The sequence below is a fragment of the Pagrus major genome, chromosome 5 (assembly GCF_040436345.1).
Source record: "Pagrus major chromosome 5, Pma_NU_1.0".
NCBI classification, from domain to species: Eukaryota; Metazoa; Chordata; class Actinopteri; order Spariformes; family Sparidae; genus Pagrus; species Pagrus major.
In genome coordinates, this window is record NC_133219.1 from 365070 (window position 1) to 437158 (window position 72089).

General features: G+C 40.3%; 3 protein-coding genes across 3 annotated transcripts in view; 1 reads left to right on the forward strand and 2 right to left on the reverse strand.

Moving 5' to 3' along the window:
- Positions 1–12228, reverse strand: part of LOC140995925 (ubiquitin-conjugating enzyme E2 L3) — a 52144-nt gene extending 39916 nt beyond the window's left edge. Inside the window, exon 1 of the mRNA XM_073466090.1 lies at positions 12140–12228. Coding sequence (XP_073322191.1) covers positions 12140–12166 — 27 coding nt within the window. The 5' untranslated portion in view covers positions 12167–12228. The remainder of the gene's footprint in view (positions 1–12139) is intronic.
- A 2130-nt stretch (positions 12229–14358) lies between these two features.
- Positions 14359–56223, reverse strand: zfr (zinc finger RNA binding protein). Its single transcript, XM_073465676.1, has 20 exons — positions 56153–56223; positions 55905–55986; positions 46301–46580; positions 44284–44422; positions 37352–37564; positions 32865–33109; positions 32428–32631; positions 31532–31853; positions 31046–31239; positions 30826–30945; positions 30011–30156; positions 29279–29435; positions 27136–27338; positions 25671–25821; positions 25020–25161; positions 22803–22900; positions 21863–21958; positions 17582–17693; positions 16035–16132; positions 14359–15643 (listed from the first exon to the last, which is right to left on the reverse strand). Exons 1-20 carry the CDS (start codon positions 56187–56189, stop codon positions 15461–15463), a joined length of 3222 nt encoding a protein of 1073 aa, XP_073321777.1. The 5' UTR covers positions 56190–56223; the 3' UTR covers positions 14359–15460.
- A 15754-nt stretch (positions 56224–71977) lies between these two features.
- The window catches only part of uqcc3 (ubiquinol-cytochrome c reductase complex assembly factor 3), a 3519-nt gene continuing 3407 nt past the window's right edge, over positions 71978–72089 (forward strand). The window contains exon 1 of the mRNA XM_073465650.1: positions 71978–72089. This exon is cut by the window's right edge and continues 101 nt beyond it. Within this exon, the coding sequence (XP_073321751.1) occupies positions 72077–72089 (13 nt within the window). The 5' untranslated portion in view covers positions 71978–72076.

Below are 72089 nucleotides of genomic sequence, written 5' to 3' on the forward strand. Positions count from 1 at the left end.
CTTGATCTCGTGAGGTTATCGTTGCCGGCGCGTGCATGACGTCAGAGCAAGTCGGGGTCAAGTTGGACACAAATCTAACCGGCATGCATTGTGCGGTGGTCGCCGGTGATCGATTCTGCGCAGGCCTGGTTCATCTTGAACGAGCCTACTGTCCATTGTTTACAGGAGACACCGCTTTGTGAAATCTGTGGATTCGCGCGATAACCCCCAAGACCCACCTCTTTTCACACATTAGCCTATCACAGTGGTCATTCCCCCCCACCCCCGCCGCCGCCGCCGCTCTCACACACATTGGCCAGCCTTCTTCTTCTTCTGTTTTCGTCTCCTTTCTTCTTCTGGAGTTAATGTCGGTTGGCAAACCACTCATTCAGGCATTACCGCTAACTATAGTGGGCTGAAGCGTAGAACAAGTTTGTCAGCAACAAAAATATTTAATAACCAAAAAAAAAAACCCAGCAAATTTACTAGTCGCGCATGCGCGAGTAGATGAAAAATTTAATCGCACTGTGTCTAATTTTAGGCACAAAATGCGACCATTTGGTCGCAGTCTGGAGCCCTGCTATGCAGTAATACTACGATAAGTGAAAAGATGGCTCCATAGCGCCCCCTGGAATATTTCAAACTTGAAGCCTACATGCACATACATTAACGAAATTTGGTATGCATAGGTATCATGACCAGACGCACAAAAAACCCTCTTGGACACATACCCTTAGTCCAACAGGAATTCGGCGATTTTGGTTCCAAGTAGACATTTCGCTAAAATTTTCTCCCATTTTTATGCCTCGTACATTATTTAACTTGGCCTACAGATTTCACGCCACAGACGTCACAGTCACTAAGCCTCATCCTCATGCCTTGATGATGATGTGTTGTCAAAAACTTTCGCCTACATTATTCCTGGTGGGCGTAGCAGTGCGGTCAATTTCGATGCTTGCCCATTGTAAGAGATTTGTGTTGGAAACAAACTGTCCCCTAGGTGGCACTGTTGCGTGTCATGTTTTGCAATTCGTTACACATATATATCATGACCAGACGCACAAAATACCTAGGCACAGAAACCCTCAGTCCAACAGGAAGTTGGCCATTCTCATTCAAACTCGATCCTTCACCATCACGCAGGAAGTCCTTATAACTTCAACATACAATTTCCCATGTACACCAAATTGATCACACATGTAGAGGAGGTCGCCCTGAATAACTCTATCCATTAATACTGCAATAAGTGAAAAGATGGCTCCATAGCCTCCCCTGGAATATTTCAATCTTGAAGTCCCGCCTCCTACATGCACATACATGAACGAAATTCAGTATGCATATGTATCAAGACAAGACACACAAAAAACCCTCTTGGACCCATACCCTCAGTCCAACGGGAAGTCTGCCATTTCGGTTCAAAGTTGAGATTTCGTTGCCATTTTCACTTATTTAAAACCCATTTCTATGCCTCGTACATTAACTGCTCCTAAAGATTTAACACCACAGACTTCACATTCAGTCAGTATCATCCTCAGACCTTGAAGATGATGTGTTGTCAAAAGCTTTTGCCTCCGTTACACCTGATGGTCGTGGCGGGGGGTGGTCAATTTCGATCCCTCGCCATAAGCAGGAAGTCCTCACAACTTCAACATACAAGTTCCCATCTACACCAAATTGCTCACACATGTAGATGTAGAATCCTTCTATGCATCAATACTGCGTCATATCCATAGTGCCACCCACTGGACACAGGAAGTCACTGAAACGAAATTTGGTATGCATATGTATCATGACCAGATGCACAAAAAAACCCCTCAGTCCAACGGGAAGTCTGCCATTTTGGTTCAAAGTTCAGAACGTCGCCATTTTCTCCCATTTAAAATCCATTTTTATGCCTCATAGCTTAACTAGCTTGTCCTGCAGATTTAACACCACAGACTTCCCAGTCACTAAGTCTCATCCTCATACATTCACGATGAAATGTTGTCAAAAGCTTTTGCCTACGTTATTCCTGGTGGGCGTGACGGTCCGACCTTTCAATGCTTGGCCATCATAAGAGCCATGTCAATGTGTGGTGTGTGTTGGACACAAACTGTCCACTAGGTGGCTATGTTGTGTTGTGGGTCACATGCACCTATTTAGGTAAGAACCTTTCCATGGCAGCACACACTGGACACAGGTAGTCAGCCTCATATCAATCAATCAGACATCATTTATGTAGCACATTTCATACAAATATAGTGTAGCACAAAGAGCTTCACACCATAAAAGCAAGCACAAACACACAAACTTTCTCTCACACATAGCACATACATTTCTGACAGAAGCTTACCGAGGCGCTACCTTTTGCTCAGCTATGTGCTGTGACGACAAACATCATCCAATTTAAATGACATTCACAGGTTGTTTTCTCCAAATCATGCACTACAACATGACATATAATTGATGGGTTAGCTCTAGGGCTACATAGTGGACACAGGCAAACTTGCCCTCTGCGTCTGTCCTCCGACAGCGCCACAGCCCAACGTACGTGGGGGGCGAGGACCTGTTCATCACTGCTTGCAGCTATAATTAGGGCCCGAGCAGGAAACCTGTGAGGTCCCTCTTGTTTTTCGAATGATTATTAGGGCCCGAGCACGAATCTCATGCGAGGACCTATTGTATCTGTAAGGATTATTTATTAGGGCCCGAGCAGTGAAACTGCGAGGACCCTATTGTTTTTCGAATGATTATTATTATTTTTCTTTTTCCCAAATGATTGCATTTTTCACTGCCTGAACATGAAAGAAAACGACACATTAGGCCTGGCGAAAAATTTTATAATCTATGGTCTTCGTGAAGGTCCACCACTAGGTGGCGCTATCATCAAGGAAAGTGCGTTTTGCCTAATAACTCCCACATACTTTGTCACACATTCAAAAACCTTATATCCACATGTTCAGTGAATTGTGCTGAATCTCCTGATATAGGCCACGCCCATTTTCGCCTACCGTTTTTTCTTGCAAAATCGCAAACGTCGCAAACCTACTTTTTCGAACTCCTCCCAGGAAATTTCAACGATTTGCGTGAAACTTTGCACACAGTATCTGTGGACCCTTCTGACAAAAAGTTATTAAAAGAATTTTGATATTCCAAAGAATACTCAAGTTATTAAATAACAACTTCCTGCACATTTCCTTCCAAACAGGAAGTGTTGCATATCTCCACAATGGTTTGTCCGAATGACATGAAACTCAGGATAGTACTTCCACAAGAGCCCCTTAGGCTCTGTGTGAAATTTTGGCCGATTAACACTTTAAACTGAAGTATTTTATATCTCCACATCGGTTGGTCGGATTAACACAAAACTTGGTAGACTCATTGCCAATGCCCTCCTGAGGACAGCTGACAAAGGTGTTACCGATCTGACATTAGGTGGCGCTCTGGTGGCAGTTTCATTTCATATTTGGCACTGTGCCCACACCATAACACTTATGGATATGAAATTCATAGGGGTGGTATAGACTGGCCCCTGTAACTCACACACCAAAAATGACCAGCAGGTGGCGCTATTATCAACACAAAACCATTTTTGGCTAATAACGCCCACATAATATGGTGCACATTGTTAAACCTTATATCTATGTGTTCCCTGCATTCAGCTGAATTAGGTGATGTAGGCCACGCCCACGTTTGCATTAAATTTCCATTCGCAAATTTGCAAAGTGTCGCAAACCTACTTTTTCCAACTCCTCCCAGGCAATTTCTCCGATTTGCACCAAACTTTGCACACAGCATCTGTGGACCCTCCTGACAAAAAGTTATTAAAAGAATTGTGATAGTCCAAAGAACACCCAAAATATGAAACAACAATTTCCTGCACATTGTGGTCAAACAGACAGTCTTGCATATCGTGATGAAATACAGTCCGATTAACACAAAACTTTTCCCAGTTGTGTTCCATGGCCACATGACGATTTCTGACAAATTTGGTGCAAATCGGCCAATAGGGGGCACTTTCATTGCTAAATGACTAAATAACAGCTTGACTGCCTTCACTTTTGATTCCTCAACGGAAGTTGTTGCATGAACAAGCCCCGACAGCAGCACGTAACGACGGCAGCATGCCGCGACAGCAGCACGCCCCGACGCGCGTGGACTGCGAGGGCCTGTTCATCGCTGCTTGCAGCTTTAATTATTTTATTCCTTCTGACGAAATGATCGCATTTTTCACTGCCTGAACATGGATGAAAATGCGATTTTATTTGGCAAACATATTAGGCCTGGCGAAAAATTTTATAATCTGTTGTCGTTGTGAATTTTCACCACTAGGTGGCGCTATAATCAAGGAACATGCGTTTTGGCTAATAACTCCCACATACTTTGTCGCACATTCAAAAACCTTATATCCACGCGTTCAGTGAATTGTGCTGAATCTCCTGATATAGGCCACGCCCATTTCCGCCTACCGTTTTTTTTCGCTAGCTCGCGAAATGTCGCAAACCTACTTTTTCGAACTCCTCCCAGGCAATTTCACCAATTTGCACCAAACTTTGCACACAGCATCTGTGGACCCTCCTGACAAAAAGTTATTAAAAGAATTTTGATATTCCAAAAAATACTCAAGTTATTAAATAACAACTTCCTGCAGATTTCGTTCCAAACAGGAAGTGTTGCATATCTCCACATTGGTGTGTCCAAATGACGTCAAACTCAGGATCCTACTTCCTCATGAGGCCCTAAGGCTCTGTGCTAAATTTTGGCCGATGACCACTAGGTGGCGCTCTTTAAATTGAAGTATTTTATATCTCAACATCGGTTGGTTGGATTAACACAAAACTTGGTACACTCATTGCCAATTGCCTCCTGAGGATAACTGACAAAGGTCTTACCAATCTGACACTAGGTGGCGCTCTGGCGGCAGTTTCATTTTATATTTGGCACTGTGCCCACACCATAACACTTATGGATATGAAACTGATAGGGGTCGTATAGACTGGCCCCTGTAACTCACACACCAAAAATGACCAGCAGGTAGCGCTATTATCAACACAAACCCGTTTTGGGCTAATAACTCCCACATAATATAGCGCACATTAATATACCTTATATCTACGTGTTCCCTGAATTCAGCTGAATTGTGTGATATAGGCCACGGCCACTTTCACGCTAAAGTTCCATTTGCAAATTCACCAAATGCCAGAAACCTACTTTTTCAAACTCCTCCCAGCCAATTTCTTCGATTTGCACCAAACTTTGTACACAGCATCTGTGGACCCTCCTGACAAAAAGTTATTAAAAGAATTGTGATAGTCCAAAGAGCGACCAAAATATAGAACTACAACTTCCTGCACATTGTGGTCAAACAGACACTCTTCCATATCTTGATGAAATACAGTCCCATTAACACAAAACTTTAGCTAATTGTGTTCCATGGCCCGCTTACCGTTTGTGCAAAATTCGGTGGAAATCGGCCAGTAGGTGGCGCTTTTATTGCTAAATGATGAAAGAAGAGCTTGACTGCCTTCATTTTTGATTGTAAATTCAGGCTTTCTCCAACAGACGGCAGTGCTGCCTTGCTAATGGATACAAACCTCTCTTTAAGAGTCTGCAGGGTCACACAGTGTAGTTGTCTCATTATTTGTTCTTCATGTACATTGCAGAGAGTTCTTTCAACTTCAGCGTACATTATATACTACGGGCAGGAGCAGCCCACCCAAACATGGTCAGTTAAGACATGCAAGCACAATAACGGGGCAATGGGGCCGGGTAAGCAGCACGCCCCGACGCGCGTGGACTGCGAGGGCCCGTTCATCGCTGCTTGCAGCTTTAATTTTATATTTGGCACTGTGCCCACACCATAACACTTATGGACATGAAATTCATAGGGGTGGTATAGACTGGCCCCTGTAACTCACACACCAAAAATGACCAGCAGGTGGCACTATTATCAACACAAAAGCGTTTTTGGCTAATAACTCCCACATAATATGGCGCACATTGTTAAACCTTATAGCTACGTGTTCCCTGAATTTCAGCTGAATTGTATGATATAGGTGACGCCCACTTTCGTGCTAAATTCCCATTCGCAAATTCGCCAAATGTCACAAACCTTCTTTTTCTAACTCCTCCCAGGCTATTTCTCTGATTTGCACCAAACTTTGCACACAGCATCTGTGGACCCTCCTGACAAAAAGTTGTTAAAAGATTTGTGATAGTCCAAAGAATGCCCAAAATATAAAACAACAATTTACTGCACATTGTGGTCAATCAGGCAGTCTTGCGTATCTTGACCAAATACAGTCCGATTAACACAAAACTTTGCCCAGTTGTGTTCCATGGCCAGATGAGCGTTTTTACAAAATTTAGTGCAAATTGGCCAATAGGTGGTGCTTTTATTGTTAAATAACGAAAGAACAGCTTCACTGCCTTCACTTTTGATTCCTCAATGGAAGTTGTTGCATGAACAAGCGCCGACAGCAGCATGCCCTGACAGCAGCATGTAGCAACAGCACCATGCCGCAACAGCACCATGCCCCGACGCGCGTGGACTGCGAGGGCCCATTCATCGCTGCTTGCAGCTTTAATTAGGGCCCGAGCAGGGAACCTGCGAGGTCCCTATTGTAATTGTAGTGATTATTATTTTTTTTTTTTTTTTTCTTTGTCCCAAATGATCGCATTTTTCACTGCCTGAACATACCCCAAAACTCACCAAACTTGGAATATATGTCACACCTGGCGAAAAATTTTATAATCTGTTGTCGTTGTGAATTTTCACCACTAGGTGGCGCTACAGTCAAGGAAAGTGCTTTTTGGCTAATAACTCCCACATACTTTGTCGCACATTCAAAAACCTTATATCCACGCGTTCAGTGAATTGTGCTGAATCTCCTGATATAGGCCACGCCCATTTCCGCCTACCATTTTTTTTCGCTAGCTCGCGAAATGTCAAAAACCTACTTTTTCGAACTCCTCCCAGGCAATTTCACCGATTTGCACCAAACTTTGCACACAGCATCTGTGGACGCTTCTGACAAAAAGTTATTAAAAGAATTTTGATACGCCAAGGAGTACTCAAGTTATGAAATAACAACTTCCTGTGGAATCGGGTAACAACAGGAAGTGTTGCATATCTCCACATTGGTGCGTCCAAATGACGTGAAACTCAGGATACTACTTCCCCATGAGCCCCTAAGGCTCTGTGCAAAATCTTGGCCCATGACCACTAGGTGGCGCTATTTAAATTGAAGTATTTTATATCTCGACATTGGTTGGTCGGATTAACACAAAACTTGGTACACTGATTGCCAATGCCCTCCTGAGGATAGCTGACAAAGGGGTTACCGATCTGACACTAGGTGGCGCTCTGGTGGCAGTTTCTTTTTAGATTTGGCACTGTGCCCACACCATAACACTTATGGATATGAAATTCATAGGGGTGGTATAGACCGGCCCCTGTAACTCACACACCAAAAATGACCAGCAGGTGGCGCTATTATCAAGAAAAAATGTTTTTTGCTAATTACTCCCACATAATATGGTGCACATTGTTAAACATTATATCTATATGTTCCCTGAACACAGCCGAACCGTGTGATGTAGGCCACGCCCACTTTTGCGCTAAATTTCCATTCGCAAATGCGCAAAATGTCGCAAACCTACATTTTCGAACTCCTCCCAGGTAATTTCTCCGATTTGCACCAAACTTTGCACGCAGCATCTCTGGACCCTCCTGACAAAAAGTTATTAAAAGAAATGTGCTAGTCCACAGGACGCCCAAAATATAAAACAACAATTTCCTGCACATTGTGGTCAAACAGACATTCTTGTGTATCTTGATGAAATACAATCCGATTAACAGAAAACTTTTGCCAATTGTGTTCCATGGCACAATGAGCATTTCGACAAAATTTCGTTTAAATCGACCAATAGGTGGCGCTATTATCAAGAAAAAACGTTTTTTGCTAATTACTCCCACATAATATGGTGCACATTGTTAAACATTATATCTATATGTTCCCTGAATACAGCTGAACCGTGTGATGTAGGCCACGCCCACGTTCGCACTGAATTTCCATTCGCAAATTCGCCAAATGTTGCAAACCTACTTTTTCGAACTCCTCCCAGGCAATTTCTCCGATTTGCACCAAACTTTGCACGCAGCATCTGTGGACCCTCCTGACAAAAAGTTATTAAAAGAAATGTGATAGTCCACAGAACACCCAAAATATAAAACAACAATTTCCTGCACATTGTGGTCAAACAGACATTCTTGTGTATCTTGATGAAATACAGTCCGATTAACACAAAACTTTTGGCAATTGTGTTCCATGGCACGATGAGCATTTCTACAAAATTTCGTGCAAATCGACCAATAGGTGGCGCTTTTATTGCTAAATGACGAAATGACAGCTTCACTGCCTTCAGTTTTGATTCCTCAACAGAAGTTGTTGCATGAACAAAGCCCGATAGCAGGATGCCTCGACAGCAGCACGTAATGACAGCAGCATGTCCCGACAGCAGCACGTAACGACGGCAGCATGCCGCGACAGCAGCACGCCCCGACCCGCGTGGACTGCGAGGGCCCGTTCATCGCTGCTTGCAGCTTTAATTTTTTTTTTTTCTTTGTCCCAAATGATCGCATTTTTCACTGCCTGAACATACCCCAAAACTCACCAAACTTGGAATCTATATCACACCTGCTGAAAAATTTTATAATCTGTTGTTGTTGTGAATTTCAACCACTAGGTGGCGCTATAATCAAGGAAAGTGCGTTTTGGCTTATAACTCCCACATACTTTGTCGCACATTCAAATACCTTCTATCCACGTGTTCAGTGAATTCTGCTGAATGTTGTGATATAGGCCACGCCCATTTCCGCCTACCGTTTTTTTCTCGCAAATTCACAAAATGTCGCAAACCTACTTTTTCTAACTCCTCCCAGGCAATTTCACCAATTTGCACCAAACTTTGCACACAGCATCTGTGGACCCTCCTGACAAAAAGTTATTAAAACAATTGTGATAGTCCAAAGAACGCCCAAAATATAAAACAACAATTCCCTGCACACTGTGGTCAAACAGACAGTCTTGCGTATCTTGACCAAATACAGTCCCATTACCACAAAACATTTGCTCATTGTGTTTCATGGCCCCATGACGGTTTGTGCAAAATTCGGTGCAAATCGGCCAATAGGTGGCGCTTTTATTGCTAAATGACGAAAGAACACCTTGACTGCCTTCACTTTTGATTCCTCAATGGAAGTTGTTGCATGAACAAGCCGCGACAGCAGCATGCCCCGACAGCAGCATGCCCCGACGCACGTGGGTCTGTGAGGGCCCGTTCATCACTGCTTGCAGTTTAAATTTCTTATAATTGGTATCGGCCCTGACAAAGCTATGTCGTTTGACCACTGGTGGGAGATCTGAGGTTTTCACATCACAGACTGGGTTCTCTATAACAAACAGAGGCTGGCTGAATGCACATCGGTAAATCCACACCATCCCACGTATGAAATAGCTGTTTCCTCACAATGCTGTTTTCATCAACTATAGCCCTTTTCACACAGAGACTTCGCATTATTGCCGCAGCGAAGGCTCACCATTTCTCCGCCTTGGTTTGTTCACACTGAACCCAGCAGCGCCGGCTTAAAGCCGCACCAGTGTGTCCCATTCATACAGCACGCCAGCACTACGGAACCAAAAGAGGTGTGATGGTCGACATCATGAAGTTGAGATCTGTGTGGTTTTTTCAACGCGTTTCCTCTGGTTTCCACCTGTTAATCTAAACAAGTATCCGCCCACTGTTTATCATGTGGATGCAGTTATAATGTGTTGTAATTGAGATCCTGACCCACCATGCATCGTGGAAAGTGACAAAGTTATGTTTTTTTCATCAGTAAACAGCAGACCCTGTCTGAGGGATGCTGTTTTCTGGGGGAAAGTACACTGAATTTTCGGTCGGGAAGGGTGACAGTCACTTTGATTTTTTTTTTCAATACAAGTTTCCAGAGACAGTAACTACAACAACACAATAGTGGAAGGTGACAAAGACATGTTGAGTTATAGTTTTTTTGCTCTGAATCACGTCACATAACCACCGCCATTCAACTGCAGGAGCTGCCTGGCTCTGCTTCCGGGGACAGACGCTGTTTTTTGGGCAGAAATGTGATGAAGAGTCGGTAGGACAGACAGGATGACAGAGGCTTTTCCAGGTATTACTGCGGTATTTTTTTCCCTCATGTTGCCAAAGACACTACCAGTTACCACATTTCTCTTTTATTTGATGAGTGAAGGATCTGTTTAGCTGTCAGACTGGGCTGTGCAGGTAAGTAACAAAAGGTGTGTAATAATAACCATTTATTGAGGAAGTGGAGCAGCTGATTGATAGAACATTTTATTTGTTTCTTTAATTAGTTTTTTTCTTTTGTATTGATGTGGCAGCCACAGCAAATGTTACAAGCAGAAATACTGCTCCTGATGTTTCATACAATGATATATTTGCAAGATGCACAGGTGCTCCTAAGTATAAAATTTAGTTGCACCGTCACCAAAAATGGTCGCAAAATACAACTAGACTGTCATAGTCTGGAACCAAGGATGAAATAATACATCCTTGTTTGTGGCTATGTAAAAATAAGTGTCAAACAAAATAAGCTTTTATTTAAACTTTGTTTCAGGCTGTGAGACACCTCGATTGATCCTCAGCACACCACAATAAAATAGTTTTAATTTCGTGATTTATCCAACCAAGAAGAGTGATAATCCAACCTTGTGGCAGGAATTAGGCATAACAAAAGTAACTATATAGAAATAGGCAATCTTCTTGCATATGGTGTCGTTTGCTTATGTTGGTGAAATAGAGGCATCGGTATTAAACTGTTTCATAACCAGGCAAAAAATGTGGGATTACTGATGCTGCATATTACTATTTATACACTACGGTGTCTTTATTAGTCAAAGAAAATAAGCATAGGAATAAAAGGGATTATAATTACACAGGCATAAAATAAAGCAGTAGGCATTTCATTTTGATAATACTATGTGCAGTTGGAAAAGTAGGAAATACAAACACAACAACCATAAACACGTAGCCTCGTGGATAATAATACTTGAAGATGATGTGCAGGCTAAATATGGCCTCTGGCACTAACGACACACTTTCAGAGTCAGACAACAGTGAGCGAACCCAAGACATACACTGAAGCGACAACAACTCAAAAGGTACATTTTATTAAATATCTCTTGACCTAGCTGACCGCTCAAGTAGGCACGTTTGTCTGAATAAGATTCGCTCAATGAAAGCAAGTTACGTGCAAAAGGATATTAATGCTAGCTAGCAGTCAGTCGGGTTAATTGTCCACATCAGTGCTGTAGTTAATTATGTAAAAATATCCCAATGCGCTGGTCTAACATGAATCTTAAAATGTATATGATGCATATGCTGGGCTCACATGGTTTCTGACTGAATTAACGTTCAATTTCAATCCAAGTAACATTAGGTATTCGATTATTAAGATTAGGAAACTACTTCCTTTGCATCCACAGGCGCTTTTAATACCGTTTGTTATGATCGATATCAACGTCAGGTGGACGGATCCCCAAAGCAACGGGAAGTAAACGCTGGGGGCTGTTCTATACAGGCGTTTGGCTCCACATGAGGGCTGCTTCTCCGCTCGCCAGCTAGCTAGCTAACTTGCTTGCTTCAGCTAGCTAGCTAGCTAGCAGAGACGAAGCTACGGTCTGCTAGCGAGTTGGCTAGCGAGTTGGCTAGCGACATAGCAAACGCCTTTAGCCGTGTAAATTCGCTTACGGTCTTACGATGGCCACATCAAAAACTCGCTCGCTCGGCCATACGACCCAAAGCTGCATGAAAGCTAGTGTTAGTAGGTAAACGATCAGTTCATTGATCCCATTCGGAAGGCTGACTTTCAATTATCTGGCCTGATTTACCGGTGCTTTGCTGCCTAACGGTAATATTTGGTCGACTAGGTTAGGTGGCCAGCAGTGACCTCTCTCTTTTATTAAGTTTACAGCTAAAAACAGGCGATATATTTTCTTCACACAACAATGTAATCTTAAAGCATTAACGTGAAGAACGACTGAACCCACTAGGCGCCAATGTAGCTTAAGAACTGCACACATTACAAATTAAAAGAAAATAACGGGATCGGGAGATTTACCTTGGCCAGCCTCCTGCTCGCCGCCATCTTGAAACTACTGTGTATTCCCAGAATACACAGCGCGTCGAATATGGATCTGCGGCTGTACTCATAAAGCGTCCCAGTCATAGATCCCAGTACTGACAGTTGCTCCTAGTGAAGAAATATAAGAACATTCTTAGAATTATGATTTGTTCCTTAAAATTAAGACAAGATCCTGGTAACGATAAAAAAATATTCACAAAGCGTGTTAGCCTTTAAGAGATAAAGTGAAAATCTGCAAGGAGTAGGGAGGAGGGGGGTCAAGACAAAGAGGAAGAAGAAACACTGTCCAAATGCTGAATAACAGTAAGTTAATGAAACACTACAGTTTAGATGGTCAAGGGGAAATGTTTGTGGTCTGTCTCATAAGAGATCCACTCACAACTCCAACCCAACACAATAACACTGCATCTGAATCACATAGACTTTTAAGAACATTAATCAATGTGCTCAAAGAATGTGCTAGCATTAATGTGTGAATAAGAGGAAGAAAACAATTTACTGTAGCATTGGAAGATTTCCTTAAAAATCTTATCAGGGTCTGTACATTCTTAATTATCGATTAGGGTGACCAGATGTCCTGAAAAATTTAGGACGGTCCTGAACTACAAGCAGATGTCCCGAATCGTGTCCTAAAAATTAGTCTACACCAGAGTTTTGATCAGTCTAATAAAACATTAAATACTGATCGTTGTGAAACACTTTATTGGTGTAGCCTGCTCTGCATCGGCAAAAAGTTTGTATCCTACATGAATTGGTTGAATGGATGTTGTTGTCTTTTTCTGTATGTATATGTATATGTATATGTATATGTATATATATATATATATATATATATGTATATATATATATATATATATATGTATATATATATATATATATATATATATATATATGTATATATATATATATATATATATATATGTATATATATATATATATATATATATATATATATATATATATATATATATATATAATATAATGTATCCCATTCTGAAGACAGTTACCTGCCAATATTCTGTTAGTCATAGCGCCGCCTAGTGGCAACAGGCAGCTATTACATTTTTCTATACGTCTTACAACAGCTCCTGTGGCTAGTTTGACGCACATACATGAAATTCAGTGCACTTGTCTATCCAACCTACATCTACAAAAACACTCGTTTTTACAGCCATTTTGAATTCTTCTGCTCGTTTTTGGCCACTTACACATGTTTACAAACTCCTCCTACAGCTTTAAACTGATCAACTTCAAATTTTCACCGGTCATCTTAACAGCTTTGTGGGTAAGTTATTTAAAAGTTTTCGTTAAAATATGGCTCTCAGTTGTAGTGCCATCTTGTGGCACTACAAAGGTTGACCAAAACCCTCTCAAATTTGGTGGAAATATCTTCAAGGTCTTCATTATGGCATATGGTGAAGATTAGGAGTTATCAGTGAGTGATGCAGCAGCAAGGAATTAGTCACCATGAAAAAGGAAGATGTCAAAACTCCTGTGTAAAATTTCAGATGTTTGGTAAGAGTCCTGCCCAAAACACTTCTAAATGCTAATTAGGAGGTATAATTTTTGCTCCACCTACTGGCAACAGGACATAAGCCTTGTCTGACAACCATCGTTTAATTTACTTAAAATTTTCATGACGCAGACCATCCTTGACATCCTTAATCCTTAACCTGTAATTAGTCAGTTTTCTCTAGTGACACATACTGGAAACAGTTAGTTAGACTGACCTCCTTTGAGAAGTGTCCAAAACACATGAAAATTCAGGTGTATCCAACGGTCAAACCTGTCAACAATCTTATTAAAATTTAAAACTGCACACATTGATAAATGCGCCCTTTCATGCCCGGAGAGTTGGGGTGTGAGGCAGCTCCTACATGTGCATTTTTTAGCCACTGAAAAATGCAATTAAGTACACGGAATAGGTATAATTAAATAGAATTAAAAAAGGGGTGCGAGGGCCCGTTCATCACTGCTTGCAGTTTTAATTACTCTATTTCTACCCCTCTCTCTTTTTGGAGGCTTGTCCAAACACGACAGAGCACCCGAAACTTTGAACTGTCACACAGAGCTGAATACTTTATGGAGACATCAAAATAGAGTGTAATTATTATAGACAGGCACTCGTTTGTTAAATACACATATACGGTTTACACTGTACAATGCAAGAAAGCAAGTTACTCAGCAAAAGATACTTCGATCTGGAAATATATTTATTCTGCTACTGGAATTATAAAGCAGAATACAGAGCACAGCACACATTCACAAAAGAGCCTACACTGAAGGACAATTATAATCCTGTCCCTCCCATTCTCAGCCTTTTTTTTAATTTTTTTTTTAAATTCTTATTCTTTATTCCAGTATTGAACTTAATTGCGCACCTAACCAAGTTAAAAGGCAAGCAAGCCAATAAACTTCCTTATCAACAAGGAAAACAAAATTAAAAGCCAAAACAGACTGCAATGTGAACATGACCATGGTTCAACAAACCAAAGTTTTTTTCTCTATTTAAAGATTATACAAATAATTTTATAAAGCATATTAAAGTGACACTGACATTTAGGGCTGACAACTTCACTAATAACAAAGCTCTATCAACAGTTACGAGTTTGAGTCTGAATCTTTGAGCAATGCCTCGTAGGTCTTTTATCTATAAGTATAGCCGAGCATTGAGACGTAACAAGACCACAGCATCAATCATCACCTGCATTAAGCACAGTAATTCATATTCAAAAGGAAATCTTTGAACATTGGCCAAATGAATACTTCACAATAATAATAATAATAATAATAATAATAACAATAACAACAACAACAAGGGCTCAGTCCACCTCTGAATGCAACTATACAGATGAATGAAGGCATTTACATTGATCCCCGCTTTCTGTCCTATCCACAATACAGAAGTCTGGCCTTAGTTTTGATCCTGTGATCGCTCCTCCTTCCCCTGCAATTTATACTTTAACAAAAACACAGTTCAGAGGGGAGCAGCAGCAGAAGCTTAATAAGCCACTGGCATCAACACTTCTATTTAAGAAGCACATTAGGTAAAAACTGTTTTAACTAGTACAGAGAGGTCTGAACTCAACTTTAAGAAATCTACAACTAAAACAGTACACAAATTGACATTTTTTCTTTGTGTAATAATACAGTGTGACGCTGCAATTACACCAATACATGTTAAAAAGGGAAAAGAACAAAATGGCAACGCTGGACCTTAGCCAGTACACAGGAGACAGCGCATACATGTTAGTACATTTCAGTGTGCAGGTTACTTTAAATTAGTAACAGAGAGGCTTAGAAACTGTCATAATCCTTCTTGTCCTTTTTGCCTTCACCCTCAAAGCTGTCTGTTCCATCACTGTTGTCACGACGACGCTTGCGGCTGTTGCGGATGTTGAAGCGAGGGTTCATCTGCGGAAGAGGGTCCATACCCAAAACTTTATGGATCTGACGGAATGCCAGCAGCCTCAGAGCAAACTGTGGAGAAATTCAGAAAGACCATTGCACAACAATTAGGAGCCAGCAGAGGGCAACTCATCATCTTAATGAAAGGAGGGCAAACTCCACCATGATTTGCACAATTCCCACAGAGCTGACAAATCCCCAAAAACATTTGATGTAATTCCTGACATGTCCTGTTGAAAAGCTGATGATGACAAAAAGATAATTCAATATCATATTAGGCCACTCTGAAAGTACAAAAAGATATTTACATTCACATTTAAAGCTTAATCCAATTGTTTTCAAAGCACTATCATTTCTCCTATTTATACTGATCACCACCTGACACAATTTAAGGTAATCCTTATGTTTTCCTTATGTCTCAATTACCAGCTTGATAGTTTATGTTAAATTAAAGAGCATGTACTTGGGCACTTGAGGTAATGTCCTCTCTCTGTTGCTCTCCCATGGGTGTCAGGGTATCCACTGGTTTCTTTTCACAGGGATCGACCAATCCTGGCCCACCTGTTAAAAACAGTACAGTACGACAACATTAAGTGATGTTTCATTTCATCGTGTTCTCAGTCTAGATCAATACAACAGAGGTGTTTGAGAATTGGAAAGTTTGAATATTCACCAAAATTTCAAATCTACAGATAAAACTGAAATAAACCCCACATTATTTGATCAACACAGAAGTGTTGCTTGATATTTTCATGAAGTTTGATCACAAATTTGGTAAGATAATGCCATATGTACTGTACGCATACAACCTCAAACATTTATTGTCATTGTGTCCTATGTCAAAACTCTTGGCAACATTTCTCCTCCAGAATCTAAACAATTTGTCAATTAATTTCAGTAGCCTCTGACCCTATATTTCAGGTATTTCAAAATTTGCAAAGTCAATTAACTCCTACCATTCCCAGAGTGGTGGGCTTCATTACTAGTTTTGGAAGAGTGAATGCAAATAGTTTAAATATGTGACAAATATTAAAAGTTTTGAGTGCAGTATGGCTAACACTTCTCATCACTCACAACAAAATTTCAGGATCTGACTTGGTATCAATCCCCCTGATTGATACCAAGTCAGATCCTGAAATTCATGATAACCTGGATATCAAAAAATTAAATATTGATAATGTGTTGTGTGTGAATAATTCAGCTTCAGTAATCACTGAGTATAACTGTTCTTACTGTACATCTTTATTTCTATTTTTCACAGTTTTGGTTACAGACTCTTGCCACCTCCAAATACTCGTATTTTGAGGGCAAATCTTCTGCCAAAAAAAGCAAAAGACACAGTAAACGATGTTAAATTTGATTAGGAGCATTTTTTATTTGAATTTTTTTAATAGATATGGCAATAATATAATTAATGTGCATTCGTTTGGCCACAGTAATCGTGTAGTGAAAATCTGATATGGTGACAGCCCTAGTCTAGATCCTAGAACATGTCCAGTGCATTTTCAGATAAACTATTCCAGCAGGCAATGTACATAGGTTTTGCAATGAACTTCAGAGTTAGTCCATGAACACATGCATTAAATTTGGTTATGATAGCAGCAACAAAATGGCAAATCATAATTAAAAGGGCCAAGTTTTGTGCAATCGCCAGGAATAACCTGAGCTAGGCTACTGTCTCCTGGCTACCTTCATATTAAAAAAAACAAAAAAACGACAGGGTATGACGTGTAGGCTTGTGAGCAAAACCAAAATAGAGCCAATTCTGTCTCAGCACAGAATTCTTCAAGAACAATCATTAGAAAAACATTGGGGTTCCAAGTCTGGTTACTGTCATAAAACAGGAACAGTGAGATTACATTAATGCAAGTCTGAATGCCTCTGTTTCATCTCACCCAGTTATTGGTCCATGAACAGAAAACTACATTTATTTGGTCTAAAGGACAGTAAAAGAGCCCACTAAGTAGAACACCAACCGACGCTTAGGAAACTGAAGAAACAATATCTTACCTGGGAGTAAAATCCCGGAGGAAATAGATTCAAAGACACGTCTCAGTGCATCACCTGGGCTGAGGGGGGCAGAGGCGCTACTGATGGCCTTCTCAACTAGCAGCTCCATGGCCTGAACACAATGACAAGTGAAGATGGCTTACATTCCTGGCACACACACACACAGTCTCTGCTTGCATTACAACAATCAAGTGTTAGCTGGAACACAATATGATCACAGTAATTGAATTAAAAAGTGAGCTCATGCAAATACATAGTAATATATTACAGTCACACTTGTTTTGTCTTGGTAGCTACGGGTCAGGTTATATTAAACTGAAATACACAGGACTGTCAATGTGAGGTATGCCAACTTTTGTGTTTAATCCAATCTCAAGCAGTGCAGCATCACCTTACCAGGGTTCTGTTTGTAGTCTGTGAGGGGGTAGATACTTGTGATGGAAAAACAACACAATACTGCACCTACACATGTATAATGTCACTCAAAGTTATCATCATATCTGCCGGCCTGGCTCTACTCTGCATTTTTAGGTGTAAAAACTATGGCTCAAAAAGAAGACCTGGTACCGAGTTCTTGTGGTTGAAATGTACTTTTATTTATTTGGTTAATATGTCTTTAAAAACATTCCTGTAAAAGTTCCTGTTTTCAAAAAGGGCCAAAATGAGGCCAAGCACAGGAACAGTTGCTTCTCAGCTCCTTCCATATAAGAATCTGAAGACTCAGTGGATTTACTTTATTTTTGATGGAGAGGCAACTTAAATACCTGCACAACAACTGGAAAATGTTTTAATTGTGTGTCTGTTTTACTCTGACTGTTCCATAAACTTCACATGCTCAGGGATGTGTAAATTTTACTTTGGACTGCATTATCAACGAGGGGCAGTAACAGTACAAGCTCAAGAATGGATTGATACTGGCTGTCAGTAAGTTGGTTTTTTTTTGTTATTAGATTAATTTAGAGAGACCAATTAACCTCACTTGCATTGCACGTCTTTGGACTGTGGAGTGAGTGACAGTCAAGAAAATGTTTGCACATTAAATCTCATTTTAAAAGAAAAGGTTTGTAACTGTTTCTTGTTTCAGGAAACATGTTTTACTCCAGGATTCCTGACATTATGCATTTGTGCGTGTTGCTGCTCAGTGTTAATTTACTTATTAGACCTGCCTTAAAGATAACGATATCTGAAAAGAAATGGTCAAAATTAATTAGCTTGGCAACTGTGTGTAACTTTAGCCCTTTTAACACAGAGATTCCACAACATCGCTGCAACATAGGCAGGGTTGGAAATTAGCACCTGCAACTGGCCGAATGTGGGTAAATTTATGAAGTGGCGGGTGATTTGGACAGGAGATTCTAAGACAGAGAGCATTCGACCAAGTTATACAATTGACCTGTTGGGGGCAGCAATACGCCTATGCTGCCGCTAGTCTGCTGCAAATGCCATTATCAGTAAAAGACGAAGTAGAGGAAGAAAGCTGGAGAGCATGTGTACAATGGCGGTCAGCGTGAACTGCAAGGTGGCATTACATTGTAAAGCGGGTGGCAGATGTCAGCAAGCCTTCTCAAGAGGAGCACATGGACAACCCTAATGTTAAAAAGGGAGGTTTTATAATGAGAAGTGGAAAAGCACTGACAATGGCGAGTTACGTGACTGGCTAGTTTTCGATGAGACTAGCCTGTCTCGGTGTGTCTGCTTATACCGAGACAGGACGAATAAGGAGCTGCCATGGAGGGAAGTGAGCGAGAAACAGTATCATAAACATTAACATTATGATCTTGTCATTTCAATGTCCTTTTGATCCATTTACTGCAGTCAGATCACAGAGAAATCTCTTTGTTTTGAGTTCATACCGATTTGGTAAGACACATTAATTCAGTCTACGTCTACTTGCTGGTCACAGTTACCATTTATTGATTTGAAAACACCAATTAAGAAACTGCCACTCAGCGGAGACAGATGGACAGGTGCTCCACAGCTGAGAACTGGGCACCTGTCAGCCTTAGGTAGTGCTGGAAGCTGCAGTAATCCAAACGCAGAAATTCATTGAGATGGATGCCGCACGTTTGCGGTTATTTTCGTGAATATTTTCGTCATGTTTGGTCTGAACGCAGCATAATAGCTTTATTGTGGGCACAAAAACTTGACATTGAAGGTTATGAAGGACCATGAAGCGTCAAAATGTAGGTTTGGATAACCATAAGTAAGAAATTTAAATCAACATTTTTCATGTGTTTATAATGTTGATTTTTTTTTTTTGCTAAGACAAATGTTACACAAAAGTACAACTGCGAAATGGTGGCTGTTGGAAGAAAAATTCAATTTCCTACATTTAACATAGTCTCACCCTTATGCCGCCTTTGTTTGTTCACACTGAGACAAGCAGTGCCGGCATGCAGCTGCTCCAGTGTGGCATTTCATTCAGCATGCCAGCGTTGCGGAACCAAAAGAGGCATGACGGTGCCACACAACATTGAGATCTGTGTGGGGTTTAATTTTGTGCTTTCCCCCCAATTTCCACCTGGATCCATCCATCCATCCGAGGACTGTTCATAATCATATGGATGCTGTTATAATGTGTTGTGATTGAGATCCTGACCCACCATGCATCATTGAAAGCGACAAAAAGACGTTTTTTGCTCTAAATTACATCACATAATTGCTATCAGTAAATAGCAGAACCTGTCTGGCTCTCACTCACGGAGAGGGATGCAGTCTTCCACAGGAACGTTCCCTGAAGACTTGGTACGGAGGGCTGATTGTCGCGGTGACTTTTCCTCACTAAATTTGGGGATTTTTGTCTATATAAGTTGCCAGAGACAGCAACTACAACAACACAATAGTGGAAAGTGACAAGGACATGTGAGCGTGTTTTTTGCTCGTCACATAATCACCACATGTCAACAGCAGGAGCTGCCTGGCTAAGGACACACAGGATGACAGACACTTTTCCACGTATTAATTCAGTATTTTTTCCCCGTATACAAGTAGCCAAAGACACTTCCTGCTACCACATTACTGTTGTTTGGTCTTGTAACTTTGCTTTGTGGGTTGAAGTGTGGGACATTTCTCTTTTATTTGATGAGTGAAGGATCTGTTTAGTTGTCAGACTGTGAACGGCATCAGACTGACACACTCCTGTCCCACGCTGCCAGCATTTCCATTCACACAGAGGTCATCTCGTCTCTGTTGCGGCTCTGTTACTTCCTCCGCTGGAATGGGGGGACAGTTTCATTCCACCTCTTTCATACAGACGCTGAGGCGGAATATCAGATTCCTGCCTTGAAAAGGCAGTTTGAATGTTGATTGCCACCCAGCCGTTAACTTGCTACCACCTAAAAGACTTGTGAGGCAATATCTACTCAGATATTCCTTTTTCTCTCAATCCCCATTCTACAAAATATACAGAATAAAAAACAATACAAACATGAAAGCACTTCTTGATGGCACAACTTTGTGCTGTTATTGTGCAGCCTAATGGAATCACATGTAGCTATAATGCAGTATTTGGAAAATTGAAAAGGGAATACAAGGATGCCAGTTCTTTTCTAGAATTTGTTTTTCATATGAGAGCTTCAAATGAACTTATAGTAATAATCAATATATATGAGCATAAACCAGATCCATGTTGTAATAAGTGGCTCCAAACACTGGAATTCACCAAAAAGACACTTACGAAGCTGTAAAGCTAGTGGCCTGCCGGGCAGTGAGGCTGAGGCTAATTTTCCTTCTCCTACTTGTGAGGCAATTTTTGTACAAGCGTGTCTTGTCGTCATATTTACGGCAGAAGTGTTGCTAACTGAAAGCTAAAAACAACAGCAGAGTTGACAATACAGTGCAGCAGCAATGGACAGTGAAGGAGTTATTAAGTCTTTTTTTTAAACATTAAAAGGATGTAAACCTTTTCTCTCAAACCCTCAAAATAAAATATGAAACCGAAAATGAGCATAAAATGTCTCCACTGTATTTTTACATCGCAAATTGTCATTTTCTGCTTGCTTGTGGAATAATGGCATCCTGAACAGAGAATGATATCGCACTCTCTGTGTGTGTGTTGTAATCTGAGCTCCGCTGTTTTAATAACTTAGCTGGTCTTGTGTGCATGTTGGTGTATGTGAGTGATGGAAAAGGATAGTTAATTCACAGGTTGTCAAATACAGTCTTTTCTCATTTTGTCGCATCAGTATTTGATGACCTGTGAATGAGACAACCACCATCTTTCTCCACAATTACCTACTTCAACTTTAAATGTCTCACAGCATGTTTAAATAACACACTTACCCATCCTGGGAAGGACGACCATGTGGGAACTCGCTGACAGAGGTCTCGTAGAATTCGGATGATGATCACACACGATTGAAGTCCATTGGCTCTAGCCTTTTGATGCAATAAAATTAGGTTTATGGAGTGACCAAAAGTGACAAGAGATGGACCAAACAAGTGAATCAGTTCTGTCATAGAGGTCCAAACACTACTGTGCATAATGGAAGCTTGAATATGGTTTGAGGTGTGTATGAGCCATAAAAGTTTGCAATCAGCTGCCATTCCCAGTAGTCTTGTGCCTCACAGTTAGTAAGGGAGTTCAAAGTTTGCAAGATGCACAAGAAATGAGGACTTTTCTTGCCATCTTCTAAACCCTGACCCCAGGTTTATCCAGGTATCTCACAAACAGGTACTTAAAGTACAAGAGTACACCTGAGAGAAGAGTATAGGGACTGAAAGAGCCAAGGAAATCTGCTTTACTTTGCCTGTGCTTTTGCTCAGGTGGCAGAATCACAGGAAACTACTCAGATATTCCTTTTTCTCTCAATCCCCATTCTAAAAAATATATAGAATAAAAACAATACAAACATGAAAGCACTTCTTGATGGCACAACTTTGTGCTGTTATTGTGCAGCCTTATGGAATCACATGTAGCTATAATGCAGTATTTGGAAAAAATTGAAAAGGGAATACAAGGATGCCAGTTCTTTTCTAGAATTAGTTTTTCATATGAGAGCTTCAAATGAACTTACAGTAATAATCAATACATATGAGCATAAACCAGATCCTTGTTGTAATAAGTGGCATCCTTGAATATATTTTCTTCAAATAGTAAAAGGTTTTCCTCATTGTTATAAAATGAAAACTAAATGTGTAAAACACAAATAAATGAATAAACAAATAAATAAATAACGCATCTCATAAGGCTACAATAAGAAAGTAAAATGATGTTCCGAACCTGGAACCACTTAGCGTGGCGCAGAGCAGCCAGAGCGTCAAGGCATTTTTGCCTGTCCAAGACGTCCGCTGGGTCTTTCACCATACCCGAAGTTACATCTAAAAATGGATTTGAAGTGTCAAAATGGTGATGAGGAATGGGTGTTTGACCAGGTCAGCGAGGCTGGCAAAGAACAAACACATTGCCACACATACCAATGTTGTTTTCTGAAACAACCTACAGTTGGTTGCTTATTTAAAGATTTCAAAAAAGGTTATGGATATAAAAAAAAAAACTGACTACACAAACCAACACACTGTCAACCTAAGAGGATAGATGCAGATTGACGGTGTACAATATGATTAGTCATTATGTTTTATATGGGGGTATGAATTTACCTTTCTCAACATTGCAGAAAAATAGCCTGATCTGTTCAAGCTAAATTACATGGGTTTAGGTCACATGTCTTGAAGCCAATACCATTTTATCAGGTTAATTCTTGTAGTAAAGCTTATTATTACCTTTGTAAGTACCACAGCAATTTGAGCTTTAGCAGATTTTCTTTGCTCAAGCATTGGCACAGAGGAGGGTTTCCATGGATAATGATTACTAGTATGCACTTAGTGCAAAGAAAAAGAAAAGGCAAATGGCTAAGAGGGAGTGACCTGATAAAAAGTGGCATGGCAATAGTAGGTGTGGCAAAGTTTTTGGGATGTGAGAAAACCTTGGTCAAAAATCCTTCCGAAGCTGTTGGGCCCTACTAAACCTCTCATAGGACACAATGTACTGGATTGTTTTTATTTTTTCAAAGAAATAAAGGGCTCTTTGTGCTGGACTTATGAATATTACTAAGAATATAAAGAAGAAGGAAGCAATGGGTGCTGAAGAGGAGAAAAAAAAACATGAGAACTACCAGCCAACAAAAGGGGTTAGGATATCACTGCATGCATACCTAACATCAGTTAAGACCCTAACAGTCATTGTAAACCAAAGGCTGAACTCAGGTCCAACCAAAGATTCCTCAGTCAGAGCCCTCTTACCCTCTTCACGTTTAACAATACTCCCCTAAGAATAAATTGAAATAATTAGATTTCAAAGCAATATTGTTCATGGTTTACTGTAGCTTCATATTTTGATTCTCAATTCAAAAGATAAAATGGTTCGTCTTTAAATTATTTGTTCTCATCTTTCCATTGTTGGTAAAAACAACAAAACTTTCATTTTTGCTGAACCAGTCTAAAATCATCTCCTACTGAGCCCAATTTTGAGTCTTATGTGTGTGTAAAAGAAACATGTCAATCAACTCAGGGGAGCACTTCAGAACAGGGGACCTCAGCAAGGTGAACTGTTCACCAGTACACAAAAGGAAGATTTGTTTCCTGTGGGAAAATAATATCCTATGCCAAATCTTGATTTGAGAAAGGGATGGAAAATTTAAAAATGTCTTTGTACAATTCTTTCCAAATTAAATTTTAGGAGCAGTTATGCCTCCTGTTGAGTATTTGTTCATCTTCTGCAGGAATTCTCATTTTTGTCTGCTTATCTCAAAATTTGGAGAAAAGATACCGTAAATGCTTGTCTCCCATCCAATAGCGGACAGTAAAATGGAAACAGAATCCCTTGAAACACAGGAAACAAAATAGAATCTCACCTGGGAAAAACTATAGACTTAACACAATGCAAACACTGATCATGCTTTGTTTAAAGGATAAAGATAGCCTTTGAGAGGTAGGAGTTACAGAGCAAAAGGCCAAAGAGCATTACTGCTGGCACTTGCCTCTTTCATCTTTTTAAAATTTGACACTGAAAATGATTTGCCTCACATATATGGGAAAAAATAAAGTTGGGGGTCTCTCTTTGGCTCCCTCCTTAGACAATTGAAAGCAAATTATCTAAATCTAATTTGTCATTGAAAAAAGCCTGTTTAAACAAAAATTACATTTTGCAGGTCACATACTGTGCACAACAAATCCTGATGGAGACCACAACTAAAGTTATTAAATCCAATGAGCTTGCACTTCCTTTGTTGCCCTGTCATTTCTGAAATTCAAATGCATCACAGATGAAGAGAAAGTTGCCACAATGACTGAATTAAAAGCCAAACAAAATCTTTGTGGAGTGCCAGCAGGACAGTGCTCTTCAAGGTATCAACCAACATACTGAAACTGATTTCTTAGAGAGACAGCAGAAAGACAAAAGAAGAGGAGCAATGGGAAAGGCTGTGATGGGTTTCCCAACCTCCATCCTGGCCATTTTCCTCTCTGATGACAGGTGAGGTCAGTGTGATTATGACTTGCATCTTTGGATCTGTGCAGGATGTCAGAATGATGGCAGCTTTCTGGATAGATCCCTTGACCTCATATTTTTCTGCTGTTACCATCTGGAAGAAATGGCGTACATGCAAATGCAAACGTTATTTTAAAATCCATTGTATTTACACAACTAGTCTAAAGTCACTTCTCAAAGTAAAACAATGGGAACATACCCAGTAGTTGTCATCTACACTCTGTGTTCACTTTCATAGGTACAGCTTTTAGTTCATGTGAGACTTAACAGTTCATTCCGCCTGGCTGGGAGAAGCCATGCTATTACTATTAAACTCTTAACCAGACAAGATCCAAAAGGTAAACATAGCAGATAGTGCTGCACAAATTTTAGCTTCATTGGAGGACATCAACTAAATGAAACTTCTGGGCAGACCAGGCACTTCAAGTTTTATCCAGCTATCTTGTATAAACCAGAAGGGCTGCAGCTTTAAGTTGTTAAATGAGGTCACAACTTTGTCTTGACAGCTGCTGTCAGGCTAACTGGTTAAAAAAAAAAGCAAAGTACCTATTAAAGTAAACACTAAAGAAATTAATTATGGTGTGATATATGTAAAGATTGTACTGTTAGTTGTTTGGGAAGGTGCTCCACAATGCGGGTGAGGAGGCGCTTGGTGGGCTTATCAGAGCACAGCAAGACAAGGTTCACATTCTTGTCCCCACGAAGAAGCAAGCCTTTGGCCAGGACTCCAACCCTCATCACTCCCTTCAGGGCTCTGCATAGTTACACAAGGAAGATTGGGGGGAAAATATTGAAGAACAAAAGCAATAATTAAAATGTAATCTTTCTGAAAATTGAAATACAACCAAATACAAAATTTCATTGACTTGTTGTGAAATAATTACTGAATATCACTACCTCCAATGGAAAGATAATTAGACTCGTATGAACAAATTTAATCAATTTTTGCTGTAGTTTTTGGACAGTCAAATTGAAATGTACTCACATTGTTTTGTTAGGAGGAAAGAAGAAATGAGCTGAGCAAGACAACCTGTCACTCACCTCTGCCGTTAGCTACATTTCTACAACTTAAAAAGGCCAAATGTAAAACATTTAGATGTCAGAAAACAACTAACTGCAATGCAAAGATATAGTGTAGTAAAGAAGTCCTGAGCAGAGAGTGATGTAATAGTCCCTGTCTGTTGTTGTTGTTGTGTTGTTCTGTTGTTCTGAAGCTTTTCTGGTTTTTGTATTGGATAGCCGGTGTGGTTGCACGTGCATGTGAGCCCCCTGCTATCTGAACACTTGGACCAACGCTCTCTCACAGAGACACAGACAGACACACACCTCATCTCCATGCTTTTATGACTCCATCATACACAGTTTCAGCATGTGCAATCAAACAGTCCTTCAGTTCATGTGTGTTTACGTTGGTTGTTGGCCGAGCTCAAGCAATAGTACACTTTGAACTGATGCTCATGCAGTTCAAGTTCTAGCCTGGGGCAGATGTACAATAATGCCACTTCAGTATCGGATATCCAATAGTCAAATAGTCTGACCACTTACTTCTCCAAATGGAGTTTGGATTATTGCTTTAAATAAAGAGTCAGCTGTTTTGCTCAAAATGATCTTGGTGTATAACCTGATGGTAGATTGCTATGAGATCCTGCTGCAGTGTTGGAAGTTGTAAAACATTAATTGAGGCATCTTGTGTACTCTGCAGTCCATCTACCAATTTAGAGACTGTAGATGCAACACAAATAACTGCTGGCATATGATGGCTGCTGTTATTTAACTGACAGCAGTACAAAAAAAGGAACTCAGATTGTACAAATTCTGAATGTAATGTAATTTTGGTAAGATTCAGGTATTCATGTCTATCCAGTTGTGGCAGTAATGGATTGCTTCTGGGACTGAGTTTTGCAGGTATTGGGCAGATATGCCAGCATATATGGACCTGTGCAGGACTGTTTTAGAATACAACATTTGCATGAGGACAAAATAATATTTCTATGCAAAGGAAGAACAGCCATTCTAGCTTTCCAGTATTCAAGCAGTCTAACAGGTACTAACAGCCCAGATATCACACCTGTCTTTAGCAGGTTCTTTCTTCTCTTTGTCCTCTTCTTTGACCTTGTCCTGGTCTGTAATGATGTCTGAGACCAGTTTGAGGGCACGTTCTGTGATTGAGACGATTTTCTGGATAGACTGGAGTTCATCTTCTGATGGGTAGATGGCTGCATGCTTGGTCATGACATAGCGGTCATCTGAAGAATCTGGCCGACGTGGGGGCTGAAAAAAAACAGAGAGAGTGTGTTTAACGGTCATTTTAGCTTAAATGTCATGTTTGGAGATTTCTGAAAGAAGATTGCATCATTAACAACCAAAAGACTCTTCAATGATAAAGTACATCTAAAGTAAAGCTTTAAAACAAAAAAAAAACAGACAAAACAGGCACCGTACATTACTGATTTACAATTTTAGTTTCAATAATTAGTTACTCTACAATTATTAAGACTTAAATACATTTAAAATTAACTTTTGTATTTAGACAAAGACTGACATCAGACATTACAGGCTGCCTTTCAATGTCCTTGTCTCCCTTTAGATTTGCTTTAGTTTGTTTTCTTGGTGAATATGTGGAAAAAGTGTTTAGTTGTATTAATTTTGTTCAATCAGTGGCCTGTAATCACAATAGGCGTCACATGCATTATGTTTCTCAAAATGCTGCTTGTTTGATTGTGATAAAGGAAAACAAAGCCTTAATGCAGAAATCTTGTCCTCTGCACACAGTAAAACTCAACTCAGTGGAATAAATGTGAAGATGGGGTAAGAAAAAAACAAAACAAAAGAGGCTACCCTTCCTTGAGCAAAAAACAAACAAAAAACAAGAGCACCACCTATCCCCTTGTTGTGAATGTACAGTCGTGGTCAAACGTTTACATACACTTGTAAAGAACATGTATATCATGACAGTTTTCAGTTCCAATGATTTCTACAGCTCTCATTTTTCTGTGATGGAATGAGAGGAACACAAACTACTTTGTCGTCACAAAAAACATTCATGAAGTTTGCTTCAAATATGAATTTATTATAGGTCCTCTGAAAATGTGACCAAATCTGATGGGTCAAAAATATACATACAGTAATCCTAATAGTTGGTTAAATGTCCCTTGGCCATTTTCACCTCAATTAGGTGTTTGAGATAGCATCCACAAGCTTCTGGCAGGCCTCTGACTGAATTTCTAACTACTCCTCTTGACAGAATCAGTGAAGTTCAACTAAATTTGTTGGCTTCCTGGCACGGACTTGTTTCTTCAGCACAGTCCACATTTTCTCGATGGGGTTCAAGTCAGGACTTGGGAAGACCATTCCAGAACCTCAATCCTAGCCTGATTTAGGCATTCTTTACCACTTTTGATGTGTGTTTGGGATCACTGTCCTATTGGAACCCCCAACTGCACCCAAGACCCAATCTTTTGGCTGATGATTTTAGTTTTTCCTCGCAGAATTTGGAGATAATCCTCCTTCTGCATTATTCCATGCTGCCACGTGCCATGCACTTTATACTTACAGTTGTTTGTACAGTTGATCTTGGGACCTGTAACTGCTTTGAAATGGCTCCAAGTGACTTTCCTGACTTGTTCAAATTAATAATGCGTTCTTTCAGATCAATGCTGAGCTCCTTAGACTTTTTGATTGTAGTATTTGTGGCTGAGTCTAGTTGGTGTATCAAACACGCCCTATTAAAATGGGACTAGAAAAGTCATCAGCTGTTATCAATCAGAATCACTCAGAAGTTAAGAGGCCATGCTACAAAGAAAAATTTGATTCACGCAACTTTCTACATCACCAAAATTGGTCATTCAATTTGTTGTATATATATTTTGGACCCAGCAGATTTGGTCACATTTTCAGAAGATCTATAATAGATTCTGATTTGAAGCAAGCTTCAGGAATGTTTTTGTGACAAAGTAGTATGTGTTCCATTTATTCCATCACAGAAGCATTGGAACTCAAGACTGCCATGATATACATTTCCTTTACAAGTGTATGTAAACTTCTGACAAAGACTGTAGATGGTTTCAACCAAGTTCTGGTCAGGAAGAATGGTTAATGTCAACAACCAGATAGTATGATGACTGTTAATAGTTGGTGATGGAGTTGCTAATGGCTGTGCCCAGGTGACACGACAAGCTAATATTTTACTATGCACAATCAAAAAGCCCTACCACAGGTCCCTGAGGCTGGAGGCCAGGCATGCCAGGCCGGACTCCAAGTAGACCAGGAGGCCCCTGTGGATACCCTCCGTCTGGCATACGACGTCGATCGTCCCAGTGGTGCTGCTCTTCCTCCATACGTCTCCAGTACATGTCTTCTTCATAACGCCTGAAAATATAAAACCACAGCTAGTCTTCCCTCCGAGTCTAAAACTGTACAAACTGATTTTAAATGTCTAGTTAGCAGGTGGTTGACAAATTAAAAGACCAACCAACATGAAGTGTTGCTGCAAGTTTTTGTTTCACCATGAGCATGACAAATAGCTTTAGTGCTCCGGTTTGAGTTTGTAGAACTCTACAGGAGGAATGAACACCATTCTTTTAAAAGATATTCCCTCAATGGGTTTGTCTGTAAAGACCCTCTGTCATCCAAGTTCTGGTATACAAGAAGTGCTTAGTCAAAAATTAGTGATTGGACTTGCTTAGCTCAGATTTAATGTCGGAGAGTCCCAGGCGTTTACACCTATGGCACTTTTGGCTGCTTTCTACAGTTTTGTTCTTTAATGTTTATTAATGTTATAAAATGTTAATGTTTTAATGTTTTTGAAGTTGTTCTTACCTTTAACACATGCTCCTGAGGCAGTATTTTTCAATAGCCCAAGATTGGTGTAGATGCACATATATTATTTATATACTGTTTCTTTCCTCCTTAAGGACCATTGATAAGAAAACACCATAACAGACCTCATTTCCATTCTCCAGCGCTCCTCCTCCTCTCTTCTTCTCCAGTACTCCTCTTTCTGCATCTGCTTCCTCATCTTCTCTTCCTGTATCTTTCTGGCTCGGATGCTGGGTTTCACCTCCACCTGCAGATCTGGGTTCACCTTTTTCTACAAAAAAAAAAAAATAAAAAAAATAAAGACATGCAAAAACACAATTTCACATACAGGAAAATATGGAAATATGAAAACTGTCTGACAGGGTTCTCAACCTGCCGGCCCCCATTTAAATAAGTTATTTATTAGCAAAAAAGATTTGCACTGTTAAAAAATTATTTGCATGCAGATGTTTGCATTTCTTTTTGTTAACTATGAAGAAAATATGAGTAGAAGCGCTGCCAGGTGTCTGACAAGATATAAAGTAAAAATGTATTTAATTTGTTAGTTCAGTGCAGGGTTTTAATATGTAATTTAAGAGTAGGGAAAACAGAATTTGCAACTGTTAAAAACTTAAATAAAAATGCATACAAACTACTGTCTGCATTTTGTATTATTATGTTAATAATAGAAATAAAAAACTAAATTATCTGAAATATTCCGCTTTCTTATAAACACTGAAGCGGCCCCTTACGAGATGACAAAACCAGCAGTGTCCCCAAGCTCATTTGAGTTTGAGACCCCTGATCTATGACTTCAAAAGGATTATTCACTACTCAAATGTGCGCTTTAAGAGCAAATATGCATCACTCTCAGAACTTAATTGCCTTCTCTGAGACACCTGATAAACACACTAACGTGTATAAATTCTGTGGAGTGGTGCAAGACGTGTCAGCTACAGACCTTGTATTGCAGGCGATGCCTCCGACCTTTCAGATGCATTTCCTTTGCATTTGGATCATTGAAACTACATTCACATAGCTTGCAATGGAAGCGGATGACTTTTCCTTCATCGTTTCGGACCTACGAAAGAGTTCCAATTATTAGACTCAAGATTTAAAGGTATTTCTGCCAAGTAAGTGTAGCTTGGCACCAGCCTTTACACGGGTATGTCAAAACTTACTTCCTCAACGTAGTCATGCCCGACAGGCTGGACGTCACTCTGCAGTGCAGCCAGGGCTGATGTGGACAGAGAGTCGGAAATGTCAGTCTTGGGGTCGTGAATACCTGAAGAGGGCATTGTAGGTTTAGAAGCCTCCACTTTGGTGTCTGCTCTGGCCTCGTCCATCTTCACTGTGGTCTGTAATTTATTTCCCCCTGCAAATATTCAGTATTGATATTTAGATATTTTTGACAACACTACTTACATGTTAAGACAAAGTGAGAACAAAAAATTCCTTACACCTTATATTGTCTGACACACTTAAACAGTCACACAATCACAAGGCTGATTTTCCGAGAAATGGAATCATCTTTCAACATTTTACAACTTCTAATAAGGGATTTTTACCTTTGCAAAACTTGAAATTTCATGAAAAAGATTGAGTAAGAAAGTAGGTCCAACCTCACAAGACGCTAGACGCTGCACCCACAACATATTCTTACTAACCAACAAAATTGATTTTGGGGGCGTTGACTTTCTTCCCAGCTGACACAGAGTTGGCAGCAGAGAGGCTGTTGGCCAATGGGTTCTTCACACCTGTCACACCACTGCTGACTATGTTGACAGGTTTCAGGTAGGGGGGGCTGGAGCTGTTGGCAGGGGAGGTGGACGAGGCAGCCATACACAGAGAACTGGTGGCACTGGAACTGCTCAGGTTAGCTGTGGTGGTCTTGCTTGGGGCAGCTGTGGTGGAGGATAATGTCTGAGTGACCATGCTGGGCTCAGTAGAGGGAATGGGCTTACCAAGTTTGGTATGAAGCTTCACAACCTGGAGAAGAGAATTCAGAGGAGAGAAAGAATATTTTCAGCAGGTCTGACATTTCTATTTAAAGACGCCTACAGACTGAGACTTCAGCAATCTCAAAAGTTTATTGTACGACATGGATCTAATCAACTTGGGCAAGACATCTAGTTTGTAGATTGTACAATGATAAAAACTACTGAATCGTAGGCTACAACACAAGTCAAGAATAAAACATCATCAGCGTGCATGCATCATTCATCTGCTATAGCAGTAATCAATTAAACTAATGCTGCATTCCAATTGTTTGTTTGGTAAACGTAGGTCCTAGCACTAGTCAGGATCCTGTCTTCATGATGTTACAGGAAAAAGAGTGTATTGATGGTGCATGGATGGATGGAAACTATGCCACTAAAAAACATTTTGGCAACAATTACATCAAATTATGAAAATGATTAAAAACTTAAACTCTCAATTTGGGATATCAGTCAATAGAATGGAAAATCAAGGGCCATTTTGTCTTGCTACCATTACAAGGGTTAAAATTATATTTAGCCACCAACTGAGGGTATATAATGTTATGTCCTACTCTTATCCATACCTTCTGGTGCTTGGCTCCACGGATATGGGCAGCATAGGCATCAGCGCCAGTGCAGGAAACGTCGCAAAGTTCACAGCGGAGCTGGTTCTGAGCATTGCGGGCCAATACCCCTCCACCACTTCCACTGCTGCTGTTGCTCTGGGAAACCTTCAGCGCCGCTTCCTTCTTCTTGTGCTTCTGGCCTTCAAGATGCTCCTTGTAAGTCTTATGCATTCAATGTTTGGCGGAAGACAGAGCCATTAGAAACACCGGATGACAAGCATTTGTTTGGGACACTAAAAGTCATATAGAGTAACTAAATCATTAGACTACACATCTTTAAAAAAAAAAAAAAAAAAAAAAAAATCAGTCTATACTTATCCAAGTCTTTCTCTTCTCAACTATGCTGAGCAAAATAAAAAGGTATGATTAACCCATATCTGATATATTGAACTCACCTGCGGGCCAGCACAGCTGATCTTACAGACATCACAATAGTGGATCTGAGGGGGTTTGGGCGGCTGCTTGGGTCGAAGCTGCTTACTCTGAAAGGGGGGTTTCTTGGTGAAAGTGTTTCCGGTCCATGCTGCTGTCGCTGCTACAGCTGCCACTGCCTGCTTCTGTTGTTGCTGCTGCTGCTGCTGCTGGTAGTAGCTGGAGGCAGCTGAGTAAACTGCTGCCTCATAGCCAGAGTACGAGGTTCCTGGAAAAGTATAATGCAAGGCTTACTTATAACCTACTCCCTGCTCTTCTATCGCATAGCCATTTGAAAAGATTTTGTAGACAAGACTAGGTCAAAACGTAGTATATGGCTGGACCGTGTCTAGTCAAGATTTGAAAATGTGGCCTATTTGTTACCGGGGTAGTCAGTGGTAGAGTTTACGATGTGAATTCCTGGATGTGAAATGCTCGTGCAAAGAAACGGCAGAATATTACTTTGAGTGTGCGGTAATTTAGGAATGTGTTGAGTAGTTATTACATTCACACACACACAAAAAAAGACATATATATATATATATATATATATATATATATATATATATATATATATATATATATATATATATATATATATATATATATATATATATATATACATATATATACATATATATACATATATATACATATATATCAGAATATCATTTTAAATTTGTTTTTTTAGATTTACTTTTTTCAAAAGGTTTATTTATGATCCAATTCCTAATTGTGTAGTAATAATCTTTTTAAATTGTATATTTATTTTTAATTTCTATTTGGACTTTTAATTTTAACTATGACCAAAAATATCCTCCATACATAGGATGCTGTGAGTTCTCTGAAAGTATAACTGAATTTCTCAAAAACCATTTCTGACAAAATGTATGAACGCACCTATATTTAGCTAAACAATCAGTGGACTAATGGTAACTCTTAATCATTAACCCATGTTTGTATAGTTAATTCCGCAACACACCTGACGTGGATGAGGAAACAAGACATGAACTCCGAGCTTCGCAGTCTTTTCCACCTGTACGTGAGTCTATAGATGAAGCCTTTCTAAAACTTTGGTCTGTGACGGGTCCGTGCTGGGACCTCAAAGGATCCGTGACTAGAATGAAATCCCCTGCAATGACGTAGTGAACGCAGGGCTGAATCGTAACGCCCCCTTCCATGTGTGGAAACCAGTTTCAATGGTTTATCCATCCACCAGGCGGAGAAGCGATGATGGAAGCTGAAGCATTACTTCAACGTGAAATTGGCTGTTCTTACTGTATCATGGGCATACAGTATTTGACACGTGTGAGTGTGATTCCCACACAGAGCATATTTAATCATTGTTAGGCTACCATATGATGGGGTCATCAATATTATGCCTCAGCTTTTTGTTTTTCAACAGTACTGCATGAAAGTGAAAGTAATATGGCTGGGGCATTAATGATTTAACAGGAAGGAGGAGGCTACGTGTGCAGCACTTGTCTGAGCAGCTGACTGCAGTGGTACTGGGACCATCTATTATAGTGTAAGAGCAGTTTTCTTGTTTGTTATTGCAGTTACATTAATGCAATTTCTCATGCTGTTAGATAACTGTTAGACCACGCCATCAAGAGTAGAAATCCGAGCGCAAACGTTTTTTTTGCCACAGTGAAAATGTTATTTTACAAAGGCTAAACGCCAACAAATATGGATTGAAGCTGAATATTTGGTTAAGTAAAAACATGTTGTGGACTTTGGAAAACTTGCAATCCTACGCAAAACAATACAAAGACAAAAACATTTGCTCATTTTTTCTGTATTTCCGCAAATGTGGAAGGCACATTAGAGCAATTTTTGGTGAAGCAATGATGATATCTAGTCCCTGTTGAGTCCGCCTTGAATGCTCCAGAGATCGTGGCATTTCATGTGAACTTCATGTGAAGTGACTTCATAGTGTTAAAAATTCCAAAAGCTGAAATTTATTGAAAAAAATACAGATGTAAATCATATCCAAAATCCACAACATGCTTTCACCTAACGAAATATTCTGATTCAATATGTGTTTAATCACAATAACAATATTTTCACTATGGCAAAACAAAGTTTTCTCTCGGATTTCCGCACGCACCTGACCGCGTGGTCCAACAGTAACCGAACAGCAGGAGAAATTACATTTATATAACTACAACAACAAACAAGAAAAAATTCTTTTTCGATTCTTAAACTATAATAGTTTGTCCTGTTAAATCATTAATTCCCCAGCCATATCATGCAGTACTGTTAAAAAACAAAAAGCTGAAGCATAATATTGATGACCTCATGATATGGTAGATAATCTTTAAATATGCTCGGGCCATGATCATACTTGTATTTGAGGTATTTGGTTTGAATATTTAACTGGGTGTGGGTGGTTACAAGATGCATGAACTATTAAATTCAGGTGACTGATTTTCAGCAGAAATCATTGTCATTGTGCTGTATAATTTTTCTGATATTTATCTCAGAAATTCATCCTGCAGTAGAGGATGATAAAAGAGATGCAATCAGTTTATAAAAGTCTGTTCACAAACATCCTCTGCTTATCTTGGGAAGTGAGAGAGGCCAAACACATCATTAGCATTACAGTGCATCTCTTTGTTCTTATTCAATGGCCATCGTAACAGGTCTCATCTGGTTGCTGCAGGGCTGTTGAATAAACTAGAGAATTTTGTCCCGCATTTTGTCAGCGTGTGCCCACAGACCTCTTTGTGTCTGTGGACGCACTCTGACAAAATGCAGGAAAAAAAAACAGACAGATCTTGAGAGCGAGAGCCGTTGCAAGCGCTCTAAACTCCAATCAAACTGTCTAAACCTGGCTGGGCTGATAACACTTAAAGCAAGAGGAACATTTTTTTGTCTAGTACTTAGCTAAAATAGAGAAAGCTTGTGAACCAGAAGTCACGCCATATTGTTTATGTACTAGGAAAACGGAGGGGAAAAAAACTGATGAAACTGTAAAACAAGTCGCTGAGGGAAAGATGTTTCACTTCTCATGGCGGAGCGGCTTGGGAGATGACAGAGGCAGAGACCCCGCATCAGACTCGAACGCCTCTGCAGGGTGCCTGATTATGGGTCACACACTCTACCAACTGAGCTACTGGGGATTTCATGTACTTAAACCCACTAAATAAACAGTCGTTTTCATGACTGAATAAACAAATGGTCGATTTTCAGAATAATATACGTATAGTTTATTCTCGCATTATAACTATTGATGCATTAATGTTTTCAGACCCTTAGGGCTGCAGCAGGTAAAGGATGAACTTATTTTAATAACTGTATATACTGCTGGGGGGCTTAACCTATAATAACATAACCTAGCTACAACTTTAGATTATTGATATAAAATATAAATAAAGTAAGTACAGTAAAGTAACCAGTAGGGCAAACACCAACTAAACTGTCTAATGCTTTAAAATAAATGTAGTTGGATAAAAATGTTATATTTGCCACTGAGATGTAATAGGAAAGAAGAATACGGTTTAGGTTTAAAGGGCATCTACACTGTATATGTTTTTTGTGAGGGACACACCATCTCATGGTGACACCTTGCAATTGAATGAATGGGCATGTTTTATAGTGGAAGCTAGACACACCCCCAGCGGCTGGGAACCGACTGGCAACTGGCTGGCAGCCGAAGGGCAGTCAGTTGGGAGAGGAAATCGAGGCGGCTGTAACTGTAAGTGATGCACCTTCACTAGATCTTGGGAAAGATTTCTTGTGTTTCTGCCCTGATATATTTATTGCACTTGTGGCAGCGCACTGTATGCATAGTTTAACCAGACTTTGGAGTGCACTGTCATGGGACCAGGGTCTCTGAAAGTGTGCGTGCAGGCAGAGGGAGCTGCCCTGTCCTTCACAAAGCACACTGATGACAGCCTCATGAGAAAGACAGACACACTTCACAGGGCTGGCCAATGGCCACACAGAATGGACAGGATGAAGTGTAGGCCTACACGGCTGACTTCAAACAAAATCCAGCATTGAGGCAGCTTCCTACAGAATTGTTTTTTGTTTTTTTTCCCCCTTTAGACTGTAACCGCTGTGTTTTATTTATCTAATTAACGTGACATCGCCACACACACTCTTCATTTACTCTGCAGCTTGCTCGACCTCTGCTGCTCTCTCCGTCTGCCTCATTGAGGTAGTGAGTTAATGCCAGCTTCTAATAGTGTTTAATAAACGGTGACCGACAACTCCTGCATAGTATGCCTCTAAATTAAGGTCTCTCTCTCTTGTTTCTGTCTTAACTATTCTTTATTTTCCAGTAACACATCCTGCAATTATGTTTTATTTATCAGACAGATGTTGGGCAAATGCAGTACAGAAATATAATGTACTGACTTACTTGGCTAAATACAATTGTGAAGACCAAAACCAAAAATGTTTTTCTCTCAGACCAATGTTTTGCACCATTATAGTCAGCAGTTAATTCCTTGTCAAAGCTTACCAGAGTAGGTGACAGCATTTGTGCTGTAGGTTGGGCTTTGGGAATACGAAGGGACCACAGATGCTGCAGCGGGCTGGACGGTGGAGGTCACAGGGTAGATGGAGAAAGTGGATGAGGCTGGGCTGGGAGCAGCTGGCTTTATCACAGTCACTTGTCGAGTCTGCTGGCTCTGGGTGTATGATGTTACCCCCTGGCTATATCCTGGTTTGGGGGCTAGAAAAGACAAAAGTGGAGGTACTTATCAAGTTAGTCCCTGAATGAGGTTTCAATGTCTTTTGGATCAATTGTTTAGAGACTGATGATGGTATGTCTCTGTGGATGTACATATAATCCCCCAGACAAATTCAGAAAATTAGATCCCATTTTGATACTATTTATGGTCTGAAACAGCCATCAAACATATTTATACACCAGTATTGGTGAGAGCAAGACTACAGGAGAGTGAATACACTTGTTGAGTTGGCTTTAAGGAGCTCTATGTCTTTGTCTTTATAGCTAGATTTATAGAAAATGCATGACTGAGAACACTGTATCCAACATAATGCATTTTCTTTGATTTGTATGCCCTGAAAAGCTCTCTTTCAGAATTTGTAGAACTGCACCGTATGATATGTTATGTTGCCATCTTGCTGTTGTTATCATCAGTTTCTTGTAAGCCCATATGGGCTGGGCACTACTTGGTGCATGACACTTATAAAAATGACTATATACACAAATAAATACCGGTTTAATTGATTGATTTGTTTATGTAGTGGAGGAGACTGCTATTCCCATGCTGGATTCAGATCTTGCCTACTGACAAGGGACTCACAGGATAACAATGCATGTAATTGAGTACAATGCTATCTCATGGATAAGACATTGTTTCCCCTATATGCATCTAGCAGCAGTGCACCTCCGCTGCTGAAATATGACCGCCAAGTGCTGAATTCTTATATTTTTCACAAGAGGAGAGGAGGAGGAAAGGGGAGGTGAGGAGGAGAGGGAAAAGAGGAGCCAATTGGTGGAGAGGGCTATGTTTAATCTTACAGTTAGCATGTATTGTTTTGCGCCATGGATGCCTCATATAGCTACAAGTCAATTAACACACCTGCGAGTAAAAGCATACAAGTGGAAAAGAGGATGCATTCCGATAACTTTAGAAAGTAACATTATATTATTTTGCGCTGTCACACACGAAGAGGACTCTGGCAGGAGGGGGAAAAAAAAAAAAAAACTGTCATGCAACTTTTCGTGAGTGTCACACAGCAACATTACAGCAAACACAGTCATGTGTTGAGAAAACGTGAGTTAGCACTGATTTGTGAAATAAACATCTGTTTGATCCATGTTGATAAAAGATCAGTAGATACTCCACATGAACCGATTGTTTTCTTCTTCCTGGAGGTCGGCTTACTGTGCGTGAGGGACACCGTGATGCTACAGCTGTCAATCAACGACTGTTGACAGATTCCCTCAGATATATTACCACTGAAAATGTTAAATTTGAGTAAATTAGCACTGTTTGATAATACAACACTGTGGTGATGCAAGTTAATTCTAGAAAAAAGGAGAGTTAAGAATGAATAATTGTTAGAACAACTGACAACTAGCTAGCTACACCCAGTTGATGTGAATGGTCACCTAGTGGGTGATAAGGGTCACACATAAATAGCTTGTTTGTCAAATCACATAGGTGTATACTATGTTCCCATCCTGGGAAAAATATAATCTGCCGCCCAGTATTTCTCTGTAAACACAAATGGCACTGTTTGCAGTGGCAATGTAGTATTTCTTAGCTGGCAGGGTGACTAATTTTTCTTTCAGCACTACATTTGGTGTCCCCTTCAGGAATTGCTCTTGAGAAAATGTCATGCAATTGTCCCCTCCAAAGCTGATTTGGCCCCTTCATGTTTGAATTTTCAAACGAGTTAAAAAAAAAAAGAGCTCTGCACACCTCATATTTGCTTGCAGCCCTTATGCTGCCAGCAGATATAAACCTCCCCAATGTCGTACTTTGTGGACATATTAATTAAAAAAAAAATTGTGTACAGTGACACCTTCGCAGCTACAACTCCATCCTAGTGGAAACATTGTAAGAGGATCACTGTTTACCGCTTGCTGTCTTTACATCACTGTAAGGAGCTGTATTTAGTTACTGCTAATGCAAAAGGGAACAGCCTCCATCTGCTGCTTCACATTAAAAAGTGTTCAGCGCAATTTCTGCATGGGTGATTGAACAAGAGGCTGTCTGGAAAACAGAACATTTTCCCCCTCAAGAATCTACATAATTGAAAACATAATTTAAAATCGTAAAATATGCATTGAAAACATTTCCTAATTAAAGCAGCAAATTAAGATTGTTTTTTTTTACTGGAGATGCGTGGTGACCAGCACTATGTGGGGGTGTATTATCAGCCATGACCATGAAGTTTGGGGTGTACTGGCACCACTGGGGGATGATGGGCTGGATGATGTCCTGCAGGTAGGACTGACCCGTGACTGTTCCCATTGACAAAACTCAGATCAGTTTCTCTGTCCATCGATATTCCAGCCCACACTGTTACACCACCTCCTCCAGCTCTGTGATTTGGGACCATGTTGACCGTTGCATAGGGCTCACCCCCACACCTAAAAACTTGTTGCCGCTCGTCATTCTGATGCACGGTTAACCTGCTCTCATCAGTGAACATCACTGACGATCATTGCTAGTTGGTCCAACCAACATGTTGCCTGGCCACTGCAGATGTGCTCAATGGTGCCTGGCATTTAAGGGTGTCACACTCAACAGTCGTCTGCCGTTCAGCCCATAGTGGTGAAGCATGATCAGACACATTGGTTCCTCTGACAACTCCCAGACGTCTCTGGAGTTGTGTTGCAGTGGCATCCCAGTTGCGTAAGATATAGGTCCTCAGATACTGGTCATCTGCCCCGTCTGTGACTGGTGGGGCAGATGCCAACTACGATGCCTTTCACGCACTGGACTATTGCTCTGATGTCAAGAGACCAGTCTGCTAATGACACTCTAGCCCCTTTTAGATAGAAAATGCGCCACATCTGCGGCCAGGTAAAGGCTGCAATTTGCCGCCTTGTCTTTGTGAAACGGACGCGTAATATTCCTCCTTTTCAAAAAAGCCGGCACGGGGTAGGCGTAAACATGTGACGTGAAGCACGAAGTTGGGCTGCTTCTTCTCCCGGCAAAAGCCACGTCAGCTAAACTCCTCAGCGACCTTTTCGTACAAAATGCCATCTTTCACAGTCCCTGTGATCTGGTTATTGACGATTCTCTCGGCTGTGATTGTTAGCATCTCCCGGATCTCAGCAGCTTTCCAGTTGCTCATCTTGACGTCCGCGGATGAAGTGATGAACTGACTGCTGTGATCAGCTGTTTCCTGCTTTTAAAACTCCCGGCTGTGGCTCGCACAACAGTGCACGTCTTCGACACTTCCGCCCATGTCACGCAATTGCCGGCGCATTGACGCCTTGGATTTACATAGCAATGGAGGCAGCAAAAAGTGTACCCTCCGAGGCATCATATTGGTGGACCAAAACAGACCCCCAATATGCCACGCTCTGTCTAAATGCGCGGACCTAGCCGCAAAAAGGACAGCCAAATTGGCGGCTTGCTGTCCAGTGTAAAAATGCCTTCTGAGACACTTGAAGTTCATTAGCAAAATCAATTTGCCTACTCCCTGTCTGGAGATGGGCCAAAGCCAGTTGGCGCTCCTGCTTAGTCAGCTTAAGTCGGTTGACCATGACCATTTCAAATGGCCACAATGGACACTCACTCATTATCCAGTACCTTTATAGCCCCAAACAAACATTTTTGCTCAATAACAGCTTCTACTATATTTGTGTGAGTTTTGAGTTTGACCCTCGTTTGAGTTCTAGTCTCACAACTGAGCTGAAGCGGTTCCACAAACAAACAAAACCATTTTTCATAACTGAGATACACATGACTCTCCATGAGTAAAACTATTGAAGCGACAAATAAACTGTTGGGCAAACCATATGCACACATATCCTAATATCCCTAACTAATTTTGTGTATTACTTTTACCTATGGCTGTAAAAAAAAAATGTATCTTATTAATTACAAGAGTTGTGAATTATTTATCAAAATTAATGTTGTTAATGGTAAGGTCAAGGGGCGTCAGAGGGCCGCAGCCATGCCTCTTCGAGTTTGCCCCATGGGACCTTGTTTCTGAAAAAACTTTGTATGGTGGTGAATTGAGAGACAAATAGTTTTTTGATCCCGCTTGAATTGTGCCATGAACTACACATATAATGTTTGTCAATTTAAAAGATAATCTTCCAAGTCAAAGCTGCCACACAGCTAATGAAATATAATACTGTGAAAATATGTAATTATGAATACTACACAGCTGACAGTAGTGTTAGTGACATCGTCTTGGTGAACAGCCACCAAATCCCATAACTTAAACATTGTCGAGCTGGTCCTGTGTATTAGCTTGCTCACAGAACTGACAAACTACCCGTTCACATAACATTTATAAAATTGTGATTTTCACCTTTGTTAATACTTTTTCTGTGCCGAGGTGGCCATGTTGTTATAAAAGGTTTTCCTTCACTTTTTATGTATGCTTATTGTATTTAGTTTGGAAAAAAAAAAAAAAGATAGTCTGTGTGTATTTTGATGTATAGCCAAATTATCAAAACATTTTCTATCATTAAAATAAGAGGCTTGTACAGCTTTGATTGAAAGTATGCTAATTTCTAGTTTTAAATTGGTCACTTTTACCCTTTTGACCATATACTGTACATTTGGTTTATCAATATTTCAAAAAAGTTCCAATGTCATGTTCTGGTGGTTGGGTTAGTTTACGTCTGTATTGAATGCACCTTATTGTCCTAACTGAAATTCATAACTTTAAGAATACATAATAGTTTTCATTTATACTGTATAGGACATGTTTATCATCAGTCTAGCAGCTGCAGCATGCAGGCCTTACCATTAATGCAGTATTCATACAGTATATAGGCCTATTTGATCTTTATCTTTTATACAGTATAACACTTTGTGATTTCGATTAATTTTATCAACTGTCCCCAAATGAGGCCATATAAAGCTTCTTCTAGACATACAACACAGGAGGGAAGAACTTCCTGATGCCATAGTCCCAGCAGACAACCTGCCTGTTAGCTGTATTGGCTTCGGATAGGGACACAATAGCTACACAGTCTCATTATTAACATCATTAAACAGTTCCAATCAAGCAGAGATGGTATAAATATGGACAACTTATAATAGACAAATATATATTATTTAGATTTGGTTTGAATATTTTCTCAACTTTACCATTTGTCCACATAGTAAAGTACTTCTTACCTCATCTATTCACAAGTTCAAATTGGTAAACTTTAAATACAGAATCAACTATATGATTAAAAAGCCAAGATTTCTGGGTTTAGATACCGCTGCTGAACACAGCTTCAGTATGTGCTTCATTGGCTCTACTTTGTTCCTCAAGGCTTTTTATTCTAACTGTAGAGAAAGTCGGATAGTTTAACAGATTAATACATTTGCTCTTTCGCCCGCATTAACTTTAGAGCATGTTAAACGTGGTGTTGAGTTTTAAGCTGCTGTGCAAGTTACAACTGATACAAGCTAATACTTACACATTAGTTAATGTTCTGGGTTAGGCAGTGTGACCAAAACGCATGTCTTCCCATTCATTTTAACGAGGGAAGCCTGTTTTGGCTGTGCTTATTGAAACCAAAAAACTTTAAACCAACTCAACTTCTGGAGAAAAGCAGCCTGAAGCAACGTTACAATGGCCAATCACCTAAGCTGGCGATCAGACTAGCAGCATAAATAACTGAAACCACAGTGGATTGGAATGTAATGTGTCATGTGTATTCTTCGTACACCAGTTTAAAACACATTTGTGGATGCCAACGATCACCGTAGGACCGGCATGCTTAACCTACTATGGTAGAGGCATGACCAGAGATCATAAACAGAGCAGAACGGGTCGGTGGCTGAGCATGCTATTTAGCATGGCTGAATGCTACAGGAGGGAACACAACAGATTTTTTGTATGTGTAGCGCTGTTTCACTTGTGATCACTCGGTTTGGTCTTTTATCCCAGTTAAAACAAACTAATGATCTTCCTGGCATGCTGGTTAATTATTATTGTTTTAAATCCACCGATTAGGACAAACGATCATAAGTAGAACGAGCGTGCCATTAGCATAACAACATAGCAGCTTCGCTTTTCAGCAAACTGATCAGTTGGGGTTCCCAACATGTCAGACACGCAGAGTGACACTGCCACACGGCCACACAAGCCTGCGGAGTTTCGCCACACCACCGGATTTGGTCTGAATGTACCCTAGATATCAATACTTCTGCTAGTACTTGACAACCAACACTGGTTCTTATAGTCTGAAATGTGATAATAAACTTTTCAAGTGACGAGAACAGAGTTGGCCATCGTTAGCAAACAATCTGAGTAAACAAGCCACAAGTCACTTAGATGCCCAGCTCTCCACTGGGTCTCCTCACATTATAACTCAATTTCTGTTATTTTTTCTAATCCTTATCTGTTCCTGGTCTCTTGGACACTTATAGGCTCATGATTATACGTTTGTGGTTACATATACAACCTCCAAAGTGTTTTAAAAAAGAATTAGAGCCATTAATTTCTTATAAAGCCTGGTTAATAAGCTTGGCAGTACTCCATTACACTATGTCAATTCCGGTTTGTATTTTGTGACCGGGAAGAAAAATTCTCTCACAAAAATGACTCCAGAAATCACTGTAGTTTATATATTATTTTTCAACACATTGATTTTCTGGGGTCTTCAACCTGCAACCTCCATGTTAAAGCATCATTTTACCATCTCACTGGATAACAGTGTCCTACTGTATACATGTCTGTTGTTTGAAAGTGTAATAACAGAATGGAAAAATTAATTATTTTGCATACCTGTCTGGTAGTAGGAATCTGCCACACTGGGTTGTGGCTGTGCAGCAGCAACAGCCGCTGTAGCAGTGGGCTGCTGGTAGTACTGCTTACTGTCATAAGCGACAGCAGGAGCTGTGGACCGCACGTAGGAGTAGGAGTCCTGCAAAGAGAAACAGTAGGACAGAGTGACAGGGTTGGAGGTTCAATCCCTCGCTCCTTCTTTCAACATGTCCAAGTGTCATTAGAAAAACACTAAAATTGTAATTTCACCAGATGCTGCCATCGTTGTGAGTGTGTACATGGTTGGCTGAATGACAGTAAATGACAGTTGTTAATTGCTCTGGATCAAGGTGCCATGCATAATCAGTCCATTTACCATTTATAACTAGTGGATAAAAACAGTATTTATGTTTAAAAAACAAAAAACAAAAAACAAAGTCACATGTCAATGTGAGTCTGTTTTACTGACAGAATTGCTGTGACAATTATCCTGAATTTATCATGTGAACTTCAGAGCACAGTTTCCACACCACCAACACTTTTTTTTTTTTTTAAAGTTCGTAATCAATTTGACAAGAGTCTGACCGAACTTTTAATATGTGGTCTAATTCACATTACTAAAAGTATCAATCAATAAAAGCAGGAATTAATAAAATTAAAAATTACAAATCAATCAATCAATCAATCCACAAATGGACTAAATTAGATGAGAGTGTAATAATTGCATTAACTGGCATAAACAGGCAATAAAAAGAAATGTATCAAAAATGTTGGCAAAATGGTTTATTAATAATAATCATAATCATAATAATCATAATCATAATCATAATAAGAAGAAGAAGAAGAAGAAGAAGAAGAAGAAGAAGAAGAAGAAGAAGAAGAAGAAGAAGAAGAAGTCCATCAATAAGGAAATGGGTCAAATGAAAAAGGGGTTTATACAAATAAACCCCTTTATTTATTTACTTATAAATTTAAAAAAATCAAAGATGAACCAACTAAATCCTGAAAAAAAAAAAAAATTATTATATTTAATATGATTAATAGTGCTATTTAAAGGTTTATTTTAACAAACAAAGTCTAGTTATGATTAAATAACATTCCCCTCATTGATGATCAGCACCAATCAAAAAATTATTTTCAAATGGGCTTGACAAAGGGTATGGACAACTTAACCAGCTAATGGTAGCTCTACTGAAACACCTGAACATCATAATAGTGCTTTATATACAATGCTTTAGTACAAATATCAAATCTTTGGATCTTTGGATACAGATTTGTAAAGTGAGTTGGCAGAGGCAACACACAAACAATTTAAAATCATGATAAAAAAGAACAAATGCAAGACATGCATGCCAGTACACTATATACTCTGGTCTGATGATTTAACTTCATGGACTACCACATTGTGGCTTTAAAGACTAATGTAATGGGAAAATGTAACAGAAGAGGGTTTAACAGTGAGGATTGACCTGCAAAGTGTCATGTTAAATGATCAATAAAGAAGCAAAAAGGAAAAGCAAAACGGTAAAAAGGAAGGGTCTTTCTACTGGCCTGATTGTCTTAATTCAATTAATTACATTTGTTATTCTTCTTTTCAAACTAAATTTCAAAATTGACATTGAAAATTGATGAATAGCTAAATAAATAATGGATTTCAAATGCTTTAAATGTAATTTAATCAATGCATTTATGTATGCATTTTATATATTAATTTATAAAAAAGGACCCAGACGCACCAAACTGTCATTTAGCTGTCACACTAGCGGCAACAATGGCAGACTGTTAGTCGCCTGACATTGTCCCTGTGTGTCGGCACATCGCAAGGACTACAGCCAACGGCCAACTAGCTTGTATGTTCCGCGCCTGCAGACTGTGGACATAGAATTTTATGATAAAGCAGTGTTTTTTCACAACGGTTGAAAGTTGTGAATTGCACCAGTGAAGATATTCTTAATATCACGTAAGAATGTGATCAAAATGACAAACAAGTTTGTGTAATCTGTGTGGAAGCCTTGAAAGGGGAAAACTTGTAGTGTACCTGGTAGTTCTGTGAGGTGACTGGTGGTGGTGGTGGAGGTACTTCAGGCTGGCGCTGAGGGTAGCCGTAATCAGTGGCAGCATGGGTTGGCTGATATCCTCCATAAGCTGCAGCAGTAGCGGCTGCCACAGCGACGGGTGCAGGCCTAGCAACAGCAACGGTGGCTGCAGTGGGAGCATAGGCCGCTGCCACAGTGTGTGCTGCCACAGGTGCTTGATGAACCGTGTAACTGGCCACCGTGGTGGGATGTGTGTATGCTACCCCACCAGCTGGCTGCTGACTAGTAGGGCAACACAAATGAGAAATGGAAAAAGTTATCTGGCCAGTCGCAACTTAGCTTCATTCCTGATGCGAGCGTGAGCTTAACCCCATGTTCACAGAGCTGTGCATATGTGATGATGTGGGACAAAGAGGTTATGGCAGTGGTTTTGCTTTACAGTTAAATCTCAGATTTCACACAATTACATCACCTCTACACTAGACAGAGGTATTGAACATGATCAGACCACGTCTTTCTTTCAAATAAAGTTTTCTAGTTACATACAATCATCATACAACATGTAGTGAAAATCTTAGGCTCATAGCTCCAGGACGAGTCTGACAAAAAGTAAATAAAATAAAGATCAATTTAAGAATAAAATATGAAAGAATGAAGTACTCTTAGACTTTGGGATGTAGGGGAACAGTGGGATGTTGAGCCCTGTCTTAGTACTGTACTGGTGACTTCTGCTGTGCAATTAATAGCTATAGTAGTTCTCTTCATCCTTTTTCCAATTTGTATTTCTTCACCATCAACATTCTTTACCAGCACAAGATAGACGCAGGACAGAACAGGAGGAGCTTAAACTGACCAATCAGTTCTTTTTCTTTTGAGAAGGTATACAATGTTGGAAGGTGCAGCTCATTTCACCTAAACTGCATCCACGTTTCCCTCACTTGCGTCTTTTCCTTGTGTCTTAGTCCAGCCCACCGAGGAATCGAGGAGACACGTGAGGAAACCACAAGAGGAGAGAGGACTGAGGAAATATGTTTTAAGACAAATGAGATGTCTTAAACGTCTCTGATGCCGACTAGTCAGCTTTAACAGCTGTAGAGAAGTCAGATGAATTTATGCCAAAAAGGCCATTATCTATATACATTTAAATCATAACAGAACAAAAATTGTCGAGAGATTTAAATAATCAACAGTTAAACTGATGTGCCTCATGCGTAATTGCACACAGCTCTGTTAACGGAGAGACATTAATGAGATGTATTATTTCACCCCTGCAGCCCATCTGATATTAATCACAATGTTTAGTTTTATGACCTGGACCGCCCAATACACAGATTTTCCACAGTGTCCATGGATATAGGCCTACCTGTGATCTTGATCACACATGTGACAAAAGCAAATGTGTGCCTGCAGTTTGAAAGTGTAATCAGTTCAGACATTTACGTGATTTAAGTTATAGTGAATATAGTTTAGACCTACACCACACAAATTAGACTGATGAACTTGATTTACGGTGGGTTAAAATAAAAGGATGTTAACAACAGAATGCATTTAATATATTTATTAATTATTTGCCTGTATTCAGTGACATTCTGATTGTGAAATCATCATGTAATGACCCAGAATGTGATTATGGTGTCTTCTGGACACTGGAAACTATTTTTAGGCTAAATGTTTCAGGGAAAACTGAAATGACGTAACATATGAAACCTGACGCTCAGGAATGATCAGCCTGAAGTGTTTAACACAGACCATGAAAAGAAAAATGTTTCCAATAAATGAAGAAAGTTGTTTGTGGTGCTTTTGGTCTCCTACAGTCAGGCTGACAAATTTTAACTCGCTGGTGAATCAGAAAACAAACAAAATACAAAACTTGACAGTGATTCAGTTGAGTTTAATCTGTTGTGTCTTCACTCTGGTACAAAACTCCAGTGATGTCGTGATGTGTCATCTCAGTCTAATCAATAACTAATGGGGTGTGTCGGCCAGTAAAAGATCGTGACGGCAGCTCTTGTGTGCCCTCGCTCATTACTCCTCAGAGATCGCTCCTCCAAATAAGAGAATTGGGATGGTCTGCAAGATGGCAGACAGGAATGACTTCCAGTTCAAGCGAGGAGTGAGAAAATTACAAAAAAGAGAAATGAGATTTACCCAACTACAGTAAGTGCACTAGGGATGGGAATCCTATGAGTTACTTCTGATTCTTGGTCATCATATGATTCAAGATAGTTTCTCGAATCAAATTTCATTTGAGAATTAAATAGACAGACGGGGCACTATTTTCCGGCTCTAATACCACCGAAATGCAAAATGAAACATGAGCTTAAAACTTAGGGCTGGGCGATAAAACGGTCTCAATAATTTTCATGGTAAAATTTCCCACAATAACAATGATAAATTTATGACATTTATTTTCGATAGTTATTTTTGAGTCCTTTTTCCTTTACCTATAAAACACTACATCAACAGCCAATCGTACAGCAGAGAAACAAATGCATGGGGTCGATACATGCCACTTCAGGTTTTACAGAACAGGAGGCATTAAAGCTGAACTGAACAACTACCTGCAAGCTCAAGAATGTGCAATATTCAAAGAATACAGTAGCATAATCATCCTCATCATTTACCTTTTTATTTTATTTTCTTTAATCAATGTTCAGTTCAGTGTACTACCTCTAAAAATGTTTGAGACACATTTGAAATAAGCAATTTGTTGTACATATTCATCATTTTATTTATTCAGTGTTTAACAAAGCCATTTGGTTGGTTGGTTCTGTTGAATGTTTGTCACCTATTCATTCTGACAATAAATAATTGTATTTTATGAACCATAATTAATCTTCTGTTTTCTTTTCGGTTCTGTCCTAAGAAAAATACTCATGTCAATTCAACGTTATTATTATTAAATATACTATATCGTATATCGTGATAATTATCGACATCGATCAATATAAAAAAAACCATATTGCAATAACAGTTTTGGCCATATCGCCCAGCCCTATTAAAACTAGGATTGGTGATGTTTTGTAGAAACATTTTGTGTTATATTGTAGAAAGTATCTTAACATTCCCTCAGCAGTCATTAGTCAAATGCAGTGAAAGAAAACTCTTTGCATCTGTAACAGTTGTAGACCTGTGATGAACTCATCCAATAATTTCATTTGGCCCAAATGAAATGCTTGGATGGCCTACCTAACCGTCTACTTATGAATCCTGTCTTTCACAAGGCTCAGTGGATATGTTGCTAAAGCCATTAGCGAACTAGTCGCACAAGAATGGCAGAGAAAGTATGGCCAAAATTTCCCACGATGAACTAGCTTGACCAACAATAACGATATTCATTGTTAACGTTATGATAATGTTAGGTGTTTTCTTAAATCTGAATGAGACATGAAGTAGCTGGATATGGTTAGCAAAGACTAACGAAAGAGCTAGTCAACTAACAACAAGCAAAAGATTGCTTTTTTTTAAGATTCTGGGTGCACACTTACACATTCAGGTTCGAATGTGCTTGTTCGTGTGTGTTTTAAACTGCACTTATTGGCAAATCTGTCTCAGTCCCCCAGTTGGAATCATTCAAGGTTGCCATGGTGATGGTTACTGAGTTGGTACTGGTAACTTTGACTAAGAGAGTTGATTTTATAAAATATTTTAGCTGAGGCTCACCTAACATTATCATGCTTCTCCCAGAAAGACAGTACCTGCTAAATGGCATTATGGTAGAAACTGTGAGAGTGTACTGAGCACACTATGAAACTGTGTGTGCATCCTCAAAAATGTAGCTAGGTCAGTTAAGAAAAGTGGCTGTGTTTGCAGGCCTCTAGATATTTTTCATCCCAGTTTAATGGGAGCCAATGCAGCAGTTAGTTGGCACTCCTGTCTTGCTAAGCCCAGCACGAATTTTCCTACAAGCTGATGTTTAAATTATTGAATTGAAGTGAATCGAAGACTGAAGAATTTTGTGGAGCTCCTTTCCACTCTGTCTGTCAACACTCTCTGTCCCACACACACCATGTAGAAATGTGAAAATTGCTCAAAAATAATGAATTTCAGGACTGTGTAAAAAGTCTGTGTAAAAAGTCTGTGTAAAAAGTCTGTGTAAAAAGTATGCATGATATGTCGGGCTGGTGTGACGCGTCGATGTAATCAATTATGTAAAACGACGATTTACGTAACGTGCGTCAACAGAGAATGTAAGCAGTACTAATGCCATGCTCGAGAACTTGAAGCGGAAGCTGATCAGTTTGCCAAAAAAAAGGAGCTGATATGTTGTTGTGCTACTAGCATGCTGGTCCTACTAGTGATTGTTTGTCCTCATCTAAAAATCTAAAAATAACAGTAAACAACCAGGACGAGACAGATCATTGCATCGTTTTAAACTGGGGGACAAGACCAAACTGAAGTGAAAGTGAAATTTAACGCTACACAGAAATGTCAGTTAATTTCCCTGTGTAGTATTTATCCATGCTAAATAACATGCCCTCCTGATCGCATGCTTATGTGATTGGCCACTGCAACATGACGTCAGGGTGCGTTTCTCCAAAATTAGGTCCCGTTTACTTTTTGTCCCCACCCAAACGTAATATATATTAGGATTACACAGATTACCAGTTAAGACTGGGCTATTTTTTTTCTGGGGAATAATGCCCTGCAGTGCATACTTTGTCATATTCGTTTGTTGATGATTGAATAAAATATTAAAATATAAAAAAGGACAAGTTTTAAAATGTTATTTTGGGAAAAAATTCATTGTTATATTAATCAAGTACTAAAAAATAATCGATAAAAAAAAAAAATCGTTAGGTGCAGCCCTTATGATATTAAAAAGTTTAATTATTATGAGAAAGTCCTAATCTTTGTGGACATTTCATAGTTTGAATACAGTTTCTATGTGAATGTATGAAGGACTGGGAAGAGGTTTAAAATTAGTGTGTTTGAAGGGTTTTCTAATTGACTTCCATTATAAAATTGAATATTTTGAGAAATTTTAATGGGATTTGACAGGTGAATGATCGATTAAATGTAGTCAAGATGGGAAATATTTCAAAGCTTGAATGGAGTTTCTAGTTCAAAGCATGAAAGAGTTGAAAATGCTTGAAAAGTGTGAAAATATGGGATTTTGGAACATTTTGGCATTATTTTAAAATCGAGACATTTTTGCAGAAAACGGAGAATATTTTGGAAAGTATGAATGATATAAATGAAAAAAGGATTAGAGGACCATTGTAATTGAGCCGGACATTGATGTTTGAATGAAGTTTCTATTTTAAAAAAATGTGTATCATCTTGACCCAAACAGAGTTGGTTGAGTACTGATGCAGTGTGTTGGTTGGCCCGCTTGTTTCGTCATACTACAGTTTGGTACTCCGTTTAGATAACTTTCCAGTCGGATGGCATACAAGTATTCAAAACATAGCTTACTTGACCTTATTATTACCAAGTAAATTATTAAGTTATTAAATCCAAAATGCATCCAAGCACCATTTTCAAAAATGGACAAGATATCTCTAGCGTGTGCCTGCTGTCTACATCCAAATGTTGCAGTGGGCTCTCGTAGGGGGATGCGCCCCATTTTTGTTTCGCTAATATGGAAAATGTGTGCTTGAACTCAAAAATCACATGCTTGTGCTCACACATCTTCTTCTTGCACACAAAAATTTCGCTCGCATTCAAATATGTCCTGTGCTCAGTCAGATCTAAAATCTGCGCGCTCAAATCTAATGTGCACGCACTCAGAACAAGCACCTCCTCTCCGGTTGAGGAGTCTGCTCAGACTCAAGGCTGTCCCTCCCTGCGCTCAAAATATTGTGTTTCACCAGCCAATAGGGGACAGCTAGAGTGTGGACCAATCAAATGATGGATGCCGCCTTGGGTGCGTTCCTTCGCACTTTTTTTGAGCGCTCTGTAGGGGCGGGTATATGGTCTGTTTGTAAAACTGCTTCTCTCAAAATACACCAATTTACCATATTAGCCAGCTATTTTAATTGTCACCTATTTAAGACGCCAGCATATTTATGTATAATTAATCTTAAGTAATCCTTAAAAGAGTTATCGTAGTTTAGATTTTTTTCAATTTAATCCTATTAGCGGATATAGCTAAGTTATATAGTAGGCTATAAATAGGCTACTCACAACAGCGTAGGAAAGTTACGATAGTCGAGTGGTTAAGTACACTGCCAGATATTGCATTTTAAACCACACAGAGATGCCGCATTATCGCCGCAGCGGAGGTTTGCCAATTCTCCGCCGTTGGTTGTTCACACAGAGCCGAGCAGCTCCGGCGTAAAAGACGAACCAGAGTAATTCACACAGAAAGCCGGCGCCGGCGTGACGGTACACGTCATGAAGATGACGTGTGTTTTTTTTCAACGGGTTCCCCGGTGTCGTCCTGTTAATCTAAACATGTACCCGCTGACTGTTTATAATCATATTGATGCTGTAATAATGTGTTGTGATTGAGATCCTGACCCACCAAACGTCCTACGTTTTTCTCTGAGTTACATAATTACATAATCACCATCAGTAAACAGGAGACTGTCTGACTCTTTCACTCGCGGGGAGGGAGGCTGTTTTCTGGGGGGAAAGTTCACTGAAGTCTCGGTCGGGAGGGCTGACCGTCGTGGTGATTTTTTACACCGTGACATTTCTCTATATTTTGTTGAGTGATGGACCTGTTCAGTTATCAGACAGTGAACACCATCAGATCGACACATCCTCACTCCGCGCCGCCGGCTTATCCGTTCACACTGGTTCGGTTCGCCAGTACTGCGCCTCTGATACTACCTCCGTATTCGGCGCAGCGAAATTTCACCCCTCACCGCATCTGAAATTTTCACACAGAGGCGGATGCGGAGAATTGGCGCAGGATCCCCGCATGCAAGCGTGAGTGTGAAAAGGGCTAGTGCGGCGGCCGGGATGCGAACCGGCGTTCCATGGTTTAAAATGCAACATCTAACATTGTACTTCACCACTCAACTATCGTAATATTCCTACGCTGTTGTGCGTATTTATAGCCTACTATATAACTTACCTATATCCGCTAATATTAAATTGAAAAAAATCTAAACTACGATAACTCTTTTTAGGATTATTTAAGATTAATTATACATAAATATGCTGGCGTCTTAAACAGGTGACGATTCAAATAGCTGGCTAATATGATAAATTGGCGTATTTTGAGAGAAGCAGTTTTACAAACAGACCATATACCCGCCCCTACGGAGCGCTCAAAAAAAGTGCGAAGGAACGCACCCAAGGCGGCATCCATCATTTGATTGGTCCACACTCTAGCTGTCCCCTATTGGCTGGTGAAACACAATAGGCTCGTTCGAGATGAACTGCGCCTCGCCTGGAAGGTGGACGAGACCAGGCGGCAGCAGCAGGGGGCGGTGACAAAAAGCTGCAGTCCAGTCGGACAGTTTCCAGCAGCTGTCAAAGAAAATACAGGAAACATTTACATCCTGTTAGATCCACCTGTAGGCTACCTGTAGTTTGCAGAACACGTTCGGATAGCTATGGCTGAAGAAATTGCGTATGCACTGTCATTTATAAATCATACAATCCCTAAATTTAAGAAACTGAACTACTGAATTAACAGTCCAAATGTTATCACAGCTACATATATAGGCTACACATGGGGAGGACGAGAAGCAAATGTTTCTTATAGTCTTTATTGATGTATTTATATTTGTAATTATATACAGTATATATGTGGGAATATGTGTGTATCTGGCATTGTATTCTATCCTTTGTTCTTTTTGTCTGCCTTGTAAAGCACTGATTGCTCGTTTTGATAAGTGTTATATAAATAACCTTCATTATTATTATTATTATTATTATTATTATTATCATCATCATTATCATCATCATCAACCACACAAAATATGTTTGTTAACAGATTAAACCTTCATTGCACAACATAAGATTCATAAAATCTAGCATTAAATAAAACAATTACACACAAAATTAGGATTTTCGACAAAACGTAGTGTTTGTAGTCCTAACTAAGAGCCAATCAGCTCTTTGATCAGGCAACAGCCAGGCGTTTCCCATCATGCCCTCAGGTCTTACAGTCGGTGGAGAGCAACTGCGGCGCCTGGCTCTAAAAACTGCGGCCGCCTTGATCTCGTGAGGTTATCGTTGCCGGCGCGTGCATGACGTCAGAGCAAGTCGGGATCAAGTCGGACACAAATCTAACCGGCATGCATTGTGCGGTGGTCGCCGGTGATCGATTCTGCGCAGGCCTGGCTCATCTCGAACGAGCCTAATATTTTGAGCGCAGGGAGGGACAGCCTTGAGTCTGAGCAGACTCCTCAACCGGAGAGGAGGTGCTTGTTCTGAGTGCGTGCACATTAGATTTGAGCGCGCAGACTTTAGATCTGAGCGAGCTCAGGACATATTTGAATGCGAGCGAAATTTTTGTGTGCAAGATGAAGATGTGTGAGCACAAGCATGTGATTTTTGAGTTCAAGCACACATTTTGAAAGAAAGCAGCAAACATCTCAGTGCGAGCAAAAATGTGAGCGTGAGAAGAATAAATCTGAGCACGAGAAGGAGCTGTGTCACTGAAAAGGAATGAAATCATGCTCTCAAACTGAAAATCTACGCTCTTGAATAAAGATAGGATAATTCTTCCATACGCTAATGTCATGCTGATGGAACCACAGAAAGAAAAAACAAAAAGAATGATCTTTGACAGTTGTGAATTGATTCAGAATCAAAGAGGATAAAAATCCAGATTTCTTATGTGAAACTGGTGAAATCATAATCTCCTTGGCAGAGTTAACTTGCATAAAATAAAATACAAACAAAAAAGTAGAATGTGATTGCTCAACAAACATTTTTCTGAACGGTTGTCACAAAATACTATCGTCAGTAACTAATCTGACCCAGAAAACTGATTTGTTCTTACGCCTCACCAATTGAGTATCCCAACCCCTCGAGTTGTAGGCCCGGATTATAACATTTGCACATGGGTACAACAAGTCGGGTTCCGGTACGGATCAGGCACTGACACACACACACACACACACACACACACACACACACTTCTCTCCTGTGGGATTTCCCAGGAAATCCGGCCCCTCCCTAGTTGAACCAGTCCAGTAGGTATCTCCCAAAAGCTCATTTAAGTGCTACTGTAGTGCCACTCATCTAAGCAGTAACCTGAAACCTGCCACAGACTGCCACTGCGATGCCAATACGAGGATTGAGACCTTGCTGACTTTGTGGTGGTGGATTCCTCAGTAATATAAATGGGGTACTACGATTGCTTACCTGAACTATACATTTCGGCCAAATAATACCAGACCACAGTACATTGTGTTGGCGTTTGATAAAACTCATAATGTATTACTCTTCCAATAATATATGTCATCTTTGCAAAGGACATCAACGGAGCCCCCTGCATTTAACGCAGTGCACTTTTCAGCCTGAACTCCGCGTCCAACTGCAGCATTAGCAGAAGGATAACCGCCCCCTCCCCCCCAGCTTCAACAACAGTGTGAACCATTACAGCCTGTACAAGACAGAATCTCAGCTTACGTTCGGGCTAAAAACATTAGGCAGCATGTTGTAGCCGAAAAGCAGATGTATCTAGTGTAGCCTTACCTGTACTGGGCGGCAGCGCCGTGGGTAAATCCAAAGTAATTGCCGGTAGCCATTTTGGCATCTTCACCAAGCCGGCTGGGCACTGCGGAGGATAGACATACAGGGTATTGCTAAGCTAACTGTTAGCAACAGCGGTCCAAGGACTATCCATTAACGTCACAACCTTACTATTTCTGACACACATATACAATTACTTCAGTCTTTCAAGATGATTGTGGAACAATCTCGACGTTTTTAACGATACTCACCATAGGTGAAGGAGACAACTGGACATATAGGAATCATTGGTGTTGTATATGCTTCAAACACCCGTACTGTAGACCAGCCTATTTATATTACGTGTCGTACCCGGAAAAGCCTTCTTCGCGCCTGCGCAGAGAGAAGGGTCGACAGGGTTGTTTGTTTTGTGTTCACCAACTTTATTGAAGCCCTGATAACAATACAAGACAAGCAACAGTGCAGGGAGAAAACAGCACAGGAATACAAGACATACAAACACTTAATGACAATGTATGAAGACGGTAAATATCTAAATGGCTAAATAAGATATACATTGAAAAAACTCAATTAAACCTTATACCCTCCTCGGACTTTTTTTTTTATTTGGTGATCATTTTGGCTGTGTTACAGCTTGTGGCATGAATTTTTGCGAGAACTTTTCTTTTTAGTAAAATTTTTTAAATCGAATGTCTTTTACTCTTACGTGTCTTTAATACTCTATTGATGCATTTTGCACCCTCTGGACACGCACAAAAAACTGCTATTAAATCCTCATACATCAATATTTTTTTATGCTTTTTTTCATAAATCACTTAAACAACTTCAAACTTGCTCAAAACTACCAAACATTCAATAATTTTCTGGATTTTAACCCTTTAATTGCCAGTTTAATTATTTGAATTATTATTTATTTATTACAAAAAAACCACAAAAAATTAATTATTTTCCATATAATAAATAGTAGGGGGGTGGAGCTTTGGTGGTGATTATAGTCTTGGATACGTCAAAGATTAGCAACAAAATTGATTTGATTACATTAGTATTTTTTATGTAGTGCCTTCGTGGCCAAAAATGCCTCATTGACTTCCATTAAAACCAAATTTTTTAATCTCACTGCCATTACAGTATAAAACCATGCATTCTGTAATGTCAGCATTTCATTTTGAAGAAAAGTAGTGATATTTGACATTTTTACTGTATTCCACCAGATTCAACCATTTTCCCATTGTAGACCGATGCATGAAATTCTTGTTTTTTTGCCAGTTATATTATGGAGCTGTGTGACTACCAGGGGGCCCCAAGAGTTGTTTTTGTCTGTGTGTGTGTGTGTGTGTGTGTGTGTGTGTGTGTGTGTGTGTGTGTGTGTGTGTCAAGTTCTCCTCCAGTTCAATTTCCAAAGGACACAGGGACAACTCAAATTTGTGACTCAATCTTTTATTTTCCTTTTGGCTTTGTCAGTCGATTGGTCTTTTCAGTTAATTAGGTTGTAAACCTTTAAAGACAGAAACAAAAGTTAACATTTTAATTAAACATTTTTAATGAACTTTAGATGAATTCAAACAATTAAATATTTTAAATGAATTCAAACATTTAAAATGTATTCAAACATTTAATTAAACATTTTAAATGAATCCAAACATTTAACTAAACATTTCAAATGAACTTAAATATTCAATTAAGCATTTTAAATGAATTTCCCAAATTTTAGTAAAGTTTTAACATTTACCAGAATTTTAACATTTTTAACTTTGTATTATCCTTTTGTACCGTATACTAGTTTTCCAAACTCAAAATGATATATTGTTTTAGCACAAACTCATTTACCACAAAATCAATTAAGTCACTGCTGCAATGTGTTTCTTAACCAATCTACAGTTAACATAAACTTGAACATATTGAGCAGCATTTCAAACACCATGAAATTAAATAAACATTTCACCGACCATTGGCGTCTTTAGACTGAACCTTTGAGTGAACTTGCCGCTTCTTCTCTCTGAAGTTTGTTTCTCTGAATGACTGAGATCCTCCATGTCATCACAGGTGCTCCAAATCAGTCACAATGACTGATGATCAAGTAACCAGCAGCCAGTTTGCTGCTGCTGGTGCACTCTGGGAAGTGTAGTTGACCCATTCCTGAGATTCAGCTCAACACCTCCCACTTGAGCTCCTGGTTTTTTCAAACCCAGAGAGGTCACACAAGCCCTTTACACCTCTGCTTGTTCTTCAGTGGGGAGTAGAATGACAAGGCGTCTGACATCTCTATGAAGAATTGTGGCTGGGATTTTGGTTTGGAGCCTCTTGGTTCTTTCACTGTTTGCTCTTGTGGGCCCTTCTTTGCCGTTTGCCTTTTTGATATGAACAGGATAGCTGGGAAAAGTCTTCACAAGCACATCTCTTACGATGCCTTTGCTGTCAGCATTGACACTGACCACTCTAGCCAGCTTGTACTGTCCTCTCAGGGCGTTTTGGTCAGCCAACCAGACCACATCTCCAACAGCAACATTTCGCTCTTTGGTGTGCCATTTGTTCCTTATGAACAGATTAGGTCCAGCCAATTGGCTCCACTTCTTCCAGAAATTGCTTAACTCTGCTTGAATATGTTTAAGTCTCTTGTAAGGGTAGCCATCAAACTGGAAATCTCCAGGGTCTCCCTTCGGATTGGCACGTCCTAAAAGCAGAGAATTCGGGGTGATGTACTCTACACAGTCTTCTCTGCTTTGAGTTCTTGCATCGATGGGTCTCTCATTTGCAAGGTTGGCTGCCATGAAGAGAAAAGTTTGGAATTCTCCCCATGTGAAAACACCATCTCCACCAAGATTGCTCAACGCCCGCTTCACTACTTTAACAGCTGCCTCTGCTGCACCATTCCTATGGGGAGAGTCTGCAGGGTGGATCTTCCACGACCATTCTGTTCCATGCTTGGCAGCTGTGTCTTCAAGCTCAGACTTGTTTAGTCGGTCAAGGAATCTGTGAAGCTTCTCCAGAGCAGGTTTGGCTCCCACAAAGTTAGTGCCAGGGTCTGACCAGAGTTTCATGGGGTGTCCTCTCAGTGAAGTGAACCTTTGATAGGCTAGCAGGAATCCTTCAGATGACATGTCACTCACCACTTCAGTGTGTATGGCTCGGGAAGCCATACAGCAGAAAACGATTCCCCATACTCTGAGTCTAGTTCTCTTCTTGACCTCATCTTTCACTTCATAAGGGCCGAACAGGTCCATGGTGGTAAATTCAAAAGGTGCAGCTGGGCCTGTTCGCTCCAGAGGCAGGTCAGCCATGATTTGTTGACACTGTTTTGCCTTGTTTTTCCTGCAGACCACACAGCTGTCAACCATTTTCTTGGCAAGTCTACGGCCTTTTATTACCCAGGCTTTCTTCCTCATCCGGAGAAGGGTTCCTGCCACTCCCTCGTGGTTTGCTTTGTGGGATTCTTGTGCCAGCAATGTAGACACCCATGCTTCACATGGTAAAACTGGCACTGCTGTCTTATCTTCGTTGAACATCTGAATTCTGCCTCCACAAACTAGCAGTCCAGAGTTCACATCTTTGTATACTGCCAGTCTGCTTAGAGTTGTGTCTGAAAAAGCTGTATCTTCTTGAGCTGCGAGGAAGAGGTCTTTGAGTGCATCTTCATGTTCTTTGACAGTCAGCACAGCTTGCTTGGGTGATTTTACCTCCCACTTTGACTGTTTCGGGGTCCGGCACTTCCTCTTCAGCCACTGCTTGGCAGCTAGACAAACCCAGGCAATGACTCTCACCAGTTTGGACAGGCTACTGAATCTTCTCACTTCCACAAGATCTTTAACCCAACCAGTGGGCTTCCTTCTTAGAAGAAGAATTGGGTTTACCACAGGTTTTTCCTCTTGAGTTTCACTCTTTGGACTTTCCTGAGTGGCTTGTAGGTTTTCTTTCTGCCGACTCCTTCTCGCTTGAGCTCTTGTTAATGCACCTGAGAATGCCTTCCTCTGGAGCTTGTTTACAGTCTCCCTGGCATGAGCTGCAACCTCTCCAGCTGATTTTATAGGCCACTCCTCCACTGGCCACATCAGGAACTCTGGTCCATTTTGCCATGTGGAATTCTCCTTTAAATCTTCAGGAGCGCCCCCTCTTGTTATGATGTCAGCTATGTTCAGGTCTCCACGGATCCACCACCAGTCTTGCACTGGTCCAGTCTTCTGGATTTCACCCACTCTATTTGCAAAGAAGGTTTTGTACCCATAACTGACTCTTTGAATGGCTCCCAAGACTGTTTGACTGTCAAGTAGATGGAACCATCTCTCGATCTTCATTCGAGCATGCTTTTCCACATACTTCCTGATCCTGGCTGCGAAGACAGCGCCACAGATCTCAGCTTTTACAGCTTCTCCCTTCTGATCCAGGGGTGTCAGCTTGGCTTTTGATTCAACAAATCGAACCTCAGTGCCTTGACTTGTCTCCCACCTTAAGTACATCACAGCTCCATAGGTTTTGTCACTTCCATCAGAGAATGTGATGCCCCAAGGTTTCCCTTTCCAGCCAGCTGGTGTGAGGCTCCTGTGGAATTTCACCTGTCCAAGCTGCACATATTCTTCAAAAAGCTGTATGGCTTCTTCTCTGAGGCTTTCTGAGAGAGGTTGGTCCCAGGTTTCTTGGGTTAGTTTCCCACCCCCTCCCTCTTGGAATGCTTTTCTAACAAGAATTGCTCCCTTCTGTTTGGCAGGTGTAACTAAGCCAATTGGGTCGTACAGTCCAGCTACTTGGCTTAAGAGAGCCCTCCTAGTCAGTGGATTAGGTGTCTCAGTTCTCACCTCCTCCTTGAGAAGATCTTTTCCAACTCTCATCTTCTTCTTCCTTTTGGAAAAGTTAACTGAGGTTAACATGTAGAGCTTGTCTTCATCCATTTGGTAACCGATGCCCAAGGCTTTGTTGTCTTCGTCCCTCATTTGATTTGGAAGAATTAAGGTTCTACCTTGTTTCTTTGTTCGAACCTCCGTCTCCATTCCTTGCCTCCCACTTTGCCCTGACCTGACCCATGGTTTGAGGAAGAAACCTCCAGCTTTCAAGATCTCTTCAACACTTGCTGTGATTTTGTCAAGTCTATTTAGGTCATTGTGGGAGGTTAAGAGGTCATCCACATAACTGTCCTCTTCAATGACTCTGCGTTCATCCTCCAAGTGAATAAAGTTAGGCAGGCGTGCTGTTTCCCTCATAGCCAACTGAGCAATGCAACCAGCAGGTCTGTCCCCAATGTTGACTCTGGTAATTGCATATTCACTTATCTTTTCATCTGGGCTGTCCCTCCAGAGGAACCTGTGAAGATGCATCTCACGCTCCTCCAGCCATACAGAGTTGTACATCTTTTTGATGTCTCCTAGAGCTGCATGCATCCCTTCTCTGAACCTCAGCAGAACAGCTCTGATAGGGTTGAGAACGTCTGGTCCCTTCAGAAGATGATCATTCATACTCACGCCTTTGTATTTCTGGCTACTATTCCATACAATACGAACTGGTGTTGTCACCGAATGAGGGTTTGGCGCCACCAGGTGGCTTACGTACCACACTGGTCCATTCCACTTGTCCATGATGTTGTTGTTGAGTTTTATGGCTGCGCCTCGTTCGACCATCTCATGGATCTGGGTAGCATATGCGACTTTCCAGTCTGGCTCTCTGCTTAGTTGCTTTTCCATCCTTAAGAAACAAGCCTGGACTGCACCTTTGTTGTTTGGGAGAGAGGCTGGATCTACTGTCCAAGGATACTTTGCATCCCAATGTGGAGCTGGTGTGTGAGCATCCCCCTTCTTGTAGGTGAGGCCTCCTTTAATGATCTCAAGCTCCCTCTCCTCTGCCAGGGTCATTTCTTTTCCTCCTGGTGGACAGTTTCCACATCGGCATCCTCCACATCTTGGCTCACATGCAGCCCCGATGCTGTCCCAGTGCCACCACTCAAGGAACTCCCGGTTACTGGCAGCTGTAAATTTGGTCTGAGCCATATCCTCCTGCTGTAGCTGGGCTGTGTCAGTTCTTGGACTTGTGATTTCTTGATATTTGACAGCGGCTGTCCTCATGGAGCGAGCAAAGTGTGTTTTGGACTCATATGCTGCAACCTCCACTTCTTCAAACAAGTCGGGATGTGCTCCACCCACTGTCTTCCCCAATGGACCCTCCCACAAGACAAGGTCTCCGATGATTTTTATCCTCTGGGGAGCGAGTCTTCCCTCTCGGTGGCTAATGAGAAGTTCGATCTCTTCTGGTCTTTCCAATTCTTTAAGTTTGACTTCTGGGAAGAATTTTTTCAACTTCTCAGGTTCAATTACTTGATGCACTCTGGCGATTTCATCCAAGCCGTAGCAGACCATTTCATGAGCTCTCTCTGTTCCTTTAGGAGTCTTGACTCTGACTTTGAGGAGATACCTTTGTGTGTTCACCTCCATGGTCATTCCACCAACCCCATGCACAACTAAAGTTATCTTCTCACTTCTTAACCTCAGTCTTTCAGCAGCCTTATGGGTGATGTAGTTTGTATCTGACGCAAGGTCAATTAAAGTCCCAATCTTCTGCCCTGCGTTTGCAGTGACTTGCATCAACATCATGACAACAGGAAGTTCACAGAGCCCATTTCTCTGCAGTAGCTCAGACTGGCCTGAAGCATCAAGTGACGCTGCGGTTTTGTTGGTGTTGGTGAAAGCCTTTCTACATCGATCTGCCATTTCTGGGGAAAGTTCAGACAAGATCTCTTCTTGTTCCTCCGTTAGTTTGCTTTCACCTTTGCTGTCTTTTCCACTCTTTCTCTCTTCCCCTCTTTTGACTTCTCCTTTCGGGCAGAGGAAAAAATGATGGTCTGGGGCACCACCTCCCCTTTTACAGTCTTTATTTCTGCATAGGAAAGTGTCTCTGCAGTATCCATCCTCATCATGGCATCCGAGACATTTTCTGCATGCTCCCAGCTTTCTCAATACAGCTTTCTTTTCAGGTAGCTTAAGTCTTTTGAACTTTCTACAGAAGAAGATTTTGTTGTTGTGCCCACTATCACCACAGACACCACATACATCATCAAGCTCTTCTTTCTTTGTGGTTTTTGTTGAGGCAATCTTTCTGTCATACTTCTTGTCTGAACGATCTGATTTCTCCATCTTCTCCACAGTTCTGAGCTGTTCAAGTCTCTCTAGTATTTCTTCTTGACTTTTCAGGAACTTCAGGAGCATGTTAAAGTGGTTGTCTGATGTGACATTGTTTCTGGGTTCAACCATGAACATCAACCAGTCTCTTTTAATAAAGTCAGGTAACTTGCTTTCAATGGATCTAATTACCAGTGGGTTCTTTATGGCTCCAGAGTTTCCTAACTCTGTGAGATCTGCTAGGGCCTTCTCCACTGACTGTATGAGGTCAATGACCTTTCTTGGCTGGTTCCCCTTCACATGTGGCATCTTCTCCAGCTCTTCAAGGATTTCCACAGTGATGGTTGACTTGTTGCCATATCGGTTCTCTAGGACTCTGAATATGTCATTGGCAGTGGTGTAGCTTGAAAGTCTGAGGTCTTTTGAGATTTTGTCATCCACACTCTCCAAGAGTTGAATTTTCTTAACTTCAGTTGATCCGGATGGCTCTCCCTGCTTTTGCAGGCTTTCTCAGTCTTTCCTCCATCTGTGATATTCTCTCTTGCTTCCATTGAAGATAGGTAGAGTGGTTGGCTTGATTCTTACTATTGGTGTGGATGTTGCCGGTTGGGGTGGTAGTTTCACTCCTGTGCCTTGCTCTTTGATCGTCCGTGCAGTGGCAAATTCAGCTTTCCTTAATTCAAGCCTGTAGTAGGATGCTCTTACGTCCTTGACTCTTCCATCCAGTACCGGTTCACCCAATACGCACACTACGCACGTTGCGTAGGGCCCCGCAAACTAATAGAGGCCCCGCGGGAAGAGGAAAAAAAAAAAAAAGCCCCGCGGGAAGAGGAAAAAAAAACAAAAACAAAAACGTGACGACGTGACTGTCCGTCGTGCACGTCAGATTCCCAGTGCATGTGCATCTAGCAAGATGAAGCGGAGTTATTCCTCAGGGAATGAAAAGAGGAAGAAAAAACAACATGAAAATGAACTGCGGGAACAGCAGTCAGGTAACTCTCCTCTCCGGGTGGGAGAGTGGGAGGGACGGGACTAGTCCGTGTTTGACCTACATTCACAGGGCCGGTGAGCCCTGGGTGAACCCCGGTCTCTGTGTGCTTCTTGCTGGCTTCTATAATTTTAGTTGTAGGCTAGTGTAGAAGAGTTCATTTGCAAAAACAGATAAATGCCATTTTGAACAAGATGAGCTGATGCTTTTGAATTATTCTTTGTAGTGTTGTTTTCAATAAAGCTTTTATTTATTTATTTTTTTTAGCTACGTCTGTTTTGTTATGTCTCATCTCCTTTGTCAAAGCCACTCAGCTGATTTGACTGATATCATCTGGTGTAAACAATAATTAAAAATTGTTTCGAAAAATTTTAAAAACGGAATTATCTGCTTTTGCAAATGAACTCTTCTGCACTTATACAAAACGGAAAGTAATGGATAAATATTGATATAATTTTGTTTGCTTGGATAGCCCACAGGCAAATATAGATGCAGATATCTTAGTGAATAAATACAACCTGTGAAATATTATGACAATGATGCTAAATAAATAATAATATAAACAATCACCTACATAGAAGTATATTAAAGTAAAAGAAGTGCAGCCGATTTGATGGAGCTGAATTAATAGTAGCCTATCTATATTTTACAGGTGCTATGCTTAAATTTCTCACAAGCAGCACAGACTCCAGCCAGTCAGCCAGTGGAGGGACAGAGCCAGCTTCAAGTAGGACAGGCACAGATGAGCCAGCTTCATCCTCCAGTGCAGCCGCCTCATGCAGTACAAGCAGCACAGGGGAAGAACAGGCAGCCTCAGCCACTCACACAACTACTTTGGGGTTCAGTTAGGAGGGCCCCTTAGCAGAATTTTGCCTAGGGCCCCATGAAGGTCTGAACCGGCTCTGCTTCCATCTAATTCATCCTTTAATTCCACAGGGATCCATCTCTCCCATGTTAACATTGCTGAGATGGCCTCTTTTATTCTCTTGTCCAAGAGAGCGAGGTGCACTTCATAGCCCTCTAAATTGGCACTTTCCACAGGTACATCAGCTGCTTTATCATTGGCTTTTTCTGCTTCCAGGATTGCCACAAGAAGTTCACTTTTCCCATACCTCGACCACAGGTTTGTTTGAACAATGTCTCTTATTTCTGCCAACTTTGTTTCGCCTTCTTTTACAGACCTATCAATGTCTTGCCTCTTGCTGTTCATCAAGACCCGCTTTTTCATCCTCAGTCTTAATGTCAGCCTCCAGTCCAATCCTGTAGTCCTCATTGGCATCGAGCATCTTTCTGAAACAGTCTGAAAGCTTAGTGAATTCCTCCTTTAACTCCACTTGAAGCATGCTGCTTGCTCCTCTTGAAACGAAGTTGGCTTGTCTGGTGAAGCTGCTTTTTGCAGTGGTCCTCTCCTTTTTGAGCTGCTGGACCGACTTCCCCAGGGCATCTTCCGCCATCTTGACTTCCTCTGCATCAACAGCTTATTTCTGGATCTGAAGCCGTTTATCTTCAGGGCCAGGCCGCTCCGCGTGGTTTACAACTGTCAAGTTCTCCTCCAGTTCAATTTCCAAAGGACACAGGGACAACTCAAATTTGTGACTCAATCTTTTATTTTCCTTTTGGCTTTGTCAGTCGATTGGTCTTTTCAGTTAATTAGGTTGTAAACCTTTAAAGACAGAAACAAAAGTTAACATTTTAATTAAACATTTTTAATGAACTTTAGATGAATTCAAACAATTAAATATTTTAAATGAATTCAAACATTTAAAATGTATTCAAACATTTAATTAAACATTTTAAATGAATCCAAACATTTAACTAAACATTTCAAATGAACTTAAATATTCAATTAAGCATTTTAAATGAATTTCCCAAATTTTTAGTAAAGTTTTAACATTTACCAGAATTTTAACATTTTTAACTTTGTATTATCCTTTTGTACCGTATACTAGTTTTCCAAAGCCAAAAGGAAAATAAAAGATTGAGTCACAAATTTGAGTTGTCCCTGTGTCCTTTGGAAATTGAACTGGAGGAGAACTTCACAGTTGTAAACCATTACATATGTGTGTGTGCGCGTGTTGTGTGTGTGTGTGTGTGTATGAGAGAGAGTGTGTGTGAATCTGTAAGCATGCACTGATCATTTTCTGGGGTTTCCGGTGTCTTTGAAGAGGTGCTTGAGTAAAAACATGGCCTCTTGCCTTTGCTGTAGGCGTACTCAAAAACAAAAACAACTGTTACTGTGTTTATGCACCTGGCTGCTTTCACAGCCAAAGATAAACATGCAGCTTGGCTGAGGGGTCATTTCATTAGTGAGCAGAGAAGGAGAAAGACCTGCAGCTTTTATCTGCCAGCGAGCTGCAGGACTCATCTGAAGAAGACACAAGCTTTGAGGGGGAGTCTGACACGGAATGCTCACTGGAGTCCTCCACTTCTGTGAGTGCCTCTGACCCGTCCTCTGAAAGTGGAGAGGACACTGAGGATCCTGCCCATGTCAGTGAAGAACAGGCAAGTCTAGTCTCCATCTCATGCCGAGACGCTGCGCTACATTCAGGCACCCACCGGCATGATGCCAGGGCCCATGAGATATGACATATCAAGAATCCACGATGTGCCATCCTCTTTTGACCCTTTCTTCACTCCTGACATGATCCAGCTGATTTTGCAAATGACAAACCTTACACGGAGGCGTACAGTGTCAGGATGAAGTGATGTGGATGGCCAAGAGATTCGAGCGTACATGGGACTTCTCATCCTGGCAGGTGTGTACCGGTCGAAAGGGGAATCTACCCGCAGTCTGTGGGATGACCAGAGTGGGAGACCAGTCTTCAGGGACACCATGTCCCACAAACGATTTCAAATGATAAGCGCCAGCCTCCAATTCGATGACCGACATGCTGCTGCCATGGTGGTGAAGTTACAGACCACTGTTGCTGCCCTCGCAGAAACCACCGACACCGCCATTGCCACTGCTGCCACCAGCTCGACCAGAAGGAGAGGTGAGTGCTGGTTGTGCACAAGGCTAAAATAGAGGTCTTCTACCAAGTGTAACAGATGCATTTGTAGAGAGCACCAGGTCACGTGCTGCAGGACCTGCTGGTCTGCTGCTGGAAATGAACTAAACTAAACACACACACACACACACACACAGACACTCTCTCAATCCATTTATCTGTTTCTCTCAAACACACACACATACATCACATATTCAAAGCCTGGATATTTCTGTTTCAAATTTGTTCATATTTCATATGTTCTGTTGTGTTCTCTTTTGTTGTTGAAGTTTTCAAAGTTGTTGCAGTTTGCACAATAAATGTTCACATTGATGAATCAGATGTTGATTTAAAAATGATTTCACACACACACACACAAAAAATCACTCTTGGGGCCTACTGGTACTCACAGAGCTCCATAATGTATTTGGCAAAAATACAAGAATTTCATGCCTCGGCCTACAATGGGAAAATGGTTGAATCTGGTGGAATACAGTAAAAATGTCAAATATCACTACGTTTCTTCAAAATGAAATGCTGACATTACAGAATGCATGGTTTTATACTGTAATGGCAGTGAAATTAAAACATGTGTTTCTAATGGAAGTCAATGAGGCATTTTTGGCCAGTGTGGTGTCCAGAGGGAGTATCTGGCACTATCAATATCAATGATCAATATTTGATTGTTTTGATCAGGGCTGAAGTTGATTAAGGGATTCAAGCAAAAACAACAGAAAAAATATTGATGTATGAGGGTTTTATTGCAGATTTTGTGCGTGTACATTTTTGCCACGAAGGTGTCCAGAGGGAGTATCTGAAAATACATTAAAAATACTAATGCAATCAAATCAATTTTGTTGCTAATCTTTGACATATCCAAGACTCTAATCACCACCAAAGCTCTACCCCCCTGCTATTTATTATATGGAAAATAATTAATTTTTTCTGTTTTTTTGTAATAAATAATTAAATAATTCAAATAATTAAATTGGCAATAAAAAAGGGTTAAAATCCTATCCTGAAAATTATTGAAAGTTTGGTAGTTTTGAGCAAGTTTGAAGTTGTTTAAGTGATTTATGAAAAAAAAAGCAGAAAAAAATATTGATGTATGAGGATTTAATAGCAGTTTTTTTGTGCATGTACATTTTTGCCACGAAGGTGTCCAGAGGGTATTAAATTTGAGGAGGGCACAAGGGTTAACAAATTATAAACAAATTTAAATCATTTGACAATTTCCAAACTGTTTGCAAGAGATGTGGATGTCTTTAGAACTTTTTTTTGTTTAAATGATACCGACTGAATTGAATAAGAATATCAATTAATTGCATGAATAGCATTAATGTATAATTTTAGTATGAAGTTCTTGAATTTTATTACTCAAAAATCCTTTTATTTTTGAGTATCTCTCCAAAGCTGACACTTTAGGTTGGCAGTTGGCCGTCTTGTAATCCCAAAGTGTCAGTTTTTGACAAGTGGGGAAACCTGGAGCGTCATTGTTTGACCAATTGGGAATGAGATCAAAAATAAACTTTTCTTACAAATAGGTCCTATCAGCGAGAAACGAGAGAAATCACCTTGTGTAAGTCCTTTGCAGTAGCTGCTCCACAACACTCTCTTAGAGTACATGCTTGTATTGTATTTAGCTTATCCGACAGAGCTTTTTGTCACACCGCAGTGAGGTTTGTCTCGTCTTGGGTTTTTTGTCTCGTTACTTCCTGTTTTATTTTGAAAATCTAACTCTCCTCTCGTTTCAGGTCACTTGCCCTTCCTCATGTGTCACCGGTCTGATTGTCTCACCTGATCCCTAATCGTTTCCACCTGTTCCCCATTTCCCTCATGTGTATTTAGTCGGCGTCTTCCCTTTGTCTTGTGCCGAAGTGTTTCGTTTTTGTCCGTGCACCTAAGCCTAGTTTCCTCGTCAAAGTCCGCAATTATCACAGAAAGAATTATCTTGTCACGTAAGTTGTCGTCATTTCCTCTTTTAAGAGTGATTTTTTGTTTAATAAATTCTAAGTTTAGCGCTTCATTTTTATGTTCTTTTGTTACCGTTTTTTCCTCCCGCTTGTGGAGTGATTTTTGTTTAGAGAGTTTAGATATTATAGAGCCCCTGTTGAGGTGAGCCTTTTCTTTTGACCCATTTTTGTTTAGATTTGGTTTTCCTCCTTCGGGAGCGTTTTCTGTTATTTACCTAGTTCTTGTTTTCCTCCTTGTGAGAGTGTTTATTTCTTAGTATAGTATTCTGTTTTGTTTGTTTCTATTTAGTCTTCTCCTTCCTTGATGTGTTTTTCCCTCTTTGGGATATTCATTTTGAATTCCGTCTTTATAGTCAGGATACTTGCAGATAGACAGAGTTTCATAGTCTGTTTATTTAATCTCTCTTTAAAAGAAGAATTTGACTTCAATAAAGTGTGCTTGATAACTTTATCCTCTGCTCCTGAGTCCTCATTTGGTCCTGGCCTGACACTTTTGAGGCTGAACCGTAGACTACTCTACAGTAATGACCAAATAATTGCTATATAAACAGATTTTAATGAAGAAGTGTCCACTGTCACCTTCAGGCAGAGCCGGTTCAGACCTTCATGGGGCCCTAGGCAAAATTCTGCTAAGGGGCCCTCCTAACTGAACCCCAAAGTAGTTGTGTGAGTGGCTGAGGCTGCCTGTTCTTCCCCTGTGCTGCTTGTACTGCATGAGGCGGCTGCACTGGAGGATGAAGCTGGCTCATCTGTGCCTGTCCTACTTGAAGCTGGCTCTGTCCCTCCACTGGCTGACTGGCTGGAGTCTGTGCTGCTTGTGAGAAATTTAAGCATAGCACCTGTAAAATATAGATAGGCTACTATTAATTCAGCTCCATCAAATCGGCTGCACTTCTTTTACTTTAATATACTTCTATGTAGGTGATTGTTTATATTATTATTTATTTAGCATCATTGTCATAATATTTCACAGGTTGTATTTATTCACTAAGATATCTGCATCTATATTTGCCTGTGGGCTATCCAAGCAAACAAAATTATATCAATATTTATCCATTACTTTCCGTTTTGTATAAGTGCAGAAGAGTTCATTTGCAAAAGCAGATAATTCCGTTTTTAAAATTTTTCGAAACAATTTTTAATTATTGTTTACACCAGATGATATCAGTCAAATCAGCTGAGTGGCTTTGACAAAGGAGATGAGACATAACAAAACAGACGTAGCTAAAAAAAAAAAAAAAAAAAAAGCTTTATTGAAAACAACACTACAAAGAATAATTCAAAAGCATCAGCTCATCTTGTTCAAAATGGCATTTATCTGTTTTTGCAAATGAACTCTTCTACACTAGCCTACAACTAAAATTATAGAAGCCAGCAAGAAGCACACAGAGACCGGGGTTCACCCAGGGCTCACCGGCCCTGTGAATGTAGGTCAAACACGGACTAGTCCCGTCCCTCCCACTCTCCCACCCGGAGAGGAGAGTTACCTGACTGCTGTTCCCGCAGTTCATTTTCATGTTGTTTTTTCTTCCTCTTTTCATTCCCTGAGGGATAACTCCGCTTCATCTTGCTAGATGCACATGCACTGGGAATCTGACGTGCACGACGGACGGTCACGTCGTCACGTTTTTTTTTTTTTTTTTTTTCCTCTTCCCGCGGGGCTTTTTTTTTTTTTCCTCTTCCCGCTGGGCCTCTATTAGTTCGCGGGGCCCTACGCAACGTGCGTAGTGTGCGTATTGGGTGAACCGGTACTGCCTTCAGGAGTGGCCCCACCAGCAAGAATTCCCCTCTGCTTACTGCACTCTCAGGCTCTAGACCTTAAGTTTACAAGGGCCCATCCACACAAAGGTGCTCTGTGACTTCCAAGGGGCTCAGACAAATGTTTGTCATCTGCCCCCGTGTTGTTTAAGAACACTGCCCTTAAACAACACATCTCTGTATTAGGTAGTAAAAAGCTGGAGAACAAAGAGAGATAGATGATTGAGCAGGACTGTTATGGCTTGGATCTATGTTTAGACTTCTTCTAAAGTTATGAGGACATATCGGGACGTGGTGGACTGATTTATTTCTTTAAACACATCCAGTTCACTTATAGTGTTGTTTGGAGAAAATATATAATTATGATTAATTATTTCAAGTCATGAAATAATCCAGAATTTGTGGTAGCCCAACAGATTGATTGGTTTGCACCTAATTTAAATTTGTATACCTGGAGTAAACACTGGATTTACACACCAAATTAACCAATGTAAAAACAAAAACAATAGGGTTCCAACACCATTCGCGCTTGGACCACCACCAATCAGTATTTAATAATATATTATTTATTAAGTGATCAACATTTTTCTGAATTGTTTTGTTTATTTCTGGTGGAAATATAACGATAGGCCCTCTGGTCAGTGAAATGACAAGGCCTAAAATAGATTTTAGGAGAGAAAGTGGATAGTGGCAGGCAGAGAGTAGTAGCTTAGAAGATTTTAGTTCATCCACAGAAAGTGAATAATCCCTTAGGTGCAAATTGTTTTGTTATGACCAGTAAACTCTGACAGGGAACAGGACCCAAACACAAACACGAGGCAGGTATGATGAAATGAAATCCGAAGCCGTGGCCATGAACATGACTTACAGGTTGGCAACAGCAATCCATTAAATAGTTCCTATTGCTGTGAAGCTCCAGAATTGTTTTGTGGACCATGAAACTTCACCTGACTTTCCATCGGCATGGACATGAGTAGATAATGACTGAATTTTCATTTTTCGGAGAACTTATCCTGTAAGCATTGCATTGTAACTAAATAATAATAATAATAATAATAATAATAATAATAATAATAATAATAATAATAACAACAATGAAAATGAAAGACTTAAATCCACATCACTCAGCTTTATTACCATGACTCTACACACTCCGACACAGCAGGTGGCGGTACAGATATTTAACATTGATTTCCAATCCGCCAATAGCCACAAAGAAGAGGGTGGTCTGTGGGTAAACCAAAGAAGAAGACAAAGTATCCCAGCGTACACTGCTGCTGCGTCTTACCTTACCAAAGAGGTACCAAAGCAGACTGGGCCCTGAATGTGAGTTTATCGGCGTAAATCAGACTGTGTGGCCCTCACCCTCTGAAGGATGAGCCTGCGGA

Coding starts and splice junctions, on each gene's coding strand:
- zfr (XM_073465676.1), bottom strand. CDS start 56,189: ATGATTCCTATATGTCCAGTTGTCTCCTTCACCTATG. Junction 29,436..30,010: donor CGCTGGAGAATGGAAATGAG/GTCTGTTATGGT, acceptor TTATATTTTCAG/GCGTTATGAAGAAGACATGT. Junction 27,339..29,278: donor TCCAGCCTCAGGGACCTGTG/GTAGGGCTTTTT, acceptor GTTTTTTTTCAG/CCCCCACGTCGGCCAGATTC.